General features: G+C 47.2%; 2 protein-coding genes across 2 annotated transcripts; one reads left to right on the forward strand and one right to left on the reverse strand.

Moving 5' to 3' along the window:
* Positions 1–25,975: 25,975 nt before the first annotated feature.
* LOC136508153 (uncharacterized) lies at positions 25,976–34,941 on the reverse strand. The gene is made up of 4 exons (XM_066502780.1): positions 34,698–34,941; positions 30,465–30,536; positions 27,958–28,042; positions 25,976–26,441 (listed from the first exon to the last, which is right to left on the reverse strand). Exons 2-4 carry the CDS (start codon positions 30,465–30,467, stop codon positions 26,173–26,175), a joined length of 357 nt encoding a protein of 118 aa, XP_066358877.1. The 5' UTR covers positions 30,468–30,536; positions 34,698–34,941; the 3' UTR covers positions 25,976–26,172.
* A 25,181-nt stretch (positions 34,942–60,122) lies between these two features.
* LOC136508498 (translation initiation factor IF3-1, mitochondrial-like) lies at positions 60,123–64,685 on the forward strand. Its single transcript, XM_066503186.1, has 7 exons — positions 60,123–60,433; positions 60,565–60,723; positions 61,267–61,365; positions 61,984–62,040; positions 62,360–62,428; positions 63,350–63,418; positions 63,568–64,685. Exons 1-7 carry the CDS (start codon positions 60,257–60,259, stop codon positions 64,438–64,440), a joined length of 1,503 nt encoding a protein of 500 aa, XP_066359283.1. The 5' UTR covers positions 60,123–60,256; the 3' UTR covers positions 64,441–64,685.
* Positions 64,686–72,089: the final 7,404 nt, after the last annotated feature.

The raw sequence follows: 72,089 nt of genomic DNA on the forward strand, positions 1-72,089 counted from the left end.
CTTCCTCGAGAATGCGCAGAAACCGTTGGGGCCCAGCATGGCGCAGTATGTGGCATTAATTGTTCGATGGACCACCACAGGCTGTAATTGCAGTGCTGATTGAGATCGATATTCGTCCTCCGCAACATAGACGACATCCAACATATGGATGAACTCGGCAAATGATTGCTCCCATTAACATGTGTCCGTTTTGACTTGTCTAATAATTTGTGCAAGTCAAGTGATGGAGCCCTTCAAATCACGTGAATTACTGGCATCATCTAAATCGTGTAATTTAGGATATTCAATCACCGGAGTGATCAAGCGCAAAGGACTCAAATTAAACGATTTTTTGGAAGCACTTTATTCGTGTGATGTTTACCACCAAATCGCACGTGACAAAAACCTCAAATCACCTGGCGATGGGACGACACTTGGGGGCCTGGATTGGAGCCAAAAATAAATTACTTTTTGGCATCCACGATTACCCATATTAATTGCCAATTCTGTGGAAAGATAGTGGTTTATTACTTATATCCAAGCTAGCAAGTAACAAGCTCTGATATATCTGATCCGGCATCCAGCTAGCGGTGACGGGATCAATCGAAGCAAAGCAGCAATGAGGAGCAGCTGGGCTTCTGGCTGGCAAGCCCTGTTACCCTGTCGGCAGTGAGATACTGCTACACATCACCCACCCCGGCTAGCTGCTGGGGGTGGGGGGGGGGGGGGGGGGCAACTGGTGGCGATCCCGACGCGACTGTGCTGCCCTCAGGGGCAAAATAACATCGTCCCAACATGGCAGCATCGTGCAATTGGAGGAGGGGTGCCAGAATAGAAAAAGAGAGCTCCTGATGTAGTAATGATTCCATTAATATATCAGATCTTTCATACAAATTATATTGTTAAAATAAGCTAGCATCTTACTAGCGGAGTTCATGTTGATCGATGAGTTGATGACACAGTGATGGACTGGAGTATGCACGTGCATGTGCATAGTCATCCAGAGCCGAGCAATAATTGTCTTCAACAACGTTCAGCTGGACGCCATATATTAGGCGTGGAATTAGTAGGCGAGTCTAGACATGGCTGGAACCCTAAAAGTACGTACCTGCTCCAAGATCGCATGGTACCTAATATATATACAACAGCTCTCGCTCATTCTCAGATGCCTGGCATGGAAACCCAAGGACTACACACGCACAGGCCAACTGATATAAAGGCATTTTTATGTGGAATCAGCACCCATTTTCAAATTTGTGTAGGACTTGAAGGCATCAGGAATTAGCTCTACTCATTCTTGATTGTACCAGCAGCAAACAGCTTTCATGTCTCGACCTACTCCTCAAGGACGTGCACGGGGTGAATGGGTCGATCTATGCAGGCCGACCCATTGAACACCTGACTATGCAGCTGCCTCACTCCTTTTCTCTGGGCTCCATTTATGGCTCTTCCTCTTTTACTATAAACTCGTTCCAACCAATTTCATCATGGTGATGGCATTGTGCTACTCGATTACTAATATAAGATGGATCTAGCCTTCTCTTGTTTGATGATGTTTCGTCTACCTTAATCTCTCTTGTTCAGCATGTTCTGTTCTGCCATGTATGAAAAAAACGTCAGAATGGTGAGCTTTGGCACATTATATTAGTTGAGTTACGTTGAGCTCAGTTGTTATAGCTTCATAATACCCAGTTGGGAGCCTGGTCGAGGTGCACATAATAAGCTTATTGGTGCCCATCTGCCGTTACATATACCTACCACTCTCTGCACCAATCGAACAAAATGCATAATGAATGGTAACATAAAAAATGAAAGGGTAGTTTTTCTCTGTATATATGATGACATATAAATAATCTATACTCCCTGTTTGTGTATCTGTTCATTGAATGCGTAAGGTATCCGTGTACATATATATATGGTGGTAACACAAGTATCCACAACATAGGGAAATGTATAGAGGCGTATATTGAATCACCGTTGTTGAAACTAGCGGTTTCAGACAACGTGGGGGAGACAGAGGCCTCCGCCCGTCAGACGTCGCCCTCGGGCGGAGACTCGGGATAGGCACGACAGGAGAGCATGTAGGAAGCTGGCACGGAAAGCTAGGGTTTCATTCATTCATTCACCAACCATCTGCACGGTTACAAGTGTTCCCTATTTATAGGGCTCAACTACTTCATGACAGAATTTATTACAATGCCCCTCAACTGCTACAGTACATTCCTGGAATATTCCGCCGCTAGCCTCTTGTTTGCGGGGCAATCCTGCCATACCGTCTTCAAGTAACGGGCCTCCTTGAGCGGCCGGCCCACCATGCCTCGGTCTTCGGCCCAAAGGCCTGGGTTCCCGACGCTGGCCTCCATCTTCAGGGGCGCGCCATTGCCTCGGCGGGTCTCCGCCGGTCCGGTCGGAGACATCATCCGCGAGTCTCCGCCCGGCCGCGCGGGGGCCATGGTTCCCGACGCTGGCCTCCGTCTTCAGGGGCGCGCCGTCGCCTTGGCGGGTCTCCACCGGTCCCGTCGGAGACATCATCCGTAGGTCTCCGCCCGGCCGCGCGGGGGCCATGCTGGCGCGTTTGCACGGACCACGAGCGCCTGCGCTTGAGTACCTGCACACACTTAGGCAAGATTGTTTGTTTGATTAGTTCAGAGGTAGGGCGGCCTCCGCCCTTATTGCCGGAGACACCCGTAAGCCAAAGCAGGGCGGCGTCCGCCTGAGCGGTCGGAGATGTCTGTGCCTGGCCCGGGCGGAATCCGCGACGAGCTCGCCGAACCTCGTGCAGCGCCCTTCGAGCATAGCCAGGAAAGTTCCTTTAGTCAGCGCCAGGTCTCCGCCCTAAGACGGTCGAAGATGCCTTGGCAACACCTCGCTGTCGGAGGCCTTCGCCACCCGCCGAAGCCGTGTTACAACAGTTCCCCCCTTTTGAGACCATGGTTCGCCTGAGCGTGCCGTGAGCTCAAAACGCCTTGACCAAAGGCGTCCGCGGGGGCGGAGGCCACACGCATTGGCGTCTTCGAGCGAGGCCCCGCTACTTCCCCCCTGGCCCGCTCTGGTGCGGCCGTTGGTCTCGTTGAGAGTAGCCGTTGGGCGACCAATCTAGCCGTTGTCCTACGGTGCGGCCGTTTATGCCGTGTCAGTTTCCGTTGTATACCTTGCGACTTTTTTGGAGATGACCGTTGTATGGCGGGAGCCGGACCGCCTAGCCGCAGCCTATATAAGGGTGTTGTTGGTGGCGGGGTCCCCCCCCCCCCCCGCATTGCTCATTCGCTTTCGTTGGCTCTGAGAAATCGCTCTCTGCCCTCTTTGCTTTCGCCTTTCGCTGCCCTCGCGCGTTCCGTCTTTCTGCCTGCGTCTCGCGCTTAGGCTGCTGTCGCGGTGGCTTTCTTTTCCGCCTCCGCCCAAACTCGCCGGCCCGCCTTTTTTGGTCCCTATTGCCACCTTCTCGGTGTTAGGGCCGTCGGCTGGGGTGCGTGTTTTGAGGAGTGCATGCTTGCCTCTGCCTCCGCGTTGGAGTTTGAAAAGCTAGTGGAGGAGGATTTGGGGAGTGTCTCTGCGTCCGTCGGAGACCTGATCGCTGTGGATTCCAGAGATATGGCGATAAAGTCTTGAGATTTCGGCCCCTCTTCCATTACTGAAGAGGCAATCGCGGAGATGTTGAAGGAATCGTGTTTTCCTTCTTCGAGGGTAAAAATCCCTCCGCCCGGCCAGACTGTTCCGGAACCGGAGGAGCGATATGCGGTGGTCTTTCAGGACTTCTTCACCTGCGGCCTCCGCCTTCCTTACATCCCCTTCCTTCGCCGGGTGTTGGAGACCTTCAATGTCCAGCTCCATCATCTGACTCCTACCGCCTTCCTCACGCTTAGCAAATTCTGCTGGGCGTGCGTTTCTTACGGTGCCGAGCCGGATGTGGACACCTTCTGCGCATACTACGAGCTGCAGAAGCAGCCGAAGAAGAAGAAGGAGGTGCGAGAGGGCAAGGAGGTGGAGGTGACCTACCAGTACGGTAGTTGCACTTTTATGTCTAAGAGGAACCAAGGCGTGGACCGCCTAGAGATCTCTTTTTGCCAGAAGGGCAAGTGGGACCGCGGCTGGCTTGAGCAATGGTTCTACGTGAAGACCTATGGGGTCCGTAGCACTACCGAGGATGGTGTGGAGTTCTCGGAGTATCCATTGACTTCAAGGATGGAGGAGATGGCGCAGCACACGCGCGTGGATCCGCCAGAGGAGGTGTCTCCAACGAGGGAGGCTTGTGATCAGGCTTTTGCGGCAGCGTGCCGCTACTCCGGTGGCCACGACCTGGTGGAGGAGATTATGGCCTCCAACTACTGGCCCATAGGCAAAAACAACCCAGCCTTTCGGCTGGAACAGGTGAAGGTTCCCGTTTTCGGGCCGGAGGCCGGGATTCTGTTCCCCCGCTTCGGTCGGTCCTTGGGGGAGGGGGTGACGGAGGACAGTTTCGTCTTCGAGGTTGAGGAAGCCGCCGTAGGGTTAGTTGGCAAGATTTCCGAGTGTGAGTACACGTCTCAGATGGCCGTGGCAGGCACCATGCCGCGGCTCAATCGAGTTTTTGAGGAGGTCGGGATCGTCTACCGGGAGCACGAGGTTCCCGCTGAGGTCCTGGCTTAGATTGAGAAGAAGAAGAAGAAGGCCTTCGCAAAGAATGTTACGGCGGAGGCCGAGTCTAAGAAGAGAAAGGGCGCCGTTGTCGCTCAGGCGCCTGCGAAAAAGAAGAAGAGCGGTGCTCCGTTGATCGCGCCGGCCTTGTCTTCTGCTGGTAGTGTGGGCGTAGCCTCCGCCGGCAGTGAAGACGTTGAGAGCTCCTCCGTCTCGTCAGCTGACGTGCGGGTTGCGAGCGGAGAGGATCGTGGCTCTCCTATAGCTCCGGTGTGCCCTGCGAGCGGCGCTGCTCCAGCATGCTCCTCGCATGGTGCTATGAGTGTCGACGAACAGCCGGAAGGTAGCGCCGTCGAGCCTATGCCCGACATTCTTGGCGGGCTGTGTTCAAGCTCTGAAGAGGGCACGAAGGCCGTCTTGCGGCACGCTCCTTCGTCTCCCGCCGTTGTCGCGCCTTTGCCCGTGCCGGCGGCCGACGTCGGGCAGCTGGAGGCCGTGCTTGCTGAGCAAGCCCCGGCGGCTCGGCCTTCTTCGAGTCCTCCACCCGTCAGGCCACTGGCTGAGGAGATCCGGCTCTTTGGGCCTTCGCCGCACGATACGGCGGAGACTTCTGCCCAGGGGGCGCGGCAAGCTGCCCAGCCTGGGCTTTTTATGAGTAAGTCTGTTTGGTGCACATTTTTGTGTTTACTGTCTTCACCCGGTTCATTTGTTTATGTATTGTACCAAGTGCTAATACTGCGTACTTATTGCTTTGTAGGTGATGTCATGGCTGGACTCCTCACCCCGGAGGAGCGAGCGGCCGCTGCCGGCGTTAGGTTTGGTCCGGGGCAGCCGGGGCTGATGGCGCCGGGTCCGAGTGAGTATAGAATGTTTTTATCTTGCTCGTCATTTGGCCTGTTGTTATTTCCTATTTCTGATCTGCCCTCTGACCTGAGCTGTTGTTGTTTTTTTTTCTTACGCAGGTTCCGCCGACACTTCTATCTCAGGTTGGGAAGAGTGCTATCTTGGTGTTCTTGGAGACGTCGGAGGTGGTGTTTGGCTGTTGGTGTGTTTATCGTGAGATTTGGTTTTCTCACCTTATTGTTTTGTGTTTGTTTGTTCTTCTTTGAACAGATCGCTTCAAACAGCGCCTGAGGGACATGGATTTCTTCCAACTTCTCCGTGTTCATCTAGAACACCAGCGCCTGGCGCGTCTTCGGCGGTTTGCCCCCCTTTTTTTGTGTATGTTCGCCTTTAGACTTGTTTTTGATTTTGTTGTTGATCGCCTTGGTCTTCTTCTTTCTGGTCACAGGGGTATCACACGGCCGTTGTTACGGAGGAGCGCTACACTCGCGAGGTCTCCGACCGAGATACTACTATTGAAGCGCTCAAGGCGGAGATCGAGCGCCTGGAAGGGGAAAAAGGGGGTCTGTCCAACTCCCTTGCGTCTCTCCGCCTTTCTCTGGCGGAGAAGGAACGAGAAAAAGATGGTTTGAGGGCCGATCTCGCCAAGGCCCGAGATGCAGAAGTTTTGTCCGCCGAGCAGGCCCGTAGGGCGAACGAGCTGGTCGAGGGTCTCCGGCGAGAGCTTGCTTCTGAGAAGGAATCTGCAGCTACGGTGGGGGAGCAACTGTCTTTGACGACGAGGCGTTTGGACTCGGTCAAGGGGGTCCTTGCTGCAACCGTTGGCCACTACCGGGCCACCGTCGCTGAGTTCGGAGGCGAAACCTCCGCTCCTCCAGAGGAAGACAGCGTGCACGCCCTCGCCTCCTGGCTAAAGCGTCACCTTGCAAAGCTCCCCGGTCTGATCAATGACTGCACGGACTACGGGGCGCTGGCGGGAGTAGCGAATTACGCCAAGCTTTTGGCGTGCGGCGGGTGTACGCATACCAAAAGTATTCCGGAGGGAGCGCTGTCTGGTCCGGAGGAGCTCGGTGAGACTTCTCTTGGTTTGCGAGAAACCTTGAGAAATTTCATTGGGCACTTTTGGGCTCCATTTGGGAGATCCGCTGCCCGGAAACTGGCGGAGGAAAAGAGGGCGAAGGTATTTATAGTCTTTGTACCCGCCCCTTTTTTCTTGTTTTTTGCGAAGCTGCGAAGGCTTTTGTTGCTTGTGCCCCTGATACTTTAGCCTGTGCTGCAGGATGCGCAGAAGAGTCTTGCGGGCAGGCCTCCGTCAGTTCCGCGCTCGGCGACTACGGTCGGTACCTCCGTCGCTGCTGGCGCCCCTGTGGGATCTACGATCGGCGGTGGTAGTGGTCGGAGACCGCAGGCGCCGTGCCCGCCCACAGTTGATGCGGGCTCTGTTCTAGGGACTTCTGCTACGGCCGATGCGCCGGAGGTCTAGGCTCTTTGTAGCACTTAGTTGTTTTAGCGTGTATATTGTAGTCCAATTGGACTCTTGTGAATAAAGTTCATTTTGTTCTGAATGGTTTTGTGGGAAATTTTGACCTTGCGCAGGTTCCGAATCGGGAGCCTGCGCAGGATGTTGCGCCTTTGACTCTCTACAACGACGGTATTTATGTGAGCAGAGAGCTTTGGGAGTATTGGCGTTCGGCCTTTCCTCGCAGCAGTGCGCGCGACGCGTTTGAGTCAGTTAAGTTTGACATAGACGACGAGCGCGCTGGGTTTACTCACGTGCTTGCTTGACGCGGGCCTCCACCACAATAGTTAGGATTTTATTGTAAGTTTGTGTCCTGTAAGAATGCTACTTGTCGTTTTATGGAATACAAAACAGGTTCACTTTCTTGATTGTTTGTGCGGGGGCTTCAGTCCTTTTTTCTAGTTTACATATCTCGTCTAGTCTCGAGTTTGCACACCGTTGTTCTTTGCTTGGGCGAACATGCGCGATACAGAGGTGGTGGCCAGGACCTCCGCCCCATGTTTTCTCCTTCTCTGTGCTTGCTTGACGGCCGGGGCTGAAGTGTTGGTGGTTTCTTAGCCGGCGGAGGCGTACTTGAAGTTCGCCTGGCGAGGCTTTCTGAATCGGTGTTTGATCCGACGGGTGGTTTGGCGCAGCTTGTGTAGACGACGGAGACTTTTTGTATTTCTTTGGTAGAGTGTTTTAGCTGTCTGGTGGTATGGGTCTCCGACGCTGCACTCCCATGGGACATGGTTGATTTTTGGAGATGGCAGGTTAGGTCTCTGGCGCCAGGGGGATGTTACGAGATTTCGTGCGATATCCCCCTTCTTCAGTAGGCCTTTGCTGTTCATCACCGTGCCGTAGGTCCTATCTCTTTTCCCACTGCCTCCGATTGTCTACTGTTGCCTTTGATTTTATGAGTTTTCGTACAATATCTACGGCCGACTTGGATATCTAAGGAGACCCCTGCCTCCATGGCTGTTGCTGTGGCTTTTGCTTGTGCTCTGCCTTCCCCCCTTGCGCCCTTGCGCCCTATGCTGACTGAGTTTTTGGGGGCACGGGGGGAATCCATTTTTATAGTGGGGTGGTGGCTTTTGGGTGTTAACATTTTGGTACGTTGTTAGTTGGAACGTATCTTGGCTTTAATAGCCTGTATCTTGCTTGAATTATTCGTTTCTCTCGAGATCTTTTGAAGTAAAGAGGCCTGGCACCATAGTGGTGGTAGTGTTTTATCAGACGTTCTCTGTTTTTGCTGTTTTCGATGGCGGGGACCTTCTTCCTGGTTCCAGCGCCATAAATTTGTTGCCCCTGATGGTAGGGGTGTTTTTTGTTAAGGTTGAAGGCCTGTTTGGCCAAGTTTTTTTTGACCTTGCTGCCTGAATTTGTTCAGGTCTTCGTCAAGGGTCGGAGGCCTATTCGGCTGTTTTTCCTGCCTTGATGCCTGACTTTGGACAGGTCTTCGTCAAGGGTCAGAGGCCTGTTTGGCTATTTTTTCTGCCTTGATGCCTGACTTTGGACATGTCTTTGTCAAGGTCGAAGGCCTATTTTGGCTGTTTTTTCTGCCTTGATGCCTGACTTTGGACATGTCTTTGTCAAGGTTGAAGGCCTGTTTGGCCATAGAGGTCATTTCAAATTGCCCATGCCTATGGCTGGCGCTTTGAAAGGACATGTGCTTTTTGTTCACCGAATGTTGCGGCGCCAGAGCTGGCAGCTTTCAGTTTTGGGTTTTTTGAGCGTTCCTTTGGGGAATTACCTCTTTATACTTGTAGAGGATTTTTACATTGAGCCTGCCTCGTTAAAAACCTCACCTCCACTTGGAGTTCCCCTGTGAGGAAAAGAGTGCAGGCTCTTTTACATTTTTTTTTTGATTGAAGTAAAAAAACTTAAAGGTAAATGAACGGAGGGGCCTCCGCTTATTATTTGCGGAGGTTGCCCTTTGGTACATTGCCTAGATGTAGTATCTGCGGAGGCTGTCGATATTCCAGGTGTGGGTTGTCGTGACACCTTCGCTATCGGTCAAGTGGAAAGAGCCAGGTCGGCCTGCTGCCGTTGCTGTGTATGGGCCTTCCCATTTCGGTTGCAACTTGCCGATAAGTTGTGCGTTGGGTTTTCTTCTGAGCACGAGGTCTCCGTGTTTAATGTCTTTCCTTACTACCTGGGAGTCTCTCCACTTTTTGGTTTGGGACTGATATTTTGCAATGTTTTCGACTGCTTCCAGTCTTGTTGCTTCTATTGTTTCTTTTGCATATTCTTCATCTTGCAACATCAGCTGACTCGTTGTGCGGAGGCTTTCATGCTTGATTTCTTCCGGCATCATGGCCTCTTCTCCATAAAGCAGTTTGAATAGTGTGAATCATGTTGTTCTTGAGACAGTTGTATTGTGTGACCAAATCACTCTGGGCGATTCATCTACCCATTTTCCTTTGCGTAGGCCCAGCAATGTTTTTGATATTGCTGAAAACACTATTCTGTTTGCTCTTTCCACAGCACCATTAGACTCTGGGTGGTATACTGAGGCGAAGGCTAGTTTTGTCCCAATGCTTTTGCAGAATTCTTTGAAGTTCTCTGAATCGAATTGCTTTCCATTGTCTACTGTCAGAATCCTCGGTACACCGAATCTGCAAATGATGTTTTGCCAGAAGAATTTTCGGATGGTTTCTGAGGTTATCTTCGCCAGCAGCTTTGCTTCTATCCATCTTGTAAAATATTCTACTGCCACTACTGTGAATCTGTTTCCTCCTTGGGATGGTGGTAATGGTCTGACCAGGTCCATACCCCATCTTTGTAGCGGCCATGTCGGAGGTATAAGCTGGGTCTCCGACGATGGTTTTGACTGCCCTGGAGAGAATGTTTGGCATGCTTGGCATGTTCTGACTGTCTGCTCTGCATCTTGTATGTGTGTTGGCCAATAGAAGCCTTGCCTTATTGCCTTTGCTGATAATGCTCTAGAGCCAATGTGCGACCCACAAATTCTTGAGTGTATTTCTTGAAGCAACTCTATGCCTTCGCTCTGCGATATGCATCTGAGGAGAGGCTAGACTACTCCTTTCTTGTACAGTACACCATCTATGATTGTGTAATTTCTTGCCCTTGCCTGTATTCTTGCTGCTTTTGCTTCATCTTCTTCGGCGGTTTTGCCTTCTAAGAATTCTATTATCGCCTTTCTCCAATCTTCATTTTGTATGTGTAGTATGGGCTTAGGTGTCTTAGATGTCTCCGCAGTAGCCGGAGACTTCAGGATCTGGTAAAAAGTGTTTGGTGACAGTGGCAGGTTGTTTGCCGCCGCTTTAGCTAGTTCATCTGCCTCTGCGTTTTCTGATCTTGGGATGTGCTTCAGGGTGAACCCTTCGAATCTCTGCTCCAAATTTCTGACAACGGATAGGTATTTGATGAGATCTGGCTCTCTTGCTATGTATTCTTTCTCTACTTGGCCAGTAACCACTTGAGAATCTGTTTTGACTGTTAATGTTTTGGCCCCTAGGGCCTTTGCTTTACTAAGCGCTAGGATCAGGCCTTCATATTCTGCTATGTTGTTTGGTGATTTGAACTCTAGCCTTGCTGCATATTTCAGTCTGATGCCGGAGGGTGCCGTTAGGACAGCGGAGGCTCCTGCTCTGGCTTGGCCCCAGGCTCCATCCGTGAATGCTATCCAGCCTTGAGTGGTTGGTTGTACTTTGGGTGCTGTCGGAGGTGTCCAATCTGCTACAAAATCGGCTAGTGCTTGTGATTTGATTGCTGTTCTGGGGACATAGGAGATACCGAACTGTGATAGCTCTGTAGCCCATTTGCCTATTCTGTCAGAGGCTTCTTTGTTTCTAAGCAAGTCTTGCAGTGGCAGCGATGTTGGAACTGAGATTTCATGGGCTTGGAAATAGTGCTTTAGCTTTCTTGATGCCGTCAGTACTACGTATGCAATTTTTTCTACCTTAGTGTAGTTTAGCTTGGCTCCGGACAATGCTTCTGAGATGAAATAAACTGGCTTTTGAGTTTTGTCTGATTCCTTTTCTTGCTCGTGGACTAAGACTACGCTGACTTCATGGTCGGAGGCTGCCACATACAGCAATAGATGACTGTCTGATTTTGGGACGGAGACTACCAGCGAGTTTGCCAGATTCTCTTTCAAGTTATGAAATGCCTCCGACTGCTTGGACCCCCACTCGAAGTTGTCTCCGCCTCTCAGGGCTTGGAAGAAGGGTAGGCTGTGTTCTGCTGCCTTTGAGATGAATCTATTGAGCGCTGCTATTCTTCCTGTCAGCTTTTGCACTTCTTTCTTGTTTTTGGGTTCTGCCATTATCATTATTGCTCTGGTTTTGTCTGGGTTCGCTTTGATGCCTTCGCTACTTATGATGTATCCGAGCATCTTCCCTTTTGTAACTCCAAATATACATTTTTCTGGGTTGAGGCGGAGGCCAGCTGCCCTTAGGTTGGCGAAGGTCTCCTGTAAGTCGGAGACATGATCATCCTTGTTCTTGCTCATGACCACTATGTCGTCGACGTAGGCTATGATGTTTCTATCTAGCTGTGAGCCCAAAACCTCCTTTGTCATTCTGGCAAAGGTTGCTCCAGCATTTTTGAGGCCCTCCGGCATTCTGGTGTAGCAGTATGTCCCGAATGGAGTGGTGAAACTTGTCTTGTCTTCGTCTTCTTTTTTCATCCAGATTTGGTGATACCCAGAGAAACAGTCGAGGAGAGAAAACCTCTGACATCTGGCTGCCTTGTCGACGGAGGCATCTATTCTTGGTAATGGGAAATGGTCTTTTTTGCAAGCTTTGTTCAGATCTGTGAAATCTATGCACATTCTCATTTTGCCATTCTTCTTTGGTACCAGTACTACATTTGCGAGCCATTCTGAATACTTGACTTCCCTAATGACTTTTGCATCTAGCAATCTTTGCACCTCCGCCTTTGCTGCCAGGATTCTGTCCTCTGACATTTTTCTCTGCTTCTGCTTTTTTGGCCTCATGTTTTCATTGATGTCCAGTTCGTGCTGTATGATGTCCCTGCTGACTCCCTAGAGGTCAGAGGCTGACCAGGTGAAGATATCTTTGTTTTTTACTAGAATTTCCATGAGCTCTTGCTCCTCTGCTTTGCTCAATTCTGAGCTGATTGTTACTTTTCTATCTGGTAACTCCTTTTCTAGAGGGATCAGCTTTGTTTCTTCTTGATCTGCCATATCTGTTTTTCCTCTGGGCATATCCAGAGGCTCTAGTTCTTTGTCTGCCGACTCGACTGCATTGATGTTTCTTTGGGCTCTGTAGATTGCTTTTTCTATGTTTCTTGCTTCTTTCTGGCTGCCTCGGACTATGATAATACCATGGAGTGCTGGTATTTTCATGCACAGGTAGGCCATATGCAGGGCTGCGTTGAATTTAGTTGTGAATCCTCTGCCCAAGATGGCATTGTATGGGTAATACAGATCGACGACGTCGAAGGTTATGTATTCGGTTCTAGCATTTGCTTGGGTTCCAAACGACACTGGTAGTGATATCTTTCCTAGTGCTTGTATCTGCTTGCCTCCGAATCCTATTAAAGGGGATTCGGAGGGCTGTAGTTGATTCCTGCTGAGCTTCATTTGGTCAAATGTATTTGCAAAGATGATGTCTGCTGAGCTGCCAGTGTCAATCAACACTCTACTTATCTCCCATGCTGCTATGTTTGTTTTGATCACCATTGCGTCTATGTGAGGGTAGCTTTCTAGCTGGAGATCTTCTTCTGTGAAGGTGATTGGGACTCTGGACCAATCTATGTATTTTGCTGGGCCCTGGACTGCTACGTTGTTTACCAGGCGGAGGTGATTTTTTTCTGCTTTTTCGTTTGAAACTCCATTGATGATCCTCCGGCGATTGGCAGTATCATGCCTATTGTTGGCAGTGCTCCATGAGGGTTGACTTGGTTTTCTAGGTTTGGCTCATTTTTTGGTGTTGGGGGTTGGTTGTGAGGTGGTGGCGGAGGCAGTTGCTGCATTTGCTGCTGTTGCGGCGGATACTCGAACCTGCTTTGGTTTTGTGGCGGTTGGTTTGTTTCAAGGTAGGTTATGTGGGGAGTTTTTGGGTTTATGTAGGTCAGGCTTGCCTCAGACCTATAGTTGCCCGCCGGAGGCTGCTGCGAGGGCGCTGACCGCCATGCTGGTAGGAATTCTAGGTAATAGGCGGAGGCCAGTGTGGAGGGATGTATTTGGTTTGCGTTTAGCGCTGGGTACATCGGGCAGTACTGCTGGTGGACAATTGTGTAGGTGTTGTTGACCTCTCTTGCGTTCTGCTGTGCCGGAGGTTGGGCGGTCTGCTTGTTCTTCATTCTTTCCTGTGTCTCTTTTGTTTTCGGACAATCTTTGGTGCTGTGCCCTGCGCTTTCGCCGTGGAAAACGCAATATGGCCTGCGTTGTTTCTGGTTGTGGTTTTTGTTCCAGTTTTTGCCTTGATAACCTTGCCTACTTGGTTCCTGGTCTGGGCCTCCGACCCTGCTGGCCCTGCCAGTTGCCCTTGTTCGAGGTGAGGTTGACCCTCGATGTTGAGCACCTGCCCCTGGCATGGTTTCTGATTTGGTGCGTTCTGGTTCGTATAGCTCTTCTGTGAGTTTTTGCTGTTGTTTTGCTGTCTGTTTTGACCCTGCTCCTCCAGCCTTTTCCAGAGGTCATTGTCTGATCTACAGTACTTCTCGAACTCGTCGTACAACTGCTGTATGGAAGTTGGTTTCTTTCTTGCTAGGTGTGCTGCGAACGGGCCGATTCGGAGCCCTTTGATCGCTGCTTCAATGGCGATCTCTTCTAGGACGTCTGGTGCCTTCGCCTTTAGTTGCACGAATTTCCGGAAGTAGTCGTGTAGTGTCTCTCCCTGCATTTGTTTGCACTGGAACAGATCTGTGGATGTCAACGACTGTGCTGCTAGCCCCTTGAAGTTTGCCAATATCTTGTCCCGGAGATTTTCCCAAGAATAGACCGTGCTTGGTTTGAGCATGGAATACCAAGCCAACGCGTCACCTTCGGCAGCAATAACAAATGACTTTGCCAAGACGGCGTCGTCTCCGCCGGCGGAGGCTACTGCCTTGTAACTCATAATGAACTGATGGAGGTCTGTCTTTCCGTTGAACTTTGGTAGTGTGATTGGCTTGTACGCCGTTGGCCATGGCGATTGTTGTATGCCTTTAGAGAGTGGGGACTTGGGGTCGATAGGCCTCCGCATCGCCTGAGACGGCATCGTGGTTGGGCTGATCGCTGGCGGAGGCATGGTTGCGGTTGGTGTTGCTACGGAGGCTGGGATCGCGGAGGTTGATGCTGGTACTGCATGCTGCATACTTAGCATCTCAGCATGTAGGACTGCCAACTGCTGCCTTATTTCTGTTGCTTGTGCTGATGCTTGAGTAGCTTGCTGATTAGCTGCGAATGCTACTGCCATTCTGTCCCTCTCTTGTTGCGCTCTTTGCAACTGTGCTTGCAGCTATTGCAGTTCTTGCTCGAGTGTTGTACCTGAGTTTGGTTGGGCCTCCGGATCTTGGATCTCTTGATGTTGGGGTTCCGGTTGTTGACCCTAGGCATCTGCTCTGGTGCCATCCTCCGCGGGCGAGGTTGCGTAGGTGCTACGAGTGGTGCGCCTAGGCCTTCCTCTCTGACCCGTGGTCGTTGCTGCTCTGGTGGTGGTTTTTCTTTTCCCTGCCATCGTTGGTTTGTCTCGGCCAAACCACGGTGGGCGCCAATGTTGAAATTAGCGGTTTCAGACAACTGGGGGAGACAGAGGCCTCCGCCCGTCAGACGTCGCCCTCGGGCGAAGACTCGGGATAGGCACGACAGGAGAGCGTGTAGGAAGCTGGCACGAAAAGCTAGGGTTTCATTCATTCATTCACCAACCATCTGCACGGTTACAAGTGTTCCCTATTTATAGGGCTCAACTACTTCATGACAGAATTTATTACAATGCCCCTCAACTGCTACAGTACATTCATGGAATATTCCGCCGCTAGCCTCTTGTTTGCGGGGCAATCCTGTCATACCGTCTTCAAGTAACGGGCCTCCTTGAGCGGCCGGCCCACCATGCCTCGGTCTTCGGCCCAAAGGCCTGGGTTCCCGACGCTGGCCTCCATCTTCAGGGGCGCGCCGTTGCCTCGGCGGGTCTCCGCCGGTCCAGTCGGAGACATCATCCGCGAGTCTCCGCCCGGCTGCGCGGGGGCCATGGTTCCCGACGCTGGCCTCCGTCTTCAGGGGCATCTTGTTACTATCATAAATTTCATACACATTGTATTTTTAAAATAAACCAGCATCTTGTTACTATAGCAGAGTTGACGGTGACACAGTGACATCATCCCACCATAAATCCTAGATCCACCCGTGGACACATTGGTGCATCCATGAGCAGTTATTTCAGCTCGACGCCATTAGGTGTGGAATTAGTAGGAGAGTAAGACATGGCCATAAAGTATGTGACCTGCTCCAAGATTGAATGGACCTTTTATTTATACATGAGCTCATGCTCATTCATATGTCTAGCATTAAAACCCAAGGACTAAATATGCACACGCCGGCTGATATAAGGCATTTGTGTGTGTAATGTGGAATAGATCGGAGCACCCATTTTCAACGGTCATAGGTGCCAAGTGCATTGCATTTTTACATGAGACATTTGTGTAGGACTCGAAGGCATCGGGAATTAGCCCCAGTCATTTTTGAAAGTTTGGACAAGAAACTACTTCCACCTGTGGACCTACTCCTCAAGAATGAGTTCAGGTTGATATAGGACATGTATGTAGCCCATTGAATACCTAACTTGGCGGCTGCTTCTCGTTCCCTTTTCTAGGCAGCGTGGCTCGTGCATCCTCTTTTACTATGAACTTGTTCGAACTGATTTCATCAGTGTGATGTCGCTGCTATTCGATTATTAATATAAGCGTAAGCCAACCTTCTCTTGTTCGATGATGTTTCATCTCCCTTTAAGGCCTGTTTGGATGACGTAGTTTTAGAAAATTGTGGCATCATAAAACTGTGGTTTTATAATCCAGTTACATATAAAATTGTGGTCTTTTAGGGGGGAAAAAGATGCCAAGAGTGAATTTTCTAAAACTCCAAGGACGACTACAGTTTTGGCAGAACCAAGATTTTACAAACTACAGATTAAGCTTGTTGTATCCAAATACCCAGCAGCTTATGAAAACCAAAGTATTTTGCAAAATGGCCTTAGTGTTAAAATTTATCTAGTACTCCGAAAAATACTTTGTCCCCAAATTGGGGCCTTACTCTTCTCTTGTTCAACATGTTCTATTCTGCCGTGTATGATAAAAACATCATAACGGTGGTTTTTGGCACTTAGAGGTGCCTCTGGTTATTGGAGAGCTCCGTTATCGTAGCGTCCTAATATGCCAGCTGGGAGCCAGTTGGTCGATCGGGGTGTGCATAAAAGCTTAGTCACCATCTGCTGTTCCATAGCTTTATCACTCTATGCATGCACGTCAATCAGGGTGTTCATTTTTTTTCAAAAAGGCAAGCTCTGCTCGTTTTTGCCTCATGATATGATATTATAAAGTTTGGAATTACAGGCTGTGACGTTGAACCTACATTGCTTTTCTAAATCAAACAATTACAAAGAGGCTACACAAATTTAATCGTTAATAATGAGTTGCAGTTGCAGCTCCATTTTTGTCTTTCAGTGTCTTGTTCAATCCATCACAAAGCCTTGCACAATTTGCCTCTCTTACTCATGGATGGTACATGTTAGTAAGAAAGCAGCCAGTGTCCCTGAACGATGAGTCTGCTGCAGTTTTCGATTGTAGAAAGCTAAGGGCGTGCTACACTACTTTAAAGTTCAAATGGCCTATATGTGTTGCGTCTTTGATAACAGATGGTCTGATCTGTATATATATGTCTCACGCTCAGATTTAATGCAACACCACCCAAAGGACTACGCTACCACAAGCCAGCATCCAGCCGATATATATAAGGGCAGGGCATGGGATGCAGCACCCTGGTCCATTTTCAACAATAACAACAGACTACACGTGCCAAATTCTTAGGTGGATATATATAGAGAGATGATGTGGTATAGATCACGATTGCATTGCAGCATTCGGATCGACGTGACATTTTCTATAGGCCTGGAAGGTGTCGGGAGTTGGGCTTCCTGGGTTCAATCTTCTTTGCCGGTGGACTTGTGAATGATGTTCTCAAGCTCAAGCATCCATGGTGGGACATCATACATCTAAAGCCTCCTTGTTGACTCATGATCAAGCACATACACGCACTAAGCATAATTGAGCTATTAATTTAATTCCTAGCAATCAATTCCTGGTACTGTTTTTCAATTATATAAGATGGGGTTGGCTTTCTCTTGTTGGATGATGCCTCGTTTCCCATTATTCTCGTGTTGGGCAGGTTTCGCCATACACGCACACAGCAGTTTTAGAGAATTATTAAAACATTTTAGCTAACAAATTGATGTAACTAGCTAGAGCCATGAGTTCAAGGTGAGACAGTGACATCATACACCTTAAATCCTAATAGATCCACCCTTGGCGGACTGGAGCATGCATGTCCATAGTCATCCGAGCAGTGCAATTGTCTTCCACAACGTTCAGCAATATTACAGCTGGACGCCATTATTAGGAGAGACAAGACATAACCTAAAAGTAGGTACCTGCTTCAAGATCCCATGGACCTTATATATATACATCAGCACATGCTAGCTAGTTCAGATATAAGAAAAGTGGACATTTGGATTTACCAGTATAGTTATACACTCACACACAAGCCAGTTGATAGAACACATTGTGCGTGCAATGTGGAATGGAGCACCCATTATCAACGGTGATAGGTGCCAAGTGTATTGCATTTGTACATGAGACATTCGTGTAGGACTTGAAGGCATCGGGAATTAGCCCCACTCATTATAGAAAGCTTCGACAGCAGACTGCCTCCACCTGTTGACCAACTCGTCGACAATGTGCTAAGGTGCGATAGGACATCTATGTAGCCCGTTGAATACCTGATTTCGCAGTTTGATCCAGCGCCGGAGAATTTTGTGGCCTAGAGCAAAACTATAAAGTGGGTCGATCCTTTAATATAAATATTAAAGTTCTTCAAAAGGCAATATTTGTATCAAACAAAATATAAATATTACCATAAAATTTTCTTCCAATATTTCTGATGCGAATGCGCTGATGATAGTAGCAAAATCAATCTTAGTCCAACAATTGTCTTCGACTAGCGATCATACTCGTTCAAACTGATTTTATCATGGTGATGCACTATTGATTATTAATGTAAGATGAAGCCGACCTTTCTTTTGGTTGATGATGTTTCGTCTCTCTTTAGGACCTGTTTGGATGACGTAGTTTTAGAAAACTGTGGTGTCATAAAATTGTGGTTTTATAATCCAGATACATACAAAAACCCTGGTTTCAAAAAAAGCTACGTCAAGAGTTAAGTTTCTAGAACTCCAAAGACTACGGTTTTGGCAGAACCATGGTTTTAGAAACTATAAGCTTGTATCCAAAGAACCAACATGTTATGATAGGCCGCACATATCAACGGAAGACCAGCGGCTGAGAAGGAAGCCTAGGCTAAAATAATGTAGAGTTTGTTAGCATGCGAGTGATTTTAGGAGATTGGTTATTGCCTTGTAAACACTCGGTCTATATGGCCTAACTTGCGATTAAGGATTGGTTAGCCTGGGATTGAGATTCATTCTCCCCTGGGCCCCCGGGCATCACTGTTCACCGTCATCTTTGTGTCGACCTCGCCCCAAACCCTCGACGGCAGCACGGCGCCGTCGCGCCGCCGCCCTGCCAAGCCACGGCGCGCTTTCTCCCCTCCATACTTCCTCCGCAGTAAGGTGCGCCGTACCAACCTGGTATCAGAGATGTCCTCTGGTTCTGGGACTCCGTCGGTGTCCGTGCCCTCCTCCACCACTGTTCCGCCCACCTCCGGCGCACCCGCACCGGCGGCCACATCCGCTGCCCTTGTGCCCGCCATACCACCAAACGTCTCCCTCCCACCTCCCCCGCCCGCCTCCTCTGATGTCATCGCTGCTGCCCTCTACGGCCTCCAGCAGCAGCTGCACCTCCAGTTCGGCGCCATCAACGCGCGACTCGCTGCTCTCGAGGGCCACACACCCTCGCCGCCACCCGCGTCGCTTCCGTTCGGCCTTCCCGCATACGGCGGCGTGCCTCCACTGCCGGCACCTACTTCCGGCGGTGTGCCACTCCTCACGGCGTCCGGCGTCGTCACGTCGGCACCAACCGCGGTGCCACAAATTTTCCCATCTGTGCCTCCACCTGTGCCCATGTTCTCCCCCTCTGTGCCGCCCTCCACCACCACCCCCACCATACCCTCGGGACCCATCCCGATCACACAGATCAACTTCCCACATTCACCCTCCCCGCTGCCACCATTGTCATCCATCATGCAGGCCCCGGTGGACTCCTCTGCCAGGCACAGCCCTCCACCGCAAACCCACATCCCCCCGGCACCGGAGGGCCACACCGTGCCGCGTTACCAAAAACTTTCGTTTCCGACTTATGACGGCGAAGTGGAGCCGCTGGGGTGGTTGAATAGATGTGAGCAGTTCTTCCGTGCCCAGCGAACTCCGGATATCGACCGCGTCTGGTACGCGTCCTACCACATGAACGGCACGGCGCAACAGTGGTACCTCGTGCTTGAGCGCGACGCCGGCGAACCCACTTGGAACGAGTTCAAGATCCTCTGCCATAACAGGTTCGGGCCGCCAATCAGCACCAACCATTTGGCCGACCTGGCGCATCTGCCGTTCACCTCGACGGTCGAAGAGTACCTGAAGGCGTTCCAGGCGCGCCTCGCTCACGCTGGTCCCCTGGCGCCCCTTCAGCAGGCCCAGCTCTTCATGGGCGGACTGCCTGAGGCCCTTCGCGTCGACGTGGAGCTCCACGAGCCCCAGGATCTCCAGCGGGCGTTGCGTCTGGCCAGGGCGTACGAGCGTCGGAACGCACCGGCGACACTCGCGCTCCCCGCACCACCCCACCGACCACCACGCCGCGCGCTTCCAGCGCCTGGAGCCGGCCAGCCCGCGCCACATGCGGCGCCGACGTCGTCGTCCACGACACCGCGTCTATTCAAAAAGCTCACACCTGACGAGATGGCTGCTCGCCGCAAGCAGGGGTTGTGTTACAATTGCGACGAACCTTATGTGCGCGGCCATAAGTGCGCGCGGCTGTTCTTCCTGGAGGCGGCTGACTACACAGTGGACGAGCCGGACGACGCCGACGACACCCAGGCACCCACCGACGCCACGGCCGTGGCGCCCACGACGTACGACCCCGATGCAATTGCGCGTGCAAGTTGGCGCGCACGAGTTCACGACGTTGCTCGACAGTGGGTCTACCCACAACTTCATCAGCTCAGCGGCGGCGCGCCGCATCGGCCTTCACTTCAAGGAAGCGGGGGCGCCCATGTCGTCGTGGCGAACGGCGACCGTGTCGCTTGCCAGGGCCTCGCCCGCGACGTCGCCCTCCGGATTGGCAACGAGCACTTCGTGGTGGATTGTTTTTCCATCCCTCTGGACTGCTACGACATGGTCTTGGGGATCGCCTGGCTGCGTACCCTGGGGCCCGTCCTCTGGGACTTTGACGAACTCCGCATGGAGTTCACACGCCACGACCGCCGGGTGCTGTGGAAGGGCATCGGCTCGACGTGCACCGCCCCTCTGCCGACGGGACGCCTTCATTCCGGCCGCCTCTACTCTGCCAAAGGAACCGAGCCGGCCCTGCTCGAGCGGCTGCTGGACGCGTATGCGGACGTGTTCGCCGTGCCCACGGGCCTCCCTCCGGCGCGGCCCTGTGACCACCGAATCCACCTCAAGCCGGCCACAGAGCCCGTTGCCGTCCGACCATACCGATACCCCCAATTGCAAAAGGATGAATTGGAGAAACAGTGCGAGGACATGCTGCAGCAGGGCATCATTAGGCCCAGTACATCGCCATTTTCCGCACCGGTACTCCTCGTCAAGAAGCAGGATAGTACATGGCGCTTTTGTGTTGATTACCGGGCGCTCAATGTAGCGACAGTGAAGGACAAATTCCCCATCCCGGTCGTGGAGGAGCTCCTCGACGAACTCCATGGCGCGAAGCTCTTCACCAAACTTGACCTCCGATCGGGGTATCATCAAGTTCGTGTGCACCCCGAGGACGTGGCCAAGACGGCGTTCCGCACTCACCATGGCCATTTCGAGTTCTTGGTCATGCCATTCGGCCTCTCCAACGCGCCATCGACATTTCAAGCACTAATGAATTTTGTGCTCAAGCCTTTCCTCCGCAGGGGCGTCCTGGTGTTCTTCGACGACATCCTCGTCTACAGCGCTTCCTGGACCGAGCACCTGCAGCTGCTTCGAGCGGTCCTCAGCGTCCTCCGCGAGCATCGTCTCCACATTAAGCGCTCAAAATGCTCCTTCGCCACGCCATCGGTCCAGTACCTCGGCCATGTCATCACGGCGGACGGCGTGGCTATGGACAGTACCAAGGTGGCGGTTGTGCAGTCCTGGCCGCAACCACGGTCAGTCCGAGGCCTGCGTGGCTTTCTCGGCCTCGCCGGGTACTACCGGCGGTTCATCAATAACTATGGCTCCATCGCGGCGCCGTTGACACAGCTACTGCGCAAGGAGGCTTTCTCTTGGACCGACGCCGCTACGACGGCGTTCGCAGACCTCAAAGCTGCGCTATCCACTGCGCCCGTGTTGCACCTGCCCGATTTCTCCACGGAGTTCGTCGTCGATTGCGATGCGTCGGGGTCCGGCTTCGGAGCAGTCTTGCACCAGGGAGCCGGCCCCATCGCGTTCTTCAGCAGGCCCTTCGCCGCGCGTCACCTGCAGGCCGCGGCTTATGAGCGCGAGCTCATCGACCTTGCGCAAGCAGTCCGCCATTGGCGCCCCTATCTTTGGGGTCGCGCCTTTGTGGTGCGGACAGATCACTATGCATTGAAGTTTATGCTGGATCAAAGGTTGTCAACGATCCCGCAACACCATTGGGTTAGCAAGTTGATGGGATTCGATTTTCGGGTGGAGTATCGCTCGGGCCGCCTGAACGTCGTCGCGGACGCGCTCTCGCGCAGAGACGGCGACGCACCGCTCCTGGCCCCCCTCAAGCTGGCGGATCAACATGCGCGGGAGGCTTCCCTGCCGGCGTTCCAGCTCTTCGATGACCTACGGCGCGAGATCGACGCCTCGCCCGAGCTCCGCACGCGCCGCGACGCCGTGGCGGCTGGTGACCACGGCGCCGATTGGCGCGTCCACGACGGCCTGCTGCTACGCGACGGCCGCGTGTTCGTGCCCGCGTCGTCGACGGTCTTGGACGACGTACTGCACCTGGCCCACACGGGGGGCCACAAAGTCATCCAGAAGACGCTGCAGCGCCTCCGCTCAGAGTTCTACGTCGACCACGATCGGCGTGTCGTCCGCGAGTTCGTTCGCTCGTGCGCGACATGCCAACGCAACAAAATAGAGGCGCTGCACCCGGCGGGTCTTCTCCAGCCCCTCCCTGTGCCGTCGCGCATATGGGCGGACATCTCCATGGACTTCGTGGAGGCCCTTCCTAAGGTACATGGCAAAAGTGTCCTCCTCACAGTGGTTGACAGGTTCTCGAAGTTCGCCCACTTCATTCCCTTGGGCCACCCGTACACGGCGTCGTCCGTGGCCCGAGCTTTCTTCGCAGAAGTGGTGCGCCTGCATGGGTTCCCGGAGTCAATTGTGAGTGACCGGGACCCCGTCTTCACGGGCCATGTGTGGCGGGACCTGTTCCGCCAAGCTGGCGTGAAATTGAGCATGAGCACGGCATTCCATCCGCAAACGGATGGACAGTCTGAGGCAGTGAACAAGACCATCGCCATGTATCTTCGCTGCCTCACCGGAGATCGTCCCCGTGACTGGCTTGAATGGCTTCCGTGGGCCGAGTACTGCTACAACACTTCATACCACTCGGCCCTCCGGACGTCGCCCTTCACCGTGGTCTATGGCCGCGAGCCGCCAGAGCTGCTGCCCCACGCGCCGGGACACGCACGTACAGACGCCGTCGACACGCTGTTCGCAGACCGCGACGAGTTCCTGGCCGAGGTGCGTTCGCGCCTTCTACAGGCCCAAGAATATGCTCGTCGTCACTACGACGCCAAGCATCGCCCCCTGGAGTTCGCCGTGGGGGACTGGGTGTGGCTGCGCTTGTTACACCGACCTACCCAGTCCTTGGAGCCAACCAGCCGCGGCAAGCTCGGTCCGAAGTACGCCGGGCCGTACAAGATCGTTGAACGCGTCGGCACGGTGGCCTATCGTCTTCACCTGCCAGATGGAGCTCGCATTCACGATGTTTTTCATGTAGGGGTGCTCAAGCCTCTGCGCGGGCCTCCGCCGTCGTCAGTGCCTGCGCTGCCTCCTCTCCGACATGGTCGCCCTCTACTTCGTCCCGGCCGCGTGCTGCGCGCCAGCCTGCGACGCGGTGTGTGGCATGTGCTGGTGCAGTGGGCTGACATGCCACCGTCCGATGCAACCTGGGAGCCGGTCGACGAGTTCCGCGCTGCGCACCCCTCCTTTCAGCTCGAGGACGAGCTGTTCGCCGAGGGGGGGAGAGATGTTATGATAGGCCGCACATATCAACGGAAGACCAGCGGCTGAGAAGGAAGCCTAGGCTAAAATAATGTAGAGTTTGTTAGCATGCGAGTGATTTTAGGAGATTGGTTATTGCCTTGTAAACACTCGGTCTATATGGCCTAACTTGCGATTAAGGATTGGTTAGCCTGGGATTGAGATTCATTCTCCCCTGGGCCCCCGGGCATCACTGTTCACCGTCATCTTTGTGTCGACCTCGCCCCAAACCCTCGACGGCAGCACGGCGCCGTCGCGCCGCCGCCCTGCCAAGCCACGGCGCGCTTTCTCCCCTCCATACTTCCTCCGCAGTAAGGTGCGCCGTACCACAACAGCTTTCGAAAACAAAATTATTTTTCAAAACGACCATTGTAATTATCTTGCACTCTAAAAATACTTTGCCTCCAACAAATGGGGCCTTATTCTATCTTGTTCAACATGTTCTATTCTGTCGTGTATGACAAAACATCATAATGGTGATTTTTGCCACTTGTTGTAGACTTGTTCAACATGTTCTATCTTGTAGTAGCTCCCTAATATGCCACTTGGAAGCCTGGTCGATCGGTGTGTGCATAAAAGCTTAGTGACCATCTGCTGGTCCATACATCTATCACTCACTGCACCAAACGTAGAAAATGTGTAAAGAGTGGTAACATGAAAAATATGAAATGGTACTTTTTTCTCTGTACATATACAATGGTATATGTTCATCAAATGCATTCGGATCCCTCGTGCTTCGCTAGGCATTGCTTGCACTGAGATCTTTGTTGTCTTGTAAGCAACCAACATACTAGTCAGGGTGCATGTTTGCCTCTTTGCTAACTGAAGATGTTCTGGTCCATATATATGGCTCAGGCTAATCAGATGGATTGCAACACCCACTACACAGTACACACAATCCAGTCCATATATATTTTCTACAATAATATGTGCCAAATCATTTGGTGGATTTATATTATATACTCCATAGATGATAATCATGATATGGTATAATCACATTCCGATCAACAAGACATTGTCTATATATAGGGCTGGAAGGTGTCCGGAGTTGACCTTGCTAGCTACTTACTTGTGAAGGACACCATACCTCTACAGCATGTCGAATGCTGCACCTTATCCTTTGTGTGCAGTGCAGCACACAGCTCAACCTCCTTGACCGTGAACTCCATCAAGATATAGGCTAAATGTTTGGACACATGAATGGAGTATTAAATATAGACTAATTGCACAACTTGCGACTAATTTACGAGACGAATCTTTTAAGCCTAATTAGTCCATGATTTGACAACGTGGTGCTACAGTGCATGTGCTAATGCCAGATTAATTAGGCTTAAAAAAATCGTCTCGCAAATTAGTCTCCATCTATGTAATCGGTTTTGTAATTAATCTATATTTAATGCTCCTTATTAATATCTAAACATTCGATGTGACATGAATTTTAAGAGCGACTAAAGGACCAAACACCCCCCATAGTCAGTGCCCACACGCTGAGCGCCACCCGCACTAAATGAAGTCAATCAAAAAGTAATATAATGCTTGGAGATCTGTTTGTCAGTACTGATTACTGAACCTGACTTGTTTGCTTTAATTAGAAGCATTGAAGCAGTCGTCTGTCCATGCTCCATACACAAGCACCGACCATTGAAGCTCGAAGCTCGCGCAAAACAAGCTCTCTCCCATGTAGCGGCAGCACGCGCGATTATCGTCTTGCCCGCACCATGCTTCATTACTAATTAGCAGTCAGTTTTTTAGGTTGATCCTGACTACCGAGTTCATCCAAGAAGTACACCGACCTGAACCCGAAGTCACGACTATAAGAACAATATAACACTATCAATAAGAACAAATAAGATCCAAATAATTTTAAATAGAACACAAATTATATATGGATAGACTTTAAAACCAGCAAAAAATTGGCTGAACTTGTCCGATTTCCATAGTTCAGCCCTAACGTGCCTGATACCCATATCCTGGTCAGTACGTATCCAGTTTTCGTAGTACGGCCTTGATACGTATCGGAGACGTATATGAGGCGTATCCGTGTCCGAAACGTATCGGATACGCGATACGGACCGCCCCTGGAGTATCCTCGCATCATAGTCGCTCACAGCTTTTCTTCGTCACTGCTCCGCTTCTCGGCCTCCTCTGCCCACCCGCTCCTCCCCATGGTCCTTCTCCGCTCAACCTCTCCGGCCGACCGCTCCTCCCTGTGCCCATGGCTCCTCCTCCGTGCGCCGCCGAGATCCTCCCCGCGGTCCTCCTCCACCACTCCATCAATCCGCTGTCATCTTCTCCCTCGACCCCACGCTGTTCTTGAGGAGGGAGGCCATGGTACGGTGGCTGAGATCCAGGTGAGTTCAACTGGGATCCAGTTGCGTAGGGCAGTTGCAGCCTATGTGTTACACTCCGTGGCCGCCGGCGATCGCTGGGACGTGAGGAGATCGAGCTAGCGACGGTGACGGCAACGAGCCGAGGAAAGTTTCCATAGTTCTCGATTTCGTGTTTCAGATTTGGAATAGTCTCTCTGTCCAGAGTCGGCAGGCTTATTACATCTCGGCCTCAGGCCCACATGTCATAGTCTAGATAACACAGCAATGTAAATACTGCGCTTCCCATTACATCAATACGTATTCCCAGAATGCGCCATCTCCTTCAGTCGATACTTCAGGTCTTGGTCGCCGTAGGTGTGACAGCTCCCCCTGCCGAAGATGATGCTTGTCCCCAAGCAGGAGCGTCGGGGAAGCGCTGTCGTAAGACGTTGTAGTCTTCCCATGTTGTCGCCATCTCCGACAAGCGACTCCACTTGATCTGCACCTGGGGTGTTGCTGTATTTCCTTTGCGTTCCAGTCGCCGATTGAGCACCGCCTCCGGAACAGCTTCAGCAGCTTCGATGTCCGTAGTGACCGGCAACTGAGAGAACACTGGAGAGTAATCTGCAATGAATGGTTTAAGTTGGGAAACGTGAAAAAACTGGGTGAATCTTACTGTCCTGGGGAAGCTCCAGACGGTATGCCACTTTGCCAATTCGTTCAGTCACTGCATAAGGGCCATGGTACTTGTATGACAGTTTGGGATAAGGCCTATTGGCCACTGATGATTGTGTGTAGGGCTGCAGCTTGAGCAACACCTGGTCGCCCACTTGGAACTGCAAATCAGAGCGCTTTTTGTCGGCCATCAGTTTCATTCTATTCTGAGCAGCTGCTAGGTGCTCCTTCAAGGCTTGCAAGTGGAGTTCTCTGTTTTTTGTAAGTTCGGAAACTGATGGAGTAGTAGATTCCAACACTTGTGGTGATGCTCCAACGTTTGCTTCAGACCCATATAGTGCTTTGAAAGGGGAACAGCCAATGGAGGTATGAAAAGAGGAATTGTACCACAATTCAGCTAAAGATAGCCAAGATTTCCATGTTGTAGGAGAATCCTGGACAGCACAGCGAAGAAACATTTCAAGGCACTGGTTAACTCTTTCCGTTTGGCCGTCGGTCTGAGGATGATAGGCAGTGCTAAGTTTGAGGTTGACTCTGTATAGTTTGAATAACTCTCTCCAGAATGAACTCACAAAAACAGTATCTCTATCGGTGACAATGGATTGAGGCAACCCATGGAATTTCACAATATTATCGATGAATAGTTGGGCAATGGTGGATGTTGTGTAAGGGTGTTTGACAGCAATGAAATGAGCATACTTGGTTAGTCTGTCAACTACTACCAGGATCACACTGTATCCTTGAGATTTGGGAATGCCCTCTATAAAATCCATGGATAGATCTCTCCACACCCCTTCTGGGATTGGTAGTGGTTGTAATAGACCAGCTGGAGCAGTATTGGTATGTTTTGCTTGCTGGCAAATAGGGCATTGTTTAATATATTCTTCCACTGCCTGTTTCATCCCTTTCCAGGCAAAGTGGTTTTTCAACCTCTGATAAGTGACTTTAGTCCCTGAGTGGCCACCAATGGCACTTGAGTGGAAGACACTGATCGACCTGGTCTGTAAGGCAGAGTTTTGCCCAATCCAAATGTGAGACTTGTATCTAATAAGCCCATTATCCAGACTGTAGCCTGCTGAGTTGGGGCTGCTCAAGGCTAGTTCACTCAACAGTTGCTGTGCCCTTGGATCAGTAGTGTAGGAATTAAGCACCTCTTGAACCCAATCTGGTTTGACCATGGAGACAGCCTGCAAAGCACTGAGGTGAGCAACCCTGGATAATGCATCTGCAACAACATTGTCTCTACCTTTTCTGTACACTATCTTGAATTGGAGGCCCATTAGCCTAGTCATGGCTTTTCTCTGCATGTCTGAGTGCAGGTTTTGTTCTGACAGATAGGCTAGAGATCTGTGGTCAGTGAGAATGGTGAACTCTTGCCTTTGTAAATATGGTCTCTATCGCTCTACTGCCATAATCAATGCCAGAAAATCTTTCTCATAAATGGATAAATGTTTATGCTTCTCACCTAAGGCCTTGCTTAAGAAAGCAATTGGTTGCCCCTTTTGCATGAGGACTGCTCCTATCCCTTCAGCACAAGCATCAGTCTCCACCTGAAATGGTTCTTGGAAGTTAGGTAGAGCCAGAACAGGTGTTCTAGTCATAGATATCTTCATTTCATCAAAAGCATGCTGAGCTTTATCTGTCCATTTGAAATTTTTGTGCTTGAGCAGGTTGGTGAGAGGTTGAGCAATCACTCCATATCCCATTACAAATTTTCTGTAATACCCTGTTAGTCCCAGGAAAGCTCTGAGTTCAGTTGGAGTTGCAGGTACTGGCCAGTGAATCATGGCAAAGGTTTTCAGTGGGTCAGCGGCAACTCCATCAGCCGAGATAATATGTCCTAGATACTCCAACTTATGCTGTGCAAATGAGCATTTTGTTTGCTTGAGATATAACCGATGTTCCCTCAAAGTATTGAGTACCAGTTCTATGTGGTTTGCATGTTCCTCTAGAGAATGACTATAAATGAGGATGTCATCCAAGAAGACCATGACAAATTTCCTCAGATATGGTTGCAAGACTTGGTTCATGACACACTGAAATGTAGCTGGGGCATTGGTAAGGCCAAAGGGCATGACCTTAAACTGATAGTGGCCATGGTGTGTTTTGAAAGCTGTTTTGTATTCATCCTCAGGGAGCATTCTCACTTGGTGATAGCCTGACTTCATATCGAGCTTGGTGAAGTATTGAGCTCCTGCCAATTCATTTAATATCTCCTCTATGATGGGCATTGGAAACCTATTTTTGATGGTTAGATCATTCAGCTTCCTGTAATCCACACAAAACCTCCATGTACCATCTTTTTGTTGACCAGCAGAACACGTGATGCAAAGGGACTATGACTATGAGTGATGAATCCATTTTGCAGTAGCTGCTGTACGTGTACCTCAATCTCAGTTTTATGCTATGGTGAGTAATGGTATGGCCTAGCATTTACTGGTACTGAGCCAGGTAAGAGTGGGATTGAATGATCATAACTCCTTTGGGAAGGTAAAGTTTTGGGGTCTGGAATACATCTTTGTATCTATCCAATATCTGTTGAATACATGGTGGAGGTGCAGCTACCTATGTAGCAGGAGGTGTTAAAGGAGGTTGAACTGGTGCTAGGATAACATAAGCCCAAGTGTCATTGCCTTTGGCTTCATTGTATACTTGCTTTGCTGAAATTGGTGTTGCTTCACTACCGGAGACGGCTTCTTTGCCGAGTGTCCCATACTTTGCCGAGTGCTTTTTATCGGGCGCTCGGCAAAGAGGCTATTTGCCGAGTGCCAGAGATAAAGCACTCGGCAAACAACTGGCACTCGGCAAAGAGATAGTTTACCGAGTGCCGAGCACTCGGCAAACAATAACGCTCGGCAAAGACCAGGTTTGCCGAGTGCCCGACACTCGGCAAACCAGAACACTCGGCAAAGGGCCGCCGCCATTAACGGCTGGCAATCACCGTTAACCCTTTGCCGAGTGTCTTCTCCTGACACTCGGCAAAGCTCTGATTTGCCGAGTGTCATTTTTTTGACACTCGGCAAACCAAAAAAAATTTCACTTTTGACCTCCAAATTTTTTCTGCAGTCCTCATACAGTACCTAGTACTCCATGTTCCAATGTGGCACATTTTTTGGACTTTTTCTATATTTCTTTCATTTATTTCATTTAATTGATTTTTCTTGGATAATTCAAATTATAACTGCTAGTCATTCGAATAATGAAAAAAATGAATGGAAAAATGATATTCATGTTATTTAGTATAATGTGAGGCCGTATCCAGGAACATACCGCCAATTTCGAACATCTTGTTCACGAAACATGACCACAAACTTGCGGTCGAGTTGTTTTTAAATTCTATAAAAAGCAAACGAAGATCAAAAATCTTGAAACTTGTCGAGATGTCATGATATCATATGTGGAGGCTGTGATAAAAAATGAGAAGGTTTCGCGCAAGTTGTCACGTACGATGCTTGCAAACCGAAGAATTTTCTTAATATCACTACTTTATATGATATGTTGAAAATCAAAATATAAACTAATAATTTTTCTTAATCACTTGGACAGGAACTAGACCATTGTGGCGAGTGGAGGTGCTCACACACGCCAAGTCAATGGCATCCTCGGTCTTCTGTGCAAGGAGCACTTCCCTGGTCTGGTTGAGTACGCCGAAGTGACGGGGTTGGCCTACTCGTTTGACCACTACGCCGCCGCCCCCGATGCTACAGATCGGGACCGCATGGTATTCAACAACAAGGCGGAGCGGGTGAAGCAAGAGCTGTGGGTAAGTCTTCCTCGCACTACATTGCTCAATAGATCGCAGTCATTGGACATTCTTGAAATAATGAATGGATACATCGTGTTTGTATGCAGGATTTCTTTAGATGCCAGGACGGACATGAGGCTAGGGCGGATGCGGTGGCTACCAAATGCTGCAAAAAACTGGTCGTGGACATGCATTACGAGGCACGCATCGAGGCCGTCGTAACTTACCATGGGACCGTGCTTGGAATGAAGGTCACCAAAAGGGACGCAAGAACCATGACGCTGACCCGGGACCAATACCTGCAGGTAAATACAGAACATTAATACTGATTCCTTTTGAGATTAAGTGGGCTTAATTTCATCTTCTGATATGTCATGTACTTAATGGCCTATAGATAATTCCTTATTGGTGCGCCGCGCATCCCCAGTGCTGGGTACAGATGGTGGACAAGTGATGCTCACGCGAGTGGGAGGAGACACACAACTTGTGCCGGGAGCGGCATTTGATGATGCCAGGTGTAGCATACCATCAAGGCAGCCGCAGCCTCAGCGGATACACAGAAACATGGGTACGCGAATTCATTTATTTATTCTAACGCTCAATTATGCATGATTTCTAATCATCTTGTTGTTTTTCTCGCAGTCGGCGTCACATGGTGGCTAGCCTTGCTCCATCTTCAAGGCATTTGCTATGGCCCACAAGGGCAAGGCGACGTTCGATGTCGACTACAACCCGGAGGACGGGCCTGAGGCGTACAACAATGCGACCGTCCACAACCGCCTCAGTGAGTATACATTGATGGCAAGGGAGGTCCATGGGCCAGAGTACGATCCGAGCACTGAGGACCTTGATGGAGAAGTCGTCATGAGGGTGGGAGGAGGCAAGAAGCATGGGCGGTACTGGATTGGCGACGACGTAATCGACTCGGCCGCTACTCCCAGTCTCTCCCAGATTCGAGCAAGAAGCACGAGCACGAGCCCGACCATACGACCTCGGCATGACACTTCACACCACCGGGTGGAGGCACTCGAGGTTATTCCTGGTTTATTCGTCGTTCATTGGTTTTTTCATACCTTTCCTTTGCATTATTGTAACATTGGGGTGAATATATTGTAGGCCCAGCTGGAACAAGAGAGGAGGATACGGGAGCAGATGCAGGCAAAGATGGAGAGGGTGGAGGCCGAGCAGCGGAGGATGGCGGACATTCTTCAGTACATGCAAAGTCTTGGCGCCGCTACGGGTGTAGTTCCGCCACCTTCGCTATTCGCTCCACCTCCACCTCCTCACTATTCTACTCCTGTGAGTATAAATGTTTTAGTTTGTATGTTCATGCTTACGGTCAAACCTAGTAGAGTATGAAAGTTTTATTCATGTATGGTATATATTTATCTTGTCTCACACATGCAATCTCTTCTCCTTTGTGCAGAATCAATCGACGGCATCGAACGATCCTCATGCTTCAGCGAATCCTTCACCAAATCAGTCTCATTGGCCATCTTGATGATGATACTTGTGGTTGTTAATGGTACTTCTATTTGCAATTGTGGTTGTAGATGATGGAGCACTTGGATTACTTGTGAACTTATTTGTGTTATATTATGAGACATGTGACGTTTGTGATATATATGTGACGTTTGTGATATATATGTGGTGTTGGTGATATATATGTGTTGTTGATGATATATATGTGATATTGGTGATGTTTGTTATATATATATTCTGTTTGTTTGGATGTGATGTAAAAAACAAATAAAAAAGGTTGTTTTCACGGCAAAGTGACTACCTGGGAACATGCTTTGCCGAGTGCAAAGACCATTGCACTCGGCAAAAATCACAGATTTGCCGAGTGCCACGTGCAAGGCACTCGGCAAAGGTCACCTGTTTGCCGAGTGTCTTGCCGGTGGCACTTGGCACAGCGGCCACCTTTGCCGAGTGTCTGAGTCAACGGCGCTCGGCAAAGCGGCGACCTTTGCTGAGTGCTTGACCTTGACACTCGGCAAAGCCACCGTCATGGAGGCGCTCGCCGTCACGGTGACTTTTCTTTGCCGAGTGTCAGATTAGCACTCGGCAAAGGCTTTGCCGAGTGCCCGATAAAGTGCACTCGGCAAAGAGGTCTTTGTCGATAAACTGTTTACCGAGCGCCCTTTGCCGAGTGTAACACTCGGCAAAGGATTTGCCGAGTGTATATCAGCCTTTGCCGAGTGCCTGAGGCACTCAGTAAAGAAGCTGAATCCGGTAGTGCTTGGAGAGGGGGTGAAAGTAATCCATGGAGCTTTACTGTTTTCCCATTGACACTAAACTCTATGGTCTTCTGATTCCAGTCAAATTTCATTGGACTGTTTTGCTTGAGCCAATCATAGCCAATTATAGCATCATATGGTGCCATATCCAAGACCACCATATCACTAGTGAGAGTATGTCCGTGAATATACCACTACAAGTTGGAAACTCTGGCTGTTGTTGTGAGTCATTCCCCATTTGCTAGTTTCACTTTTCTCGGAGGAATAGGAACAGTAGGCAAATTGGCCAATTTCACAAAATCAGAACTAATGAAGCTGTGGGAGCTCCCAGAATCCAACATCACCAACATGACTTTATCTTTCACCACAGTTTTCAACTTCGTTGAATTTTCTGTTTCAGCACTTGACAATGCATTAAGTGATAACTGGCAGAAATCTTCAGCTAAGGCATCTTCTACAGCTAGATGATTCAGCATTTCTTCAGTTATCTCTATTTTATCCAGATCATTCACCACCAGAGCATTGACTTGTGGTTTCTGGCGTTTGGGGCAGATATCCTGATGTCCAGGCTCAAACTTATCTCCACAAGCAAAACACAAATTGTTTGCTCTTCTGTAATCCGTCAATTGTCTGATTCTTTGCAGATTGGGGTTGTTTGGTGTGTTCACTGTGTCAGTCTTCTAGAACTGAGGCTTGTTTGCAGCATTTGTTCTGTTGTACTTGGCCTTGGATCTTTCCAAATTTCTCTACTGGATCTTGGCAATCAATGCAGCCCGATCAACAGTGAGTGGGACATGAGGCTCCACAGTGATTCTAATATCATCCTTGAGTCCAGCCACATAAGTGGAGGCAAAGAAGACTTCATCATAATGACAGTTGTGCATTGTAATGTTATACTGTAGAGCCTAAAAAGCAAGTGTGTATTCTTCCACTGTGCCAGTTTGTTTAAGAGCCAACATATCATTGATTGCTGTTCTAAAATCATCCGCACCAAACTTGGACAATACTATTGAGCAAAAAGCATTCCAAGATGGTATTTTGTTCCCCTGCTTATATGTCTGCCACCACCTGGCTGCATTCTCCTGGAGATGCATGGTTGCAGCAATCACCTTCAGATCTTCCTCAATCTTGTAAATGGTGAAGTAGTTTGTGCAGTTGTCTATCCAAATCTTGGGATTTTGACCATAAAAAGTGGGAAACTGCATCTTGATAAGTGAGTGATTGGGTAAAGAGTCTCTGTGGTGCTGCTTGTGTGGTCTCCTTGAGTCTTCTGGTTTCACCTCATATGGCTTTTCTGCAAAGATATTATCAAATTGAGGTTCCTCAACTGAAACAAGAGAAGCATCTTCAGAATGATCCAAAGCTGCTTCAGTTTCCATCTGCCTGAGCGTCAATGTTGCCACTGCTTGGCCATTAGCCTGGACTTGCTTAGAGATCAGCTTCTGTTCCTCCTTGGTTTCAGTGATACCTCGTTTGGTTTAAGAGATATCTTTCTTGAGCTCTTGCTGTTGTACACTGATGTCATTCATCTGAGCAAAAATCATGTCAAAATTCTCCATAACTTGCTCCCAGCGGCCTTTCTCCTCATCAGTTTCAGACAACATGGCGTCGAGTATGAACTTAGTATGAGATGATGGCTTTGGTGGAGCCGTGATGTCAATCTGAAAACAAAATGATGCTGAAAGGGTTAAGCAAGCGGTTTGGTATACACCTCCCCGTCAGCCTGCTTAACTCGGTCGCCGCCTACTCCTGGAAGTGAGGCACTCAAAGAGGGATTTTACGCAAGAACTTGTCCTGCAACCCGAAAGAGTGGACACTTCCCCGCCGTCGCCTCCCACTCCACAATTGGTTAAGGACGCCTTGGAATTTTACACACGAATACAGCCCTGAAACCCTAGCAATCCCCAATTGTGTGTGTAGTGATTCACTTGGGAACACAAAAGTGGTGTGTTCACACAGGTTCACGCCGCCAAACCAAAATTTGTCGATGTAGTCCCCCAGTCGAGTGTTGTGCCGTAGAACAAACGAACAAATCCGTGCAGCGATGGAGATGGATTGGGGTGGTGGAAGGAAGGGTTGTGGAGTTGGACGAAATCGACACCGCTACTGACCCGATTCCACCAAAGAGTGGACCTACGGGACCCCACCGTCGGGGATCGACCAGCCACCCGGAATTACGAATCGCGATCTAAGTAAATGGAGTCGGAATCAGATTCGTACCAACGGGATGTAGTGGATCTGGCGTGGATGGGTGGTGTAGTCGCTGCAGGTCGCTGGAGATGCCGCCGCCGCTGCACCCGTGAGCCGCCACACTGGATAACTAGCGTCGGAAGGAAGGCTGATGAAGGCCGCCGCCCACGCCGAGGAAGGACTGTCTCCGATACCAACTGTCACACTCCATGGCCGCCAGCGATCGCCGGGACGTGAGGAGATCGAGCTAGCGACGGTGACGGCAACGAGCCGAGGAAAGTTTCCTCAGTTCTCAATTTCGTGTTTCAGATTTGGAATGGTCTCTCTGTCCAGAGTCGGCAGGCTTATTACATCTCGGCCTCGGGCCCACATGTCATAGTCTAGATAACACAGCAATGTAAACAGTACGCTTCCCATTACATCAACACGTATTCCCAGAATGCGCCATCTCCTTGAGTCGATACTTCAGGTCTTGGTCGCCGTAGGTGTGACGCTGTGAGATGTCTTCGCCTCTGCATATATAGCTCGATGTGGTGTTTGGTGTGCATTCCAAGCCTTAGCCTCCTATGCAGCTATAGCATGGTGGATAAAGGCCAAGTAGGTTTACCCATGCGGGTACAAGTATGAGTAAATTCTTTACTGCATGCAAGTGTGGGTACTGTACGCAGGCAGAATTGTGTCTCATGGGTGCCGGTATGAGTGGTACTATCCAGCGGAGGATACATATTCATTGCCATCACTGGCTCGTTCAGATGTCTTAAAACCCAAGGACTACACACACGCACAAGCTAACCCATATAAGGATGTTTGATGCTGCGCCCTTGTTTCAACAATAGGGTGTCTACTGCTGCGTTGGATTTGTATCTATGAGATGTTTCTGTAGGATTGGAAGGCATTGGGAATTAGCCTCACTCGTTTTTTCATGCTATCACAACGATATCTTCTCAGGTTTCAATCAACTTCCCAAAGATATGCTCAAGTCTTGATATCAAAACTGTGTAGCCCACTAAACTGCCGGCAATTTTGTTTTCGTAAGCACCTTTTGGATGTATCGAGGGTCAACCTCTTCTAATGTGAATTAGCTTGAGTCAACCTCTTTCTCGAGTAATTAAAGATGGTGTGCCAACCTTCTCCTTTTTTTCCATGGTGTCCTATTTTCCATGAAAACGGTTGCAGTAACCCCCTGCCTATTGCAAGTGTTTAATTTTTATGGCTGGAGGGACCTGCCGGCCGTCAGATATGAGAAGGCAATATGCATAGGCAGATCCCAAATTTCATCAAAAAGGGACGATCAAATAATACACATGCTGTGCTCGATCTGTAGTAAACCACAATCATGCATCTTCTATACACTACTTAGTTGAACTCCAAGACAAACGTTACAGCATTTATTTGTTCATAATCAACATCACGTAACTGGACTAGACACAAGACCTGCCCACCATAACTTGATCGCTTTCAGCATATGGTCATTATTTATTATATTAACCACATTTTGGCAAATAAAAATGTACTCAGCTACATACAGTTTCTTCGCAACAGCTCTTAAGATGTCTTGGACCAGATGTTTAATTTGTAGCAGGGATCATAGGAGAAGGTCAGACTTGGAGGAAGGTATTAGAACATAAATGTGAATTGGTCCTGAATTAGGATTACTAGCCTAATGACATGAACACACTAAAACTCAATTAGCACTGCTGCAAACCCCTGCCCACTTGATGCAGGGGAGCAGATGAGGAGATAAAACCCTGCCCTCTTGATCGAGAGGTCTTGTTTGTTCCTACTAAAAGCTGAAATCAAAGAGTAGGTACCACGCCAAAGATGAAAACGTGAACACTGAATTAGGACCCGAATGGTCATTGCAAGATTGAGCTCAAACTATCGTTGTACAGATAATTGATTCTACCTTGTGCATCTATCAGTAAAGTAGTACAAAGGATCTTGACCTTTGCAGCTTGCTGATGGTTCGTTAATTCGTTTTAACCAAGGTTTGCATATTCATCTTAGCGAACTATTCCTATTTGTCACAGCAAGCAGTAAATGATGGCAAACTAAAAAACAACTATGAACAATGATATCTGAGCGAGCTCTCTCTTCCTCGGACTCCTTGACATGCTGCTACTCGGCTCTTCCCCCTCTTCTTTCAACATTATATATATTCGTCTTGGTCCCCCAACCAATCATGCCCTATAGTCTCACACAGCATGCAATTATTATTCTTCAACGACCAGGACGCATGATCTGCTTGATGTTACCTAATAGTCTAACTGAATCTCCAAGACGCATGGACCATCTTTATATATATGAGGTCATGTTCATTCAGACATGAACGCCAAACCCAAGTGCTACTACTCCTATACGTATATACAAGGCTATATAATGCTTCACTCATTTTCAACAATAGGTGCCAACTGCTGCATTTGTGTTTGTATCAATGCTAGTTCATATATGTTTGTGTAGGACTTAAAGGTGTCAGGAATTAGCCTCACTCGATCATTTCTATGTGCTGCGGCTGCATCTTTTAATCGATTCTCGACCTACTTCCCAAGGATGTGCTCGAGGTCAGATGTCGCATCTATGCAGCCGGTTGAACCCTTGACTTTGCGGTTCATTTGCTCACCTTTTTTATGCACCACAGTTCCACCTCTTCTATTCGGAAAAAAAAAATCAACCTTTTCTACTGTGGACTCCCGGAAGTCAATTTGGTTGTGGTCGTTATTGCACTTGCTACACTGCTTTTCAAGATATATAAGATGGTGCCGGTCTTCTCTTGTTGCATGATGTCTCCATTTCCCTTTGTTCTGTTATTCATTATTAGCATACTCTACTGTGTACATCATACCAGACAAACATGTATGAAAAAGAACATCAGAACAGCACTTTGTTGGCAATTGCTTATTAACTTAGCAAATGACAGCATGTGTCATGTTAGTTGAGTTGAGATCAGTTATTACCTTCCTACATATTCCATATATGCATGGGAGACTGACTGGGGTGCAAGTAAATAAATCTTAGTGCCCATCTACAATTCGATAAACCTACTGTCACTCTGTACAGCAAACACCGCCGCGTAGGGTAATGAATGGTAACATAAAAACATGACAGGGTATTTATTAAACCACATTCTGGCAATCGAAAATGTACTCTACAGTTTCTTCACAACAGTTACGCTATTAAGACAGCTTGGACCAGAAATGAAAGCGCGATCGTAAGGCCGATCTGACTCGGAGGAAGGTAGTAGAACTTGTGAATAGGCCCTTAATTAGGATCACTAGCCTAATGAGTAATGACATGAACATACTAAAACTCAATTAATTAGCATCAACCTCAATGAGTAGAACATATCGATAGGACACTGTAAACCCCTGCCCGCTTGATGCAGGGTAGCAGTGCAGGCCCTCTCACCCACTTGATTGAGGAAGGTGCCAATGGATACCACGGAGAGCGCGGGTCACTGGTGTGGCTGCCCTCATGGCTTTGATGCTGCCAGCTGCGCCCGTGACCAGTGCAGGCCCCCTCACCCAGTACTGCGTCTCATGGGCCCTTTTCATATATATTTTTTTACTTATAACACTCATTCTAGAGATAGCACTGGGTGTCTCAGTTTATTATAGCTTCCTAATACTCATGTTGGGAGACTGGGCCGTTCTACGAATAAAAGCTTATTAGTATCAATCTGCCTTTCCGTATACCTACCATACTATCACTCTCTGCACTAAAGACAGCCTATGGCTAATAATGAATGGTAACATAAATAAATGAAACAGTATGAAAGGCTTTTTTTCTCTGTATATATACTGAATCTCCTTCTCTCAGGCTGGTGAGTGTATCTGTTATCAAAATGCATATAAACTGAATAGGCCAATGAGTGTGCATTTCAAGCAGGAATGCCATAGTCAATCTTCGCGTTAAAGGAGTGGACATGATCATCACTACTAGAGTGTGTTAGCGTCCCACCCAGATGAAACATTCTATATATAGGATTAGAGGGTATCGGGAAATTGTCCTTGATGCCTATGATGATGGGAAGAGTTATGAAACAAATAAGGAGGAAGCCAACTAGTAAAATGTTCAACCAATTGACCATTATCAGGATGCCACCCAGATGACAATGGAGACGGATGCACTGGTAAATCTGGATGTCCACTGTTATGAACGACGTATAGGAATATGAAGTAAAGAATCAAGCCACAGAGGAGACACACGATTTAACGTGGAAAACCCCTCCGATGTGAAGGGGAAAACCCACGGGCACCAGCTCACTATCTCAAGAGTTTTGGGTTACACGCCTATGGCGGCTTACAAGAGAATCAAGTCTCCACGAAACCCTACGCTCCGGCCCAAGCCTCCGGCGACGGGCCTCCGCTTCGCTCCGTCAGAAGCCCGGCCTATATCCTGGAGTGAATTTGGAACAACTCCAACAAACTCCACCTTGAGACAAATTCATCTTGTATCATAAATCAACCCTTCATCCTGAACATAACAAAGATAGAAAAACCACTGGTGCCAACAATAGTCTCTTGGACTATCCAATTAAACCAACTAAGCTTGAGCACAGCTCAAACTTAGCAACAGGAACAGGCTTTGTCATCATATCAGCAGGATTATCATGAGTACTAATCTTGCATACCTTCAGCTTACCTTCTTCAATCACATCACGCACAAAATGATACTTGATATCTATGTGCTTAGTTCTCTCATGGAACATCTGATTTTTAGTGAGGTAAATTGCACTTTGACTGTCACAGTGCAAACTTATGCAAGATTCAACTCCACAAAGCTCAGCGTACAAACCTTTCAGCCAAATTAATTCTTTGCACGCTTCACAAATAGCCATATATTCTGCTTCAGTAGTAGACAAAGCAACAACTGACTGTAAAGTAGCCCTCCAACTCACAGCACAACTGCCAATAGTAAACACATAACCTGTAAGTGATCTTCGCCTGTCCAGATCAGCAGCATAATCAGAATCCACATAGCCAATAAGACCCTTATCAGTTCTTCCAAACTTTAAACAGGAATCTGCTGTGCCTCTGAGGTACCTGAAAATCCACTGAACTGTCCTCCAATGTTCTTTACTAGGATTAGACATATATCTACTAACAAGACTCATAGCATATGACAAATCTGGACGAGAGCAAACCATGGCATACATCAAAGACCCCACAGCACTAGAATAAGGAACCCTTGACATGTATTCAATCTCTGCATCTGTACTAGGACACTGAGCAGCTGGCAACTTAAAGTGAGGTGCAATAGGGGTACTAACAGCCTTAGCATTTTGCATGTTGAAACGCTGAAGAACTTTCTTGATATAATTTTGTTGACTAAGAAATAGCAAACCAGATTTTCTGTCTCTACTAATTTCCATACCAAGAATTTTCTTAGCACTACCAAGATCTTTCATATCAAAACCACTACTCAATAGCTTCTTTAACTTAGTGATTTCAATCTTACTCTTGGCAGCAATCAGCATATCATCAACATATAACAGCAAATATATAGGTGATCCATTAACATGCTTGATGTAAACACAGCTATCATACTTAGATCTTTTAAAACTGTGTGCTAACATAAATGAATCAAACCTCTTGTTCCACTGACGAGAGGACTGTTTCAAACCATACAAGGATCTCTTCAACTTGCACACATATTTTTCCTTGCCGGGCACTATGAACCCTTCTGGTTGGTCCATGTATATGTCCTCCTCAAGCTCTCCATGCAAAACGCAGTCTTCACTCCAGGATATAGGCCCAAGCCTCCGCTTCGCTCCGTCAGAAGCCCGGCCTATATCCTAGAGTGAATTTGGAACAACTCCAACATCCACTTCATATCTAAGGACAAGGCCTGCATGTCCTATCTGAATTTCCGAGTTTGGAACTGGAGAATCTGGCCGTTCGGCCAACTTGTGTTATTGTTCTCCCTGTATCATTTTTCCTCTACAATAATTGCAAAGAGGCTGTACAAACTTAATTTGTTCACGAGCGTGGCAGCTTAGTTATTCTCTTAATTTCAGTCTCATGATTGATTACTTTCCATCACAAACTCATGCCAATATACCTCTTATTAATGGTAAATAGATATTAGGATGTAAGAAAGCCATGTCTCTGAAGAACAAGTATAATGAAACTTTGATGGTAGCAAGTCTCCCTACTTCAAACCGCTTACTGGATCCAACCCAGCTAGTATATGGGCCTAAGCCCAACTAAATTTTCAAAGATTGTGAGGAGATAAACAGAACAAGCGGTGAGGGAGACAGAGCTTGGAATTGTTTCTTCAATAGCTTCGAGAAGTCTTCTTTGATATTTTGTTCTTAGAACCTAAAATCAACAAGTATTGTGAGAAGCCTTCTTTGGAATTGCCACTGCAAGATTGAATTCAATCTATGGTGCTCATAGAAAAGGAACGAAATAGCACAGATAATTCTACATTGTGCATCACACTACTAAGATAACAATTTTTAGAGACGGGCATTATGCATTTACAGAGGTGGGGGCATTGTCCGCCTCTGCCCAAAGGTCACTGTTATAATCACATTTTACAGAGGCAGGTATAGTGCCCGCCTCTATTAATCTAGGAAAAAAGCCCCAGCGTGGCTGAAGCTTGAGCAACCGCTGAGCTTGCTCCCGAGCCTGCCATTAAGCCCATCCTGGAGGTCCATCGAGCCCACCGATGAGCCAGCGCCACCCACCCGCCCGTGTCGCTAGCCCTGATGACTAGTCTCCATGTAGTTGAATGCGGGTCATCCTCGCTCGTGCCACCTCCTCTGACTACCCACCAGATCTAGAGCCACCGTCATCGTCGTCCGTGCCGCTGTCGTCATCCATACCACATATCTACGACAAGGAGGGAGAGTGAGGGAAAGCTAGAGGGTAGGGAAAAGGAGGGAAGAGATGAGGTGCTCACCAGCCGGATCTACACTGTCTCTACTACCAGACGGCGCTGCCGCCACCCGATCCTTGCCTGGCCGTGCCGAGGGACCCATCGCCATCGAATTTGCGCCTTAGTCACACCGCGCACCCGAGATACTCTGCCAAACCTCAACCGCGCCACCATATGCCTCGCCCTATGAAATTGGGAGAAAGGAGGGTAAAGATGGAAAAGGTTGAGGTGGATGGCTACTACGGTCGAGAGGGAGGGTGTCGATGGAGTTTGCACTGGAGAGGGAGAGCGTCGATGGAGTCTGGACAACAGGATAGGAGTGAGGGAGGGTTGGACTGTATGGCTTAGGGTTTCTCGTTTTGTTTATATATTTGAGGGCTGAGATGGGCTGTCGGGCTACACTCTGATTTCAAGGGGCAGGGTGTCTCCATAAATGGGGTGACCGTCTCTTGAAATGGCCTCCATTTATAGAGACGGGCCTCTTAAGAGGCCCGCTTCTAATAATTGATTTATAGAGGCGGGTTGTCTGCATAAATGAGGTGGTCGTCTCTGAAAATGGTTGGACATTTTAGGAGACACCAACTCTTTTAGATCGTCTCTATTATCCCATGTTTAGTTCCAACCCAAAATCTCAAAAAGTGCTACAGTAGCCATCACATCGAATGTTTGCGGCTCGTGCATGGAGCATTAAATGTAGACGAAAAAAAACTAATTGCACAGTTTGGTGGGAAATTGCGAGACGAACGTTTTGAGCCTAATTAGTCTATGTTTGAATACTAATTGCCAAATAAAAACGAAAGTGCTACAGTAGCCCAAAATTCCAACTTCCTGAAACTAAACACGGCGTTAATCAAGAGACTTGCCTGTCTCCCTAAAATTCTTATTGTAGTAGTGTCAATAAAGTACTAAGGACCTTAACCTTTGTAGCTTGCTGATGGTACGTTTTAACCAATAAGGTTGGCATATCCGTCTTAGCAAACTATTTTTATTTGTCAAAACCAAAATTGATGGCAAAGAAAAAACAACTACTCGGCTCTCCCCCTCTTCTTTTAGCATTATACTGGAGTACTGGACATCCCCTAACCAATCACGCCCTAGTCGCGCAGAGCATGCAATTATTTGTCTTCAACGACCAGCATATGCGAGCTGCTTGACATTACTTACTTGTCTAACTGAATCTCCAAGACGCATGGACCTTCTTTATATATATGAGCTCACGTTCATTCAGACCCTAGGCATTAAAACCCAAGGGCTACTTCACGCACACATATATACGAGGCTGTGGGATGCTGCCCTCATTTTCAATAATAGGTGACAACTACTCCAATGCATTTGTATATCGATACATATGTTTGTGTAGGATTGGAAGGCGTCAGGAATTAGCCTCACTCATTTCTATGTGCTGGGGCTGCATTTTTTCATGGATTCTCTACCAACTTCTGAAGACATGCTAGAGGTCGTCAGGTGTCACATCTATGCAGCCGGTTGAACACCTAACTTGGCTGTTCATTTGCTAACCATTTCTTTGCATCACAGCTCAACCTCTTCTACTTTGAACTCATGCAAGCCAATTTAATTATGGTCATTATTGCACTGCTTTTAGGATTATATAAGATTGCATCTGCCTTATCTTGTTTGATGATGCGTCTCCGTTTCCATTTGTTCTCTTGTTCATTAGCATACTCTACTGTGTGTATATTGTACCAAACAAACATGTATGAAAAACAACATTAGAACGGCAATTTTCTGGCACTGCTTAACTCAGTTAGCAAATCACAACAGGTGTTATGCTAGTTGACTGTATCTCAGTTATTACCTTTCTACATACTCCTACTCCATATGTTGGATGAGTAAATCAATTCATTGAATAATGCATAAAAAACATGATCAACCTGACGTTTTTTTTCATTATCATCGATCGTTGAGAGCACCCAAGTTCTGGTTGAAATGGACTTGAACCCAAGTAACAAATTGATGGAACTAGATAGAGCCATGAATAATGTTCTAGAGACTTAGGCGGGACAAGGAAATAACTGGTGACATGTAAGAGAAAAGGAGAGCTGCTAATATAGTAACAGTCAATTCCATTAATCTATCAGATCTTTCATACTAGCGGAGTTCATGGTGAGTTTGTGACACAGTTACGGAGTGGAGTATATATGCACGTGCATGCGCACAGTCATCCAGAGCGGAGCAATTGTCTTCAACAATGTTCGGCATAATTTCAGCCGGAAGCCATTAGGCGTGGAATTAGTAGCGGAGTCTAGACATGGCCTGAAAGTATGTACCTGCTCCAAGATCGCATTGATTGAAACCCAAGGACTACACACGCACAAGCCAACTGATATAGAAGGCATTTTTTGTGTGGAATCTGCACCCATTTTCAGCAGATAGTTGCCGGCTGCACTGGATTTGTATATGAGGCATTGTGTAGGACTTGAAGGCGTCAGGAATTAGCCCTACTCATTCTTGAATGGTTCGGTAGCAAGCGACTTCCTTGTGTCAACATACTCTTCAACGATGTGCACTGGGTTAGGGAAGATATCTATGCAGCCCGGCCCGTTGAACACCTGACTTTGCGGCTGCCTCACTCTTTTTCTCTAGACTGAACTTGTATCAACCAATTTCATCATGGTGATGGCATCGCGCTATTTGATTATTAATATAAGATGGGTCCAGCCTTCTCTCTTGTTTGGTGATGTTTCGTCTACCTTTGTTCTCTCTTGTTAACAAGTTGCAGCTCGGTTATTGTCTTAATTTCAGTGTCCTGCTGATTGATCCATTCCATCACAAACCCATGCCAATTTGGCTCTTATTCATCGTAAATAAATTATGTAATAAAGCCATGTTTCTAAAGAACATGTATAATGCAACTTTGATGGTAGCAAGTCTGAATTTACCAAGAGCTTGCGTACTACCTATGTTCAAAATGCTTATTACATAACTGGATCCGACCCAACTCAGCCCTATGAGGAGATGAACAGAGCAAGCAGTGAGTGTGGCAGAGCCTGAAACTGTTTCGAGAAATCTTCTTTGATATTTTGTTCCTAGAAACTGAGATCAAAGAGTTTTTGAAAGACCCTGAAATCAAAGAGTAGGTAGGAAGCCAAAGATCAAGACACATGGGCAGTGAATTAGGAATGGTTGTTGCAAGATTAAATTAAAAACTATCCTGCTGATAATTCAACTTTGATGGTAGCAAGTCTGAATTTACCAAGAGCATGCAACCTACTTCAATCCGCTTATTACACAACTGGATCCGACCCAGCTATTATATGGGCCTAAGCCCACACATTTCCAGAGGTTGTGAGGGAGGCCATCTCAGCCTCATGAGGAGATGAACAGAGCAAGCGGTGAGGGAGGTAGAGCCTGTAATTGTTTCATCAATAGCTTGAAGAAGTCTTCTTTGATATTTTGTTCTTAGAACCTGTAATCAAAGAGTAGGTATGAAGCGAAAGATTAAAACATGGGCAGTGAATTAGGAATGGTCGTTGAAAGCTAAAATTGTCAAACTATCTTGCTAGCTGATTTTTTTGAACGTAATGGCAGGAGCTCTGCCTTTCAATTAAGAAGGGTAAAGAGGTTTATGTATAGAGCAAGAGGGGCATTGCCCCCATAAGGATTACACTATGCCTCCCGCTATATTGCCCCCTCCCCAAGCTAGAGCCCTCTTTCTTTGTTCGATATCTTCTTTTACCCTTAATGACACTTGCATTGTCGACTCGTGGGCGGTGTTAAAAATTCTCCTGTTCCTTTCCTTCCATATGTTCCATAGCGTGTAGATGACCATCCCATTGAAGCGCCTTTTTTCTTGTTTTTGCTATCTTGGTTGCGGCCTCTTCCCACCAAGACTTCAGGTGAGGTGGGCCTTGAGTGGGGTGGATCAACTGTACATCGAAATGCTCCCATGAAAGAACTTGGCTCCACACTGCCTTGACGAAAGGGCAAAGGAGTGATAGGTGAAGGCATGTTTCCAAAGGTCCGTTACATAGGGCACACCTTTCTTCTGAAGATTATCCGCCGTTAAGATTTTTCCCGCACTAGGATCCAAACAAACACTTTTCCCTTATTCTCAGCATGTGCTTTGCAAATGAGGTCATTTCGGAATCCGCCATAGGAACCTTCGAACTGGATCCAGTACGCTGAACGGGTGGAGTAAGAAGCATCGGCTGTCCAGTTCCAGACTATGGAGTCACGAACGCCAGGTGTCAGCTGGATGTTTTGGAGCCTTATCCAAAGGGAGACAAACTCCCCGACTTGGACAGCGGTGGTGATCCTGCCTCTTAGCGATCGGATCCAACTATAGTTTCGAAGCTCCTGTTGGACCGATTTGTTTTTCCTTCTCACCATGTCAAACAAGTGTGGTGCTAAATATTTTGGTGCTTCATCTTGCTAACTGATAGAAAAGGAATGAATGAAATAGCACAGATAATTCCACCTTGTGGATCAGATAATTCTACTTTAAAGTAGTACAGAGGGCATTGAACTTTTCAGCTTGCTGATGGTTCGTTTTAACCAAGTTTTGCAAATTCGTCTTAGCGAACTATCTCTATTTTTCATAACCGTAATTGATGGCAAAAGAAAAAAAAAAACAACTATCAATACTGATATGAATGATATCTGAACAAGTTCTCTCTTCCTCAGTGTCCTTGACATACTGCTACTCGGTTCTTCTTCTTCCCCTCTTCTTTCAGCATTATATATACTCATCATCGTCCCCCTACCAATCACGCCATATAGTCATGCAGAGTGTGCAATTATTCATCTTCAACTGCATCTGAGTTGATGTTACCTACTTGTTGAGATGCCCGTGGGGCTAGTGCCTTGTGATGAGCGATTGACAACACGGTGTGCGTGTGACGTGTCTCTTGGCATGCTGTGGTTGCAGGTGACAGGTGGAGACTAATCATGCGGCGATCTGTGAAGAACGGGGATAGGATGCCATGCTGATGAACCGCGGGGCGGTGAAGGGTGGTTCGACGCTCGCGTTCGAGGGACGGAGATTGTGCGGTGTACGTATACTGTATCTGGCTACACGGCGGGAGGACGTCGGTGGACGGTTTCTTGGTTGAGCCACAAAACCAAGGACGTACCGGGACGCTCGTGCGGCGGGCGTGGCCGGAGATGGAAATTTTCGGCGATCGCGATATGATTTCGGATGGTCATGCGGCGACATCGCGAGGATCACATCGCGGAGATAGAGGGATCACGAACATCGTGGAATTTGCCATGGAGGACGTGATTGATTGGATATGATTATCATGCCATTACGTGTCGTTTACGTCGCGTAATGACAGTCTTGTAATTTAGGTGGGCCACCTTTTGGAGATATAAATATGTGGCACCTTATGATTGAGAGGCGGCTGGGCTTTTGGGATTTTTGGTGCGAGGTACTGTTCACGGGGAACAGTACCCGTGCCTAGGGTTCCAGGGAACACACCTTCTCTCTCGATCTAGCCTAGGTCTTCAAGTCTAGAGAGAGATTTTTATTGATCTCTCCAGTCAAGAGAGGGAGGACGATCGGGCGGAGGCTAGATGCATTTTTGTAGAATGATTACTGGAGTTAATCATTCATCTTGGTGAATTGTTCTTTTTTGTTTACATCTACTTTTCCTACCGTCCGCCGCCAGGGTAGTTGTGTTTGCTTTTGGTTCTGCGTTCTGCACTGTTCCAGATTGTCACCTGGGGGTCTCAGTTCCGCCGTCGCCAGGGACCTCCCGCGCGCCGTCGCGGAGTCCAGTTTCTGCCGTCCGCTAGGTGTTGTTGCCGTTCCCTGCTGCTGCTGGTCGAGCACGCCAGGACGGGAGTTCAGCACCTGCTATTTGCCGGCCACCAGCAAGCTGCTGTCAGGGTCAAGCCATTGGCAACAGCTGCTCCATTCTCAACATCTTGGCTTCCGGTTAATTCATACTTTTGCCTATTTACTTGTTTTATTATTCTGCTGATTGCTTGTCGGTTGTCGCTACGTGTGTGTGTGTGATCTGGACATGAGTATATACGATGACTAGTTGTGTTTTCCGTTGCTCTGAATCAGAGAATTGCTTGCTATTTGTTCAGTGCACGCAAGATGTTTGAGGAATTCTTTACAGGGCAGTTTTGAGCTGTTTTTATTATTTTTGCTTCCGCCGGCTTGGAGAACTTGTTTAATCGTTCCTAAGATTATTACACCACTAGTTGGGGCAGTAATCTTGACGATTGATTGAGAGGGGCGTTGGACATAGGCCTAGTTTCTTATTGAAGAAACTTTTATCGGCTCCCATTCACCCCCCTCTGGTCGCCTGTTCTGGTCCTTCACTTGTCCAACTGAATATACAAGACGCATGGACCTTCTTATATGTATGTGAGATCACATTCATTCAGACACCAGGCATTAAAACCAAAGTGATACTGCATGCATGCGCGCGCGCGCACACACACACACTGCATTTGTATAAGTCTGTGGGATGCTGCACTCATTTGCAGCAATAGGTGTCAATGCAACTGCTGCATTGCATTTGTATGGACGATAGTATATATGTTTGTGTAGGACTTGAAGGCATCAGGAATTAGCCTCACTCATTTCAAAGTGCTGAGGCTGCATATTCTCATCCAATCTAGACCTACTTCTCAATGATTTGCTCTATGTCAGATGCAACACGCATGCTGCCGGTTGAACCCCTCAGTCATTCACAACTTGGTCCGATTGACGAGATTCTTAGGCATTGCATTGCATTCGGATCGACGAGACATTTTCTATAAACATAGGCATGGAAGGTGTCGGGATTTGGGCTTGCTAGATTCCGTCTTCTTTGCCGGTGTTCTTGTGAAGGATGTTCTCAGTCAGTCCAGGTCAGAGTCAGACACCATACCTCTGCAGCATGTTGAACCCCTGCACCTTATCCTATTCGTTGGTGTGGAGTGAAGCGTGCTGTGTGCAGCCAGCTCAGCCTCCTTGACTCACGATCAGTGTGCCCAGACGCTCAGCAGTCAGCACCACCTGCACTAAACACAGCCGACAAGTAAGATAACTGTTAAGATCTGTTTGTCAGTACTGCTTGCGTGCTTTAATTGGAAGACAGTAAAATTATTCACATGTAAATAGTTTACACCTGTATTTCTCTGCGCACAAGAAACCATTATTTGAAAAGTTTTACCCCTGTGTAAAATTAACATTGTTTGGATAATTATATGTATCCCCAGTGAATAAACCAACACATTAATTGGACTGAATCTCTCAAATTTTGTAATTAATCAAAAGAGCCAGCAAGCAAACAACGTCAATCACATGTCTGAGGTTTTCTTTGACATCCAACAATCACCTAGGAGATTATTAAAAGCTGCCTACCAGCAAGCTACAAGAAGAGTTCCATATCGAAATTAATGATCAACCAAAAACAGGGTTCCACATGACCAAATGACAGCATGCAAGCACAGATATCAAAATTCCAGCCACGTTCACATTGGAAACTTCGTCGAGCATAATCAGGAAAGAGATTGCATCACCACATCACAAGGAATGAGAAGAGAGATGCGATCTTGGGACTTTGGGAGTGTGCCGCTCAAGAGGACGAGGCCGATGCAGCCTAGCAGTTGTAGTCACTGAGACACCCATGTCCTCGACGCAGATCTACACATAGTGCTCACCGCCGCCGCTACAGACGCGCTCCTGTGGTGGTAGAACCGCTCAGAATAATACACTTTTGAAGGCGCTTGCCTTCCACTAGACACTAAGCATCCTGAAAGTGGGTTACTTCTCGCGGTTCCATCGAGCACACTCTAAGGGAGAACTCGAAATAATCCATGTTTTATATGCAGAATTTAATAATAAGAACGAGTTTACAATACTTAGTCCATTTCATACGATAGGAGTTCTTAGAAATAATTTATTGCAATACCAAGTTTAGAGTTTAGAAATTAAACAACGGAATTGAAACAAACATCTAACGATAAGATACAAGGATCTGTCTGTGCCCATCAGAAGAATTCTCCACACAACAGCCACTCCTCAAGCTGCACCTGCAACAGGGGTAAATAAACCCTGAGTACACAACGCACTCGCAAGACCTACCCGACTAGTGAGAATAATTTTCCGACTCCAAAGGATATGATAAGCTTTATGATTTGCTGGGTTTCCTTTTGGCGAAAAAGCATTACTAATAGTGAATCATTACGTATATATTTTATTAGCAGTCATGATTAGTTCCTTAGCTAATCATTCTATGTAAACACCTGTTCTACTTTTAAACATGAGTTGAGCAATCAGATCCATTCATCACCTTTCATCTTTCAGTTCTTACTATGGTGCTAGACCATAGCCAAGTCGCACCGTATCACACGGCGATTCGTGAACTAATATATCCTAGCTGGGTACCCCGAAACACACGCCTCGCTTGCACCCCAGGCACAAGCAAGACCAACCCATCACTCTCCTATCAAGGGATCCAGGTCCCCGCCCAAACATGGACTCCAAGTCCCCACACCTGAATTCCAGGCTCAGTGTGGTGCTTAGATCTCTGCCATCCCTATCTCCAATCAATAAATCCGAAAAGAGCCGGAACACACGACAAGAGAGCAACAAGCCTTCCCACTGACATAAGCAAGTATGTGCTCAGGATAATAAGTCTGTGACCTGACTACCATCCACAGCAATGGACGGTCCTTAACTGACACGGACAGGGAAAATAGTATAACCAAGCTGTGTCTCTATAACACCCCTGGTGTTACGAGCTTGTTTAGCACCGCGATTTAGGCCTAAGAAAAATTTTTCGAAGCGAGTTTTCTCGGATTTTGGATTTAAAACATACTTGAGGCGATAAGCGAATCATGTGCGACTTAGTTTCGTGGACTCAAATCAACGATCAAGTTAAATTACGTAGTGCGTAGAAATATTTAGGAGTGTCCGATAACGATTCTAGCAAATAAATAGCGAACGGCTTATTTAATTGATTAAGCATGAAAATCAACTTTTACAAATAAAATAAAATACTATTAATAAATTGAACGATATATATATTTACTCATGGGTTTATTTTGTTAAGCATGAACTGAAGAGAAAGAGAGCGCAGCAACTTCGTTTATTTTTTCGGCGTACAACGTACTAGCCTGGCATTGCATTTATGCACTGTCTTGTCTTTCGTCGTGGATCTGCGTTGCAAGCCTCAGTTGCTGCCATTCCCGCTAAGCGTCACCGTCCGACTGCCAGTTTCCGTCGCTTCACCCGGCAGCACCATAAATGCCTTGCTTGTCTTGTCTGCCTCTATGGTCTGCCGCTGCTTGTCCTTGCTCCACTGTTTTCTCTACCGGACAAGCCGGTCGGTCACCTCCTTGCTGCCTCCTACCCCTGCTTCTTGAGGAAGCCAACACCACAGCTCTGCTCTCCCTCCCTAGCTCGCCCTCACTCTGTTGCCTCATGCTGGAGCCCCCGCTGCCACTCTAGGCGCACCGCGCGCGTGCTTCCCCAGCCATAGGCTCCTGCCAGCGCCGCCCTCTTGCGCTCCCTCTCCGGCCCCACTGCGCTCCGCACCAGTGGCCGTTTCCATCGACTCGCCGCGCCTCCCAGTGCGTGGCTCCTGCTCTGCCTTGTCTCCTCTTCACCACGCGCAGCCTGCCAAGCCGCAGCCACACCCGTGCCACAGTGCTTCACTGCCGCATCGTTCCTGCAGCTTACCGCACCTCCCGGATCGAAGCCATCGGTGCCCCACTCCTCCCCTCTCCATCGTCCGCTTCCCACTAGCGCTCTACCGCGGTCGGTCCACAGCGCGCCCGAGCCACCATCATCGGTCTCGCCTTCCCTACCGCGCCGTTCCTGCTGCTCCGCGGCGCCACTCCCTCCTCGGCTTGCCTCGCGCTGGCACCCCGCGAGAGCACGCTGCTCATCCGTGCTCGAGCGGCGTTGACTCGCAAGCTGTCGCCCCTCCATTCCCGCGTAGCGCCACCACCCGTCCGTGCGCCCGTGCCGCAGTGCCGCCGCCTGTCTGTGCGCCGTGCCGCAGCGTCACCGCCCTTCCATGCGCCATGCCGCCAGGTGCTGTGCAATTGCCCTGCCTAGGCCGCTGCGCTGTTGCCGCCATCCGCCTGGCTGACGCCGCCATAGTCGGTGTACCGCTGCCACGGTTCACGTGGGCAGGCTGTCGGGGCCCGATTCGTGTCTCGCCACGGCCAGCCGTGGTCGCACGGGCTTCCGTGGCCCTCACCGACGAGTTCCCGCTACCGCTGTGCCTTCCCCGGTCAGGATTGACCGCCGACCGGTGCTCCCTGTCCGTGCTCTGGTTCGGTGGAGGAGGTGAGAATGTAAGTATGTGAATAGAGGTAATAGTAAGGGCCTAGGTGCGATAAACGTGACTCACTTGAATAGTATATATGTCCTGGGGGTAGATTAGATAAAAGTGCAGGGGCCTAGGCGTAATTTGGGTCGCCGCTGCTGGGCTTCCCCGCCTGGGCCAGGTGTCGTGCGTTCCGCATGGGCCGGCATGCTTCGGCTGGGCCACGCCGCTTGGCCGCTTGGGTCGCAGTCGGCCTTGGGCCACTACTGAGTGCGCGATGGTGGGCTGACGGCGAGCGCATCGTTGGGCTGGTCTACCGCCTGCCACGCCTAGGGCCGCCGTTCGCTCCCGCGTGCCCGCCTGGGCCGCCGTCCTCCACTGGACCGCGCTTCGCGTTGGGCCGAGATCGTTGACGCCAGGCCCGTTTAGATTTCTAGGGCAATTTATGATTTAGCTTATAAAGTAAACTTGTAAAATCAATATAAAATTGTGTAGGTATCCAAAAATGGTGAAACCAATTTTTGTTGAGTCTCTAAAATCATGATCTACTAGTTAGTATATTTTGTTCACATAGTTTGATAATATTATTAGAAGTTATATAATTAATTTAAGGTACTTAATATTGTAAAATATAAATTTATAGGAATTTCCATGATAAAATGGTAATATTGTTGAATCTGAAATTTCTACAGTAGATTCCAAGCAATATTAGGTACTCACTGTAATTTTTGTAGCTCCTAGAATAATTAGTTGCTAAATAGATAATGATGTCCTATTCTGAATAAAGATTAAATGGATAGAATGGGATAAATAAACAACTTGGGTTTGTATAACTAAAACATTTGTTGGAAAATAACATCTTATTCGATAACGTGGATATGTAGACCAGCATTAGAGTTATCTCGTTAGCTTATGAGGCGTGATCAGATTTCTAAATATTTCGGCTGTCGTCGATTATTTACATCTATAGCATTTGCATCCATGCATACCATATAGGTACGATGATGGGTCAACGGATCAATTGAAGGATGACTGGAATTTGGGGACGGTGTAATGGTATTCTCTCTAGGAGATGATGCAATAGGCTTTCTATTCAATTGATGGTGGATTACCAAAGATGCAGATACTAACTTTTTAATATATATCTTACCCAGGCAAGCCCCGGTGCATAATCCCTACTTTTCTGCAGTTAAAATTATATTTGTGCATTAAGTTTTAAGGAGTTGAATGAAACCTACTTGCATATATATATCTTTATCCTATGAGTCTTACTAGTATTACAGGATTAGTGTAGATTGCTATGCTATAGGACACCGGTAGAAGTCAAATGATTGCCTGTCACTCATGAGATATAGAAAATATGTTACTATATCATTATCACTTGGAAAATATAAATAGTGGAAAGGAAAATGGTGATCGGGCAGGGATATGGTTTGGGTATTGGTGGGTGTATGGTTACACTGCTTTCCCTGTCTGTGTCGGTTAAGGACCGATCGTTGCATAAGCCATCAAGGCAAGTCACAGATCTATTGTCCCGGGCACATACTTAGGCATGGGCGCTTGGAAGACTTGTTGCTCTCTTGTCGTGGATCTGGCTCTTTCTAGGCCGACTGTCAGGGTTTCTTTTTTGTGGTGGAGGTCCTTGCACCTCACTGAGTCCGGGACTCAGGTGCGGGGGCTTGGAGTCCCAGTTTAGATGGAGACCTGGACACCAAGGACAGGAGGGTGATGGGTTGGTCCTGGTTGTGCTCGGGGTACAAGCGGGGTGTGTGTTTTTGGGGCACCCAGTTAGAGACATTAGTTCGCGGATCGTTGCCGAGTCGGTACGGCTTGTCTTATGCCTAGCACCGTAGTAAGAATGGAAAGATGAAAGATGGAAAGAAAAGGAAATCTGATTGCTTACCACATGCTTGAAAGTAGCACATGTGCTTACATAGAATAGTTAGTTAATGAATCAGTGCGGTCATTAATAAAAATCAAATATAAGGACTGCACGCTTAGTAATGCTTCCTGCAAATACAATAAACCCACAAGCCAGATGGCCTTGTATATCCTTGGAGTCTTTTCTTTCCTCCTGTCGGGTAAGTCTTGCTGAGTACAATTGAGTACTCAGGGTTTTATTCCCCATGTTGCAGGTGACAGGTGGATGCTAGAGCTAACCCTTGTGTGTGGATACCTCCTGGTGGGCTCAGCGAGGATTCCTTTACGCTGCGATCGTAGTTGTTATTTATAACTCTCACTAAATGCTTTTATAAATGAAAAGTTTTATAATCTAGTTGTCGTAGTTTATATATCAATACTTCATCATGTCATGATTAGATATTCATTTCCTACTATAATTCTGATCACATGTTTATATTCCGTTGTTCAATTAAATTATTCATAACTCTGATAATATGATTTCATTCTCCTGTTATATTAATAATGATGTTGTATTCAAAAGTGATGTAAGAAATGGTTCAGAATTATGTAAGCTTTATTCTCTCATTTGTGATCCTAACGACAAAAATGTGGATTTTCGGGTTCTTCCCTGGGATGTGCCCGACGAAACCGAATAATTTAGTGTTCTCCTTTGGGTGCTTAGGGTCTAATGAAAGACAAGCACTCCTACGAGGCATTAGATTAGGCGGTTCTGCCATAGCCCCGTTGGCCGTGGGACAAATCCTATTACACCCACCAAGACCCGTAACATATCCCTGTCCGGTCTTCATTTTTTCTTTTCACCATGTATTATGAGAGTAGTAGTAATAATCGTCTATTGTGAGTAACGGTAGGTTACTCACGCTAACGAAGAACCTAAGCATAGCAGCTACTCAACCTATGTTAGTAGGACTCATAGGTAGATATCTCTATGCAGGTAGTTTCAATATAAACATAGTAATGTAAATGCACATCACATATATATACAGTGATCATTCAAAATAAGGGTTATGCACCGAACTTGCCTTGGGCAGGCGTCGGTGTCAGCTGTGTCAATCGTCGGTGGCTCCGGGACCTCCTCCCTCACGAGGATCTCCTCGTACTCTTCGACGATCTCCTTGTACTCATGATCGTCTGGGGTCACTATCTCCATCAACTCATTCTCTACGTGCATGCAATGATGATACAACATTCAATATTTAAGCAACAACAACTCTTAAAATAAGAATACTCCTACTAAGCTACTAAGCTAGCTCACTAAGATACTAAGCTAACTATCATTTTCATCAAACCAGGTATGGTTTCTTCTAACAAGTACGAACTTTGCAACTAAAATATATTCTAACTATCCTAGTGCTTAGCCTATTCTAAGGCTATAAAAATTACAGGTAGCACATAATAATGCAACTGAAGCTACTTTAAAAATTTAGAATTAAGGATATCACAAATTTGTCATAAAAATTCCTACAAGTATTAACCTAATAATATTAAGTATTTTCAAATGATTTAATAGACCTTAGTTTCATCATAGATTTGTATGAAATAATTATACTAACAGATAGATAAAGAATTTAAGAGCATAACAAAATTGGTTTCACGATTTTTGGGCACCTATATGAATTGTTATTAATTATCAAAGTTCAGCTCAGAAACTAAAATATAAAGCTATTGCTAATTTCTAATAAAAAGAAAAATGAATTCACCTGCGCGGCCTACAACCACGAGGACATGGCCCACGTGAGCCGGCCCACGACGAAGGCAGCCCGCGCGTGCTGGCCCTTTTGCAGAGACGCCCCTGCGCTATCTAGTACTTGCACGGCGCTATTCGCACTATTCCTAAAGACAACAACTTTGCAAGAAAACCCTCGCATTCTCTTGTCTTCGCATCGGGGAGGTCCTCGACACCTCCGCACTCGCCGTCTCGGCACCGGCTGGCACTGAGCGACCACACCGGCCAACCGGGAGCCTCGCCGACACACCTAGAAGGTCAACTCTTACCTACGGGATGGCGCGCAACTTCGGGCAATAGTTGGACGAGCGGAAGCGCAGTAGGATGGCCCCTCCACGTCGGCGAACACCCAATAGAGGTGATAGAAACAGTAGGCGAGCATCGGTGACTCACCACGCATCTACCTGTGGTGGTGGCTTGGCCGGAGATGCCCTGAGCACATCCGACCGCATGCGCACGGCAGGCTTGACAGCGGACCGCGGTGGTGCGGTCGCATCAACGTCGTGGGGACAACAGTAAGGGTGCGGCTTAGGTGCGCATGGCGAGAAGGGGTGCCAGATGGTGCTAGGGGTGCAGCCAATTTGGCTCAAAGCGGTGAGGTAGGAGCTGCCCACGGTGACGACGGCTCGACATTAATAACACGACGGTGGGGAGCAAAGCTCCAAATTGGAGCTCGGCCAGGCGTCAATCAAGACAGGGTGGGGGCGGTGGCAAGTGCACGTGGGGGCGGAGGCGCGGATAAGAGGGGTTGATGAGAGGTGACCCCTCATAGTTGCGGCGCCGGTGCGATTCGATGGCGGCAGGGAGACGAGAACAAAGAGAGAGAGAGCGAGGGAGCGGTGGGGGAGGGGCAGCCAGCGACTCGGCAAGGGCGTGCCTTGGTGGGACACGGTTGGCGCGACCGGCGCAACCCGTGGCCAGGCACTAGCCGACAGACATGCACGCTCGCGACCGGTGTGGCCCGCGCACCGCAGTGCCATCGATGGTGTGGCGACGACGTGCACGGCCACGTGTGGCGGCGTCAACACGGCCAGAGACGTAGCGCGATGTGCAAGCATGAGAAGACGTGACGGCAGCAGCAGCGGCCGTGTTGCGACGCGAGACAGCGGCAGCGGCAGAGCAGCAGCGCGGCAGTGGGATGGGATGCCCGCGCGTCAGGGCGGCACGGCGGCTAGGGCACCGGGCCCGTGTGGCAGCAGCACCGCGAGGCCAGGCCGACCTGCCCACGATGGCCAACCGAGCGCAGTAGAGTGTGCGCGCGTGGCGTGCCTGAGGCGTCGACGACGCATCCCAGAGACGCGGTGACCACGCCCACGCGAGGAAACAGGCCAAGAACGTGTTGTGCACGGTTTTTAATGTAGCGACCACCACTAAACCATCGCTTCTAAACCTAAATCGACTTCACTATACTCAAGTTGATGCATGAGACTACTAAACCGAGCTAAAACACAAGCATTACTCTCTAACCTAATCTCCTTAAATAAATTGCTAAACCTAGCAATGTCCAACGGTTCACAAACTTGGAATTTTTCTAAGTTCTTGAGTTGAACTCTATTTCAAATTGTATTTCTAAGCTATTGGAAATATTAGCTAGCAAAGTTATTTTTCAACCGCAAGTATTTCATCGCCATCTATGAGATTCACACTTCCAACTTTATTTAAGTCCCCTATATAAGTTCTATAGCATTTTTGTTAAATAAAAATTGGTTTACAACCCTACTTGATAACTATACGAATGGTGGACTAACTTTTCGTTTTGCATTTTTATTGATCGTTTTAGTTGAAATGCTTCACCTATTTGTTTCATCACATGCATTACCACATAAGTATGATGCTCATGACGTGTTTTAGTAAGTGATTTACGATGTACCTGTGCCCTCGCTGCGGATGCTCACAATGCTCGTTGCCACTGCTACAAAGTACAGACACACTCCCATGCACACGCCATGGATCTGCTCTAGTGCTCGATCGCCGCCGCCGCTATATATAGGCAATGCACTCATCGGTCACCGCGGCCTTCAACTGGCGATGTGCTCAAGGGCGAAGCTAGCTAGAAGCTGGTGGGTGCAAATGCACCACCCAAAATTTGTGAAAACAATGATTTTCTCTAAAAAAAATTTCACCATATATGCACCACTTATAGCGCAAGTCTATGCACCCATAAGGACAAGTGCACCACCCTCTAATTTGCTCTAGCTTCGCCACTGGATGTGCTCGCAAGTCCAACCGGCCATCAACTGGCTTTCTTTCCAGTGGTAAATGGTAATGTGGCAAACCGGGTGTATTTTAACTAGGCTAACCACTCTTCCCAATAAACTTTTGGAGGTGACCGTGTAAAAAAAATAGGGGCCGTATTTTTCTGACAATCAGCCTGTTCGTTGGTTGGTTTTTGGGCTGATAAGTCCCGACTAGTGCTGGTTTGTTATGAGAGTAAAACACTGTTGGCTGGCTGATAAGCTCGGGTTGAAAACCAACAAGCGAACATGCTGAATGCCTTAATTGGAATCGGAAGAAAAAACATTCTCCCCTTCCACAATTGCAAACTGGCTATAAAGAGTACAGACTTGTTATTAACAGGTTCTGCAGCTCTCGGTCATTACAGTCTTTCAGTGTCCTGATTAATTCTCCACAAAGCCATGCACACGCAAGGTTTCTGAATGTCGAGGACACTAGCTACAATTTCAATGGCATATGGTTAATTTATTTAGTCCCCTCCCCTGTAGACGACACCGTTGAGGTAATTACCTTGTAAGCATCATATGCAAAATATCCTTCTATTGATGAGTGAATCCGTTCATTCAAAGCCTAACGTACATTACGTACCCTGTGCATATAGGGAAATTGATATATAGAGGCATAAATAGAGTCACCATTATATATATATATATATCTGTGTGTGTGTGTGTGATACGTGTGCGTTTTCCTGAGCCTTGTATGCCATAGTTGATTGATCCTCACATCACTTGAATGGACACGAATGGCATGAGTATTAGCGTGGCATCCAGATGAAATAAACATTTCATAGGATTAGAGGGCAGCGGGAAATTTTGAGTAGCCATGAAACACATAAGAAGGAAGCTGGCTAGTAAAATCTCCAGGACAAAATCTAACTTCTGCAGATCGTGAAGCTAATTAACGCTGCATAGGGACGCATCGATAAATCCGAATGCCCAATTTATACATCTGTGATGACAAAACAGTTTGCCTCTTATGATATATATATGTTCTTGAGCTGATTTCGAGTTTAGAACTAACTACATACATTGCTTCCCTGTATTATGTTTCCTCTCGCTAGATAGAACGTACAATTGCAAAGAGGTCATACAAATTTGTTAATGTTGTAGGGAAGCAGCTGGGTGATTGTCTTTCAGTGTTCTTGATCAATCCGTGATCCGTCACAAAAAGCCGTGAGCAATTTGCTCTTGTTCATGGGAGATGTCTCCGAACGACGAAATTTTCTATGCAAGCAAGTCTTCTAAATTCAGCAAGAGTACTTCATCAATTTCCTGAGATGATCGGCCGAGCAGCGGGTTTATGGGCCGAAGCCCACCCAACGTTTGCAGAGATCGTGCGGGGGACAGGCCTAGCTAGCCCAGCTCAGCCCCACGAGGAGAAAGCAGAGCGAGGGCCTCCATCTCCGGCTCCTGCAGCACTGCACACTGGACCTGTCCTGCCAACACGAGGGAAAAACCAAAAATGAATGCTCTACAATTTGTGTCTCACATTTTTAGCCCACGTGTACATGCTTCAAACCAAGTTGTACATCTGGTATTTATTTATGGGAAAAAATCCACATTACCTCCCTCAACTTTTCTATAATTATTATAGCTTTAGATCTATGATTTTCTATAATTAATTTATAGCTGCAGTTTCTATGGTTCCATTTGTGGTGAAATTTTTATGGTACGCTAATTATTATATGCATAAACTGCATTAGAAATTTCATACTCATTGGATCATGTATAACTTAGTTATAGATATATAAATACTTTTTTTAAAAAGCATACACCTAAATAAATCTATAACTAAGTTATAGCATGATCCAATGAGTATGAAAATTTTTACTGTAGTTCAAGCATACAATGATTAGCACACCATAAAAATTTCACCACAATTGGAACATAGAAACTGCAGCTATGAATTAATTACAGAAAAACATAGATCTAAAGCTACAACAACAAAAATGTACTAAAGCATATCATATTGTATATTCATTGTGTAGATCTACTCATGTGGAGTTCCAACAAAATTGGATTTTTTATTTTATGATTTTTCTGTGATTTACTATGATTTTTCAAAAATTTAACCAAAATAAATAAAAAAGAAAAAGACAAAACCGTCTTTAAAAACCACTTATAACCGGTTAGGGAGGTAAAACGAACGGTTTTAAAAGTTTAGGAAGGTGGTTTATCCGGTTTTAGAGTTTAGAAGGAAAATCAGACGTTCGCAAAAGTTGGGGTAACGTGGACTTTTTCGTTATTTATGGCCCATATGCGTCATCCTAGCCTTTCTGGGTCAGGCCGAATTGATTCTTAGCCCTCCGCACTTCCGTAGACCATTCCCACTTTTCTCTCCGCTCGGCCCGTATCGCGCGCAAGCTCAGATCTGCGACCCGTAGTATATGGGCCAAAGCCCAATATTTGCAGAGATCGTCAGGCGGACACGTTCGGCCCAGCCCAGCCCCACGAGGAGAGAGGGCAGAGCAAACGCCGAGCCAGGCACAGCCAGCCGCCGCCGCCTCCGCCTCCAGCTCCGGCTCCGGCAGTCCAGCTTCCCGCACCCCTCCCGGTCCCGGCGACACAAGGCAAGGGAAAAGGATGGCTCTCCGGCGCAGCGCTGGATCCCTCGCGCTCCGCGCCGCCGCCGCCGCCTACCTCCGCCGGCACCGTCCCCATCCTCCTCCCCCACTGGCCCTCGCCGCCCCCGCTCCCACTCCCATACGCCGCCCGCTCGCCCCGCACTGCCGGCACTTCGCCGCTCCGCCAGGTACTCAGGTAGGCACCCCTCTTCGCTGCTGCTGCTGCCTCCATTCATTTCCCCCATCGCTCGTAACCTCGCTGCGATCGAGCACAGAGATCGTGGGCGGCCTTGTGATGATCTGTTCCGTCCCGTCTCGGTTTTGAAGGTCAATAGGAAGCGAGGCAAGGAGGAGGACGAAGGCCACCGCATGAACAACGCCATCACCGCTCCCTTCGTCAGGCTTGTCACGGATGAAGGCCACAACGTTGTCCCCCGGCATGAAGCCCTCCAGCTTGCGAGCAGGATGGACATGGACTTGGTTGAGGTACACTGTCTTCCATATATGTTTCTCTTGGATTCATGCGTGGTGCGATCGTTTTGCTTGCTCATCACCTGTTCCTTCTTTTCCCCAACTCCAAGCCCCGTATTCTTATGACACTGTTGGAGTAATTTGATCCCTGCAGCTGCAGCCAATTGATATTGCTTAGTAGTACCAAATCCTAGACATTGTGACATTACAGACATGGACGCCGTGTCACTTATGAGTGCCCCCTTCACATAGTAAGCATGTGCTGCTGATGTATCATAAAAGAAATAAAAAAAAAAAGTTTACTTGTAACAAAGCTAAATTGAACGCATGCCTTTTGGTTTGTTAGCCTTCATGGAGGTTTTCTTTTCTCCCTTTGCCTTTTGATGCGATATGAGATGTTGATGGTTGATGGATATCAGATGAAGGGCATTCTAGCAACACCTCTTTCCTTGTATTTTCTCTGAATGTGCTGCTGTTGTCAGCCTTGAAGCTTAACAAGCTTGCTAATTTACTCTGATTATACTTCATCTTCGTGCTCAAGGTTACCTTCTTGTGCAGGTCGACAGAAAATCAGACCCTCCTGTATGCAAAATCATGGATTTTCACAAAGAGAAGTATAAGAAAGAAACCAAGGAGAAAGAACGCTTGAAAACCAAGGTATTTTATACTTGCACACAACTTTATCTTTCTTTTTTCAGCCATAGGTATTAGAATCGTACATCAGTACAACAGCACTTTCAATCGTATAGGCATAGAAGTTGTGCAACGAATACAATTGTATTCTCATCAAACCCTACACTCCATTTTATTTGTCTAGCTGTGACCAAACAGTTCATTGTATCTGTTTAAATCCTACAGGTAGCTTGACTCTTGTAGGTTTCACCCTTGTACCAATAGGATCTTTACAAGCAATAGGATAGGTTCAGAATTTTCATGAAAGGCATCTGCTTAGATGGATCACCGTTCACATACTTGTTCATGTCAATAGGATATGTACAAGTTGTTCTGTACTGGGTGTAATCACTAGTGAGGTACCTTTCTGGTTGTTGAGCTAAACCAACCAGATATTTTGGGCTCTCTATTTTAGTCAGCCATATCTAATTTCTGCAGTATTTGGGCCTCCTAATTAGCAATCATTCAAGCTTGGATCTATGCAAAAGAGTGTTAACTATATTATCTCCTACCATAGGTGTCTGTAATTTTGCATGGCTCATATCATATTGTAGACCTATTCTGCTTGTTTTTAAACTTTGGATCTGTGCCTGATTTTTGCAGTCTGCTATCGTCTTGCGTGGAGGGGAGAACAAAGAAGTGCGATTTAAAGGGAAAACTGTGAGTAATTTTCTTTTTCTACTATTTAGGTGATTGCAACCTATCTCGTTGGCAATAGCAGTTTATCAGGTTTTGATATAGAGTCACATGCAGACTTTATTAGCACCTCGTAACTGGAGTATTGGCTTGTCTAAACTGCTGCAAGCTTATGTTCTGTTTTTCAGATCTATATACCTAATGCCTAGTTGAACTTGTCCCACTTTTCTGAGGCAAAATTTTAAACAGTAACTTTTGAAAACTTCCACCAGTTGGATGCATTGTGATCATTATGAAGACCTTGCATGAATCTTTATTGATAAACATTAGCTTTTCTCTGCAGGAACTAAAAGATTTGATGGTGAAAGCAGATGGGATTACCAGATTAATGGAGCGAGGTTACAGGGTGAAGGTGAGCTTGTCTTCCTTTCAATTATGCAAATACCCATTGACAACCCAATGAATTTCTGTTTTTTTAGTATCAGATCAATACACCATATATCAAAGGAAAACCTTTGGGTTCTTTTGAATTTCTAATCAATTGTATCATCTTTATGACCTCCTGTTTCCTTTCCCCTTGGATTCAAATAATTAACTTCTGACACCAGAGCAATAGACCTTATATCCTGGGAAACTAAAGGGAAATCTTTGTGCTCTGTTTTAGTTGTTTGTGTCATCATCTATTCTTTTTTCGCTCACTGTGATTCATATAATTGGCTTTTGATTCCAGAACAATAGACCTCACATCCAACAACACCAAAGGAAAAACTTTTGCTTTTGGTTGTTAACAGTTGTTTCATGATGTTTGCTGGACAACCCCAAACAAATTTATGCACGTAAAAACAAGGAAACTAAATAGTATAAAGTGATAATAAAGAGGGGTATTTATGTGAATCTGTCATCAAGTATAGCATAATTTGTTAAGTCTTGCTTGGTTCAGCCTCGGGTTTTATGTCCGTTATTTTGTATAGCTTTAGTTGTTTCCTTTTTTTTTATCCATTTTGTGTGGGTGAGGGTGGGATCTGGTATTCCTGATGTAATGCAGAATCCATTCATTATCATCAGAGTAGGATTAGGGCTACACAGACTCTTTCTTAATGGAGTGCAATTGGTGACCTTATATACCTGATGTGGGCGACATTTTTCTGATGGTCTCTGAATGGCCATGTCTATATCCATTTTCCAGTTGGACTGGGTGTTTTGGATTTAGCCAACTAAATTCTCAGCTGTCTTGTTCAACATATCTGCAATTTTTATTTGTAATCATATGCATATTTTATCCTAATTTTTCAAATCGAACTCTGAAAATCAAAATGTCTTTCCTGTTTGACAGTGCATGGCCATGCCCTCAGGTAATGAAGGAGAAGATTTAGGAACACCACTATCTCGGTTGTTAGGACTTGTGAGTACTCTGCACCTTATTGTCTCCCTGTTTCTCATTAACCAAATGCCATCAATTCCATTTTGAGATTAGTTAAGATCATGGTAACATGTTCAAGGCTGCTGTCAGTAAAAGCTCACTTCTTTCAGTAATTCCCATCAATTGAACAGATACAAGATGTGTGCATTGTTGAAAGTGGGCCGCACTTGGACTCGAAGCATGCATATGTTATTGTCAGGCATGTGAAGTTTGCAACAAAGAAAGGTGGGAAGAAAGCTAGCCAGGCCATGGAAGAATCAGGAAAAGGTACCCGCAGTGCTGTCTCCGAGTCACCTGTTGATGGTAGCAATAGCGAAGACAAGACAGTTGGAGATGGTTTAGGAAAACCTGATGATCGTACCATCTCAGATCGTGTTCAGAAAACAGCCACCCATCTCTCTGGAGACTTTGCTGCCCAAAAAGAGGGGCAGGATAGAGAATTTAAAAGCGAGTTCAATTGGTCAAAACCTAACCCAGGGGCTGGGGGAAACAGAATTAATCCTGGCCAGTGGGGACCACAGGCATCTGAACGCGGACTTGGCTACAAGGATGTACCTGGCATGGAAAAGCGAGAGAGTAATGTGCAAGATCAGGGTCCTGTTGAAACCAACAGATACGCTGCTCGGAGGCAGCCAATAAGAGGAGACAACAACCGAGGTTTCAACCAAGGAAGACCCCCTCAAGATGATAGAAGGAATGAAAACGGAGGCCGTTATGACAACCAGAGACCTCTGGAACCGCAGCATAACCGACCACTACCAAGGTTCAACCAAGGTGGATTGCCACAAGATCCAAGGACCGAAAGGAGAGGTCCTTTTCCACTGAATAACAACCAAAGGCAACCAGCAGGTGGTGGTGATCCTAATCGAGCAAGCAAGAGTTTTGGGATCTTCAGTAGTACTCAGAAATCTGGATCATCTGAGCAGGGGAAGTCGGATGGTACTAGTAAGCCTGGAAATACTGACTCGCCTAAAAACTTTGGGATTTTTAGTTCTAGGAAATGAGATAGCCAAGGGTTCTACAGAAGAGGGGACTGGTCTCTGGATATTTAATTTGGCACAATGGATCAAATCCTAGTTGTAAGGTTCATCAAACCTGGAGACATGGAACGGGCTTTTTGGTGTTTTATTTAGGCCCTGTTTAGTTCCTCCCCTAAAGTTTACTCTCTATCACATTGGATGTTTAGAGTATTAAATATAGACTAAATAAATAATTAATGGCACAGATTGAGACTAATTTGCGTGACGAATTCTTTAAGCCTAATCAGTCAATGATTTGACAATGTGGTGCTACAGTGAACATATGTTGACGACGGATTAATTAGGCTTAATAAATTCGTCTCATGGACTATTGACGGATTCTGTAATTTTTTTTTTATCCGAACACGCCATGCGACACCTCCATATGACACCCGATGTGACATTTTTAAACTTTACTTCCTGGATTTAAACACCGTCTTAGTATAAGGATTCATGGACGATTGGAGGTCCATTCAGCCTCAACAGATGTGTTGTTTTGGTGACGAGGAAGGGATCGGTGATAGCAAAATTTTGAGAAATACTTTTCTTAAGGGGCTCTTAACTTGTTGACAAGCTAGATTGCTGCCGTTGTCTCGTTGGCAGAATTATTATTTGTATTCGAAATACAGTACAAGCCATAGTTTTTCCCCCATTGTGTAGACAATTGTTATGATAATCATCTGTACAAACAAGCAGAACCCAAATAATATATTTTTTAATAATTATTGTTTGGGGCCTTTACTGAGGTTTCAAGGAGAGCGCTGGTAATAAACCAATAGTATCTAGAATTTTTTTAATTTTAAACTACATTTGCCATACTTTTTACAGCTGAATCATTCTTGAAATAGTAATTTAGAAAAAGTTAAATAATAAAAATAACAAAAATCCTAAATCCTAGTATAGGATGGCTTGGGACTTGGGAGCCTCATCGACATTTGTTGGCTCTTGCAGGAGGCGCGCGATAGACGGAGGACGCGCTCAGAGGCCCACTACCATATGGTTGGTTAGTACATGAGGCCCAGTGAGCCTGGTCCAGGACACGTAGTGAGCCTGGCCCGGGACACCTATGCTTTTTCTTTCTCCTACAAAAAAAAGAATACGGTAGGCAACGCGCTCATAGGCCCACTACCGATACTTGAGGCCCAGCGAGCCTGGCCCAGGACACCTAGTATGCCTGGCCCAGGACGCCTATGCTTTTTCCTTCTCCTATAGAATATGACCCGGTCCCGAATTAACAAACTACAGTTTGGGCTACCTAATCTATTTTAGTAGGACCATCCCGGTCCAAATTAGCCACGCACCTCGGCCAGTGGCTGATCTGGCACTCCATGTCATTGTCCAACAACATGAATAATAATAAAAATAAAATGTGACGGTTTTTGTCATTCAGTCTCCTTTCAATTTTCTAGATAGACAAGAGGAAGAGAAGAGAGGAGGAAGATGAACAGTATCTATGAAAAAAAATTCAGGTGTTACCAGGTGCTAAAACACCAGGGTGTTAGATAGACAAGCTCTATGTAGTTAGTAGTTACATAAATTGCTACATTGCTGAACAATCGCATTGTGCAGCTAGTAGTCTCTCCTCACCGGCGGCCTGTCAAAACTGAAGCAGTTCATCCTAGTATGAAATATGATAAAATTTGCTAGATTTTTTAATCGATCTCACCAAATAGCAATTGCCTCCGCAGTCTGTAAAGCGTGATGGGCCCGCAAATTTAGGCCTGCAGAGCGCGATGGCCCACGGATGGTGTTCAGTCCGCGAAGTTCCACCGGGGCTGTGAAGCATCTCGTGCGAAACCTGCGAAGGCTCTTGAATATCGGTGCAACCTCGGTCAGGCTGCCCATGGTCGTGTCATCCATATACCATACCAAAACACAACCTTTGTGTTGCTCAAAAAAAAAACCAAAACACAACCTTTGCTTTTTTTTTTTTTGCCTCTCATCTTTAGTACAGCTGTAGAATTGTTCGAATACAGACACACACCATCATACACACGCACATCTCACACACACACGGTATACGAATAAATCTACAACTATACATAGACAACGAACGCAGCTGAGAGATCCTCGAAGAGCACCAGACTCCGAGTGTAACGGGCACAGTCACTTGACCATTGTGGCATATCTGCGCGAGAGACAACTGAAATTATTCAAGGAACTAATGTTCCCGGGTGAGACACCGGCGTCGAAGCCAGGCTTCGAACGCTGGCGGACAGGACGCACACCAGCGATCCTAGCCATCTGAAGCTACTGCTCAGTTCTCAAAACACAACCTTTGCTTGTGCGTCCAATAAATTTATCTTCTCATTGAGAAAACAATTATAATGATCACAATTGTTGCAGGACTCTTACCCACTCCGGTGAGTTCTCTCACTCACAATTTCAATTATAATAGCCCTTGGACAGTATCTTATCAACTCTACGTGCTTAACCTTTGTGACATGGGCCCGTTCGGCTTATCCCATATTCGGCTTGTTCGGGTTTCTTTTTTCAGCTGGAATAGTGTTTTTCTCTCACAACATTTCAGCCGGAACAGTGTTTTTCCAACCAATTTCAGCCAAGATTCAGCAAGCCGAACAGGGCCATGATGACTAGCTGTTGACCAAATGCGTTCTTCCAATAACAGTCACACATTATGTTTAAATTCCTATGTCGTGGCACTCACACATTGTGTTGGCTCTTACTGGTGCCCTTGTGTAGGACTAGGCGTGTGATGCCTATTAGTGTGTGAGCCACCAAATGAGTGTGGCATCATAACATGGACTAAGTTGTCGGCAAGCAACCGAACCACGGGATAAATTTTGGTGTCATCTTGGTATTCGTAATTAATTGATTTATATCTTGTCTGGTTCGGTATACCTCACTATCACCCTTGCATTACTTTCATTGATTCACTTGTGTTAGTAGTAGTGCTTGTTTGTCTTGCTAGTTAAATAGAGAAGTAACTAGTTGTAGCTAGTTGTAATTAGTTGTTCATCTTCCTAGTTCACTATTGGTAGAATTGGAAGACATAGCCTAGTAGATTGTGTGATATACATTTAGAAATCATAGCAACTAGAATCGACAGGTGGCTTGCGTAGCACTCTTGTAGAGCTAGAGTAAAATTGCTTATCGCCTTAATTATGTCTAACACTTTCCTCTAGTACTTTGTAGAATTTTTAATTAGGCTATTCATGTGGCAGAACCGCCCGAAATAACATATTTTTGGAGGCGTTTGTCTTCCACTAGACACTAAGCACCCCTGAAAGTGGGTTACTTCTAGCGGTTCCGTCGAGCACACCTCAAGGGAGAACTCGAACCATCCACTGTTTTATAGCTAGGATCCAATAATGAGAACGAGTTTACAATACTTAGTCCATTTCATACAACAGTAGTCCTTAGAAATAAATTATTACAATGCCAAGTTCAAGAGCGTGGAATTTAAATAGCGGAATTTAAATAAAAATCTAACGATAAGATACAAGGATCCATCTGTGCCCACCAGAAGAATCCTCCACACAAAGCCACTCCTCAAGCTACACCTGCAACTAGGGGTAAATAAACCCTAAGTACACAATATACTCGCAAGACTTACCCGACTAGTGGAAATAATTTCCTGACTCTAAAGGATATGATAGGCTTTATGATTTGCTGGGTTTCTTTCGTCTGCGAAAAAGCATTTTAGTAGTGAATCCTTATGTATGTGTTTTATTAGCAGTCATGATTAGTTCATTAACTAACCATTCTATGTAAGCACACGTTGTACTTTCAAACAAGAGTTGAGCAATAAGATCCATTCATCATCTTTCAGTTCTTACTATGGTGCTAAACCATAGCCAAGGCATACCGTATTACATGGTGATTCGTGAACCAATGTATCCTAGCTGGGTATCCTGAAACACACGCTCTGCTTGTACCCCAGGCACAAGCAAGACTAACTCACCCCTCTCCTGTCAAGGGGTCCAGGTCCCCGTCCAAACATGGACTCCAAGCCTCCACACCTGAGTTTCGGACTCAGTGCGGTGCTTAGACCTCCGTTATCCCCGCCTCCAATCAGTCGGTCCGAAAAGAGCCAGAACTCATGACAAGAGAGCAACGAGCCTTCCCGCTCCCATAAGCAAGTATGTGCTCATGATAATAAGTCTGTGACCTGACTACCGCCCATAGCAATGAACGGTCCTTAACCGACACGGACAGGGAAACAGTGTAACCAAGCCATGCCCCGTTGCCCGCGGGACACAACCTATTACACCCACCAATACCCATACCATATCCCTGTCTAGTCTCCATTTTCCTTTTTCACCATTTTATTAAGAGAGTAATAATAATAATCACCTAATCCGAGTAACGATAGGTTACTCACGCTACCGAAGATCCTAAGCATAGCAGCTACTCAACCTATACTAGTAGGACTCATAGGTAAAAATATCTATGCATGTAGTTCTAATATAACTCCTATAACGTAGATGCACATCTCATATATATATAGTGATTATTCAAAATAAGGGTTATGCACCGGGACTGAGGCAGAACCGCCTAATCTAATGCCTCCTAAGAGTGCTTGTCTTCCATTAGACACTAAGCACTTAGGTGAGAACACTAAATTACTCGGTTCCGTCGGGCACACCCCAGGGGAGAACCAAAAAATCCACGTTTTTGCCATTAGGATCACAAATGAGAGAATAAAGCTTACATCATTCTTAACCATTTCTTACATCATTTTTATTACAACATCAGAGTATAATAGTTATTGTTATAATAGCGGAATGTAATCATATTATCAGAGTTATGAACAATTTAATATAACAGTGAAATATAAACATGTGATCAAAATTACAACAGAAATAATTACCTATTCATGATATGATGAAGCATTGATAAATAAACTATGACAATAGATTATGCAACTTTCATTTATAAAAACATTTGGTGAGAGTAATAAATAACAACTATGATGACAGCGTAAAGGAATCCTCGCTGAGCCCACCAGGAGGTATCCACACACAAAGGTCAGCTCAAGCCTTCACCTGTCACCTGCAACAGGGGGAATAAAACCCCAAGTACTCAATTGTACTCAGCAAGACTTACCCAATAGAAGGAAAGAAAAGACTCTAAGGATATGCAAGGCTATCTAGCTTGTGGGTTTATTACATTGGCGGGAAGCATTACTAAGCATGCGTCCTTATATTCGATTTTTTATTAATAGCCACATTGGTTCATTAACTAACCATTCTATGTAAGCACCTGTACTACTTTCAAGCAGGTGGTAAGCAATCAGAGTTCCTTTTTCCATTCCATCTTTCATCTTTTAGTTCTTACTACGATGCTAAACCGTAGACAAGTCATACCAGATCGCTCGGCGATTCACGAATCAATGCCCCTAGCTGGGTACCCCGAAAACACATGCCCCGCTTGTACCCAAGGCACAAGCAGGACCAACCTATCACCCTCCTATCCTAGGTGTCCTAGGTCCCCATCCAAATTGGGACTCCAAGCCCCCTGCCCCTGAGTCCTCGGACTCAGTGCGGTGCAAGAACCTCCTCCTACCATGGTCTGAAAAGAGTCGGATCCACGACAAGAGAGCAACAAGTCTTCCAAGCGCCCATACACAAGTATATACTTGGGATAATAAGTCTATGACTGCCTAGAGTCTTATGCAACGATCGGTCCTTAACCGACACAGACACGGAAAGCAGTGTAACCAGGCTATGCCCTGTGTCCACGGCGACACAACCTCTTACACCCACCAATACCCAAACCATATCCCTGCCTAGTCACCATTTTCCTTTCCACCATTTATATATTCCAGGCGATCATAATACAATAATATATTTTTATCTCTCGCGAGTGACAGGCAATCACTCGACTTCTACCGTAGTCCTGTAGCATAGCAATCTATACGATCCTATCATACTAGTAAGACTCATAGGATAAAGATATATACATATATGCAAGTGGGTTTCATTCAACTCCTTAAAACTTAATGCACATATATAATTTAAACTGTAGAAAAGTAGGGGTTATGCACCAGAGCTTGTCTGGGTATGATATATATTAAAATGTTAGTATCTGCATCTTCAGATCATCCACCATCATCTAAATAGAAAGCCCATTGCATCATCTCCTAGAGAGAATACCATTACACCATCTTCGAATTCTCAATCATCCTTTATTTGATCCGTTGATCCATCATCGTACCTATATGATATGCATTGATGCAAATGCACAGGTGTAAATAATCAACAACAGCCGAAACGCTTAGAAATCTGATCACGCCTCATAAGCTGACAAGATAGCTCTAACGCTGGTCTACGTATCCATGTTGTCGAATAAGACGTTATTTCCTAACAAATATTTTAGTTATACAAACCCAAGTTGTTTCTTTATTCTGTTCTATCAATTTAATCTTTATTCGCAATAGGACATCATTATCTATCTAACAAACTAATTATTCTGCAGCTACAAAAATTACAGTGAGTACCTAATATTGCTAGGAGCCTACTGTAAAAATTTTAGATTCAATACTTATTACCAATTTATCACAACAATTCCTACAAGTTTATATTTTTACAATATTAAGCACCTTAAATTAATTATATAGCTTTCAAGAATATTATCACACTATGTGAACAAAATATACTAACAACTAGATCATGATTTTAGGAACTAAACAAAACTGGTTTCACAATTTTTGGATTCCTTCACAATTTATTTTGATTTTTACTAATTTATTTTCAAACTAAATTAGCTAAATGTTTTAGAAAGCCAAAGGGACTAGCAGGCACCAAATTGGCCTAGTGGCCCGTTCAGGCCTAGGTCCAGCGGCGAGGCAGCCCGACGGGTGGGCGCACGGCCCAGGCGGTAGGCGGATGGCCCACAGGCGGACAAGCGTGGCCCACGCGGCTAGAACCCTGATAGCGACGGTACTTTATGCGATTTGGCCCCTCAGTTCTCTCTAAATCAACTAACGGTGCAAACGTACTATTTACGTGAGTCTCATATTTTACAATAAGAACCCCGCATAACAATTCTTCTTGGATTCTCACCCATCTCACCTTCACTTCACAAAAGCAGAGCACCATAGGGGAGGGGCACGGCTAGCCCACGATAGCGTCGTGGTGCTGTGGAGATGGAACAGGCGCGTCCACACGGCCTAGGCGCGCTCGTGGGAGGCAAGGCGTCGGTGGCGAGTCGTCGTGGAGCAGCAGCGTGCGGAGGAGGTGGCGTGGGGCTGCGGTGGTATGGCACGCGGAGATGCAATGCGGACCGAGGCACATGCGCGCTCACGCACGGTGGTTGAGCAATGGCGGGCGCGGGGCACGGCCAAGAGTCGACCCTCGACAAGGTTCATCCGTGTGGCGGTGCGGTGAGACAGAGCTATGCGGGGGGGGGGGTGAGGTCATTGTGGGAGCTCACCAAGGCAGGACGCTGAAGGACCTGCGTGGCCGAGGAGCTCGCACATAGGAGAGGCAGCGGGGCACGGGCGCCTGGCCACGGTGGCGGACCAAGGCAAAGGGGGGAAGGAGAGGGGACGCTGGTGCGGAATGTGCGGGTGCTCGCGAAGGAGAGCCGAGCGGAGTTCTAGGGCGAGATGGCTGCGGCTACACACGGAGGAGCAGCAAGCGGCGCCGTGGGGGGAAAGCAGGAGCTAG

The sequence above is a fragment of the Miscanthus floridulus genome, chromosome 15 (assembly GCF_019320115.1).
Source record: "Miscanthus floridulus cultivar M001 chromosome 15, ASM1932011v1, whole genome shotgun sequence".
NCBI classification, from domain to species: Eukaryota; Viridiplantae; Streptophyta; class Magnoliopsida; order Poales; family Poaceae; genus Miscanthus; species Miscanthus floridulus.

What these genes read in the sequence shown, in the direction of transcription:
- LOC136508498 (XM_066503186.1), top strand. Translation starts at nt 60,257, where the DNA reads ATGGCTCTCCGGCGCAGCGCTGGATCCCTCGCGCTCCGCGCCGCCGCC. An exon ending in CCGCTCCGCCAGGTACTCAG is followed by an intron (nt 60,434 to 60,564) that starts GTAGGCACCCCT and finishes TCGGTTTTGAAG; the next exon opens with GTCAATAGGAAGCGAGGCAA. An exon ending in AGCGAGGTTACAGGGTGAAG is followed by an intron (nt 62,429 to 63,349) that starts GTGAGCTTGTCT and finishes CCTGTTTGACAG; the next exon opens with TGCATGGCCATGCCCTCAGG.
- LOC136508153 (XM_066502780.1), bottom strand. An exon ending in TTTCTTAAGCAAGGCCTTAG is followed by an intron (nt 26,442 to 27,957) that starts GTGAGAAGCATA and finishes CATTCATTGCAG; the next exon opens with ATTACTCTCCAGTGTTCTCT.